General features: G+C 41.3%; 2 protein-coding genes across 12 annotated transcripts in view; one reads left to right on the top strand and one right to left on the bottom strand.

The window, feature by feature from the left end:
* Window positions 1-3,564, top strand: part of LOC105471388 (carboxypeptidase A1) — a 7,958-nt gene extending 4,394 nt beyond the window's left edge. The window contains exons 8-10 of the mRNA XM_011723853.2: window positions 496-695; window positions 1,193-1,277; window positions 3,191-3,564. Of these exons, the coding sequence (XP_011722155.2) occupies window positions 496-695; window positions 1,193-1,277; window positions 3,191-3,378 (473 nt within the window). The 3' untranslated portion in view covers window positions 3,379-3,564. The remainder of the gene's footprint in view (window positions 1-495; window positions 696-1,192; window positions 1,278-3,190) is intronic.
* A 10,790-nt stretch (window positions 3,565-14,354) lies between these two features.
* LOC105471386 (centrosomal protein 41) lies at window positions 14,355-62,835 on the bottom strand. 11 transcript variants are annotated; one of them, XM_071094505.1, is made up of 12 exons: window positions 51,800-51,903; window positions 44,594-44,657; window positions 38,793-38,899; window positions 32,885-32,932; window positions 28,021-28,082; window positions 26,948-27,017; window positions 20,373-20,517; window positions 18,443-18,594; window positions 17,671-17,738; window positions 16,190-16,304; window positions 15,523-15,738; window positions 14,355-14,570 (listed from the first exon to the last, which is right to left on the bottom strand). In XM_071094505.1, the coding sequence occupies exons 4-12, from the start codon at window positions 32,922-32,924 to the stop codon at window positions 14,422-14,424; spliced, it is 1,017 nt and encodes a 338-aa protein (XP_070950606.1). In that variant the 5' UTR covers window positions 32,925-32,932; window positions 38,793-38,899; window positions 44,594-44,657; window positions 51,800-51,903; the 3' UTR covers window positions 14,355-14,421. The 11 variants fall into 11 exon arrangements, with proteins under 11 accessions (XP_070950606.1, XP_011722143.1, XP_070950607.1 ...); XM_011723841.3 differs by lacking the exon at window positions 51,800-51,903 and adding an exon at window positions 51,692-51,716; XM_071094506.1 differs by lacking the exon at window positions 51,800-51,903 and adding an exon at window positions 46,179-46,234.
* Between the last annotated feature and the right edge of the window lie 9,254 nt (window positions 62,836-72,089).

Below are 72,089 nucleotides of genomic sequence, written 5' to 3'. Positions count from 1 at the left end.
CAAGGATGGGACGGCCTGGAATGGCTCCTCACCACTGCTCTTGCTCCCGCCTCTCTCCTGCCCCTGCAGTGAGGGGAGGTTGGGGGGTGGCAGCTCTGCCTCTGAGGGCTCTTGGGGATGGAGGCTGTGCTCTGAGAGTTGATTGTTACTTGTCTGTAAAAGGCAAGTTCCTTGCAAATGGGCAAAGGTCTGAAATCCTATCTAGGGGGCTTCTAGCTTAACCTCAAGTCCTCCCTCCTTGGCCACGTCTCTGTGAGAACCAGTCTCCACTGAGGAGCCCGTCTTCCATCCCTGGGCGTGTCCATCAGCTGTGCCCAAACCAGGCTGGGAGGGCAGCACCCCCAGGTTATAGAAGGCCTCTGGGCTTTCCTGAATCCAGGGGTTGGAGTGAGCCCCTTCGTACCCGCCTCACCCCCAACTCCATGCAAAGAACTGGATTCCAGAAGCCACAGAAACTGGAGGAGCCACACCACCATGCCCTCTGTCCCCCCACAGTGGCCGGAGCCAGCAGCAACCCCTGCTCGCAGACTTACCATGGCAAGTTTGCCAATTCCGAAGTGGAGGTCAAGTCCATCGTGGACTTTGTGAAGGACCATGGGAACATCAAGGCCTTCATCTCCATCCACAGCTACTCCCAGCTCCTCCTGTATCCCTATGGCTACAAAACAGAACCGGCCCCTGACCAGGATGAGCTGGTAGGCACTGACCTTGGCTTGGTCCCTCGTCCCCAAGGTGGCTTCGGACAGGCCTGGGCTTTCCCCAGTTAGACCTGCGTAAGGCACAGATACCTCCAGAGTGCCCGACACCTCTTCCTCCCGCAGACCCTGATGGCTTGGGAAGACCAGCAGGGTGGACTACCATTTTTTTCTGAGAAATCGAGGCACAGAGGTGACTCGATGGAGTCACTTCTGTCATGTGACAGAGCAAGGGCCAGGGCTAGACTTCGATCTTAGGCACCACATGTGGAGGTACATGTGACTGAAGGGAAGAGAAGGCCAGCTGGCCGCACTGAAGGGCCAGAGAACTGTGCTGACAGGCCCCGGGCTGAGCTTGCAGGCTAAGCAGGCTCTGTGAGAGGCCCACGTCTGCAGGGTGCTTCTCCTGGGCTCCCCTGCCAGCCCCCAGACTACCCTGGCCATGCTGTTCCAGGAGCCTGGCCATGACAGGTGGCCTTGCTTGGTGTTTTGTCCAGGATCAGCTTTCCAAGGCTGCTGTGAAAGCCCTGGCCTCTCTCTACGGAACCAGCTTCAAGTATGGCAGCATCATCAAGGCAATTTGTAAGTGGCTGTGTGGTCTCTCTTGGTGGGCCTGTGAGGAACATCTGCTGGCTCTTCCTGACCACGGGAGTATCCCTCATGGAAGGAAGTAGCCAAGGGCGCCCAGATCTGCCAACTGCTGGCGAGGGCTGTTCTGAGGGGTGGGCAGTCCTTTTCCGGACATGAACTCTGCTCCCTTTGATACTTTCAGACAAATGTGAATTCCTCTGACAGCTCTTGTCCTCTTGTGTTAGGGCCAAGTCTAGTTTTTTGATTGGATGGGGTGGAAAGTCCTGCTGGGATTTGCAGATCACCAGGAAATTCAACTTAAAAAAACACTTCTCGGGGGCAGGGCGTAGTGGCTCACGCCTGTAATCCCGCACTTTGGGAGGCCGAGGCGGGTGGATCACGAGGTCAGGAGATTGAGACCATCCTGGCTAACACGGTGAAACCCCGTCTCTATTAAAACTGCAAAAAATTAGCCAGGCATGGTGGTGGGCGCCTGTAGTCCCAGCTACTCAGGAGGCTGAGGCACAAGAATTGCTTGAACCCGGGAGGCGGAGGTTGCAGTGAGCTGAGAGTGCACCACTGCACTCCAGCCTGGGCAAGAGAGCGAGACTCCATCTCAAAACAAAACAAAACAAACCAACAACAACAATAAAAAAAACAATTCTCCTCCAGTGCCCCTCAGTTAGAGAATAGGCCTGATTTATTCCTCACTTATTTATTCATGCACTGCCCCTGAGAGGAGCATTACTGAATCAAAATGGAATTAACTCAACAAATGTTAATTGAACATCTACTATGCACCAGGCCCTGTTTCATGCACTTGGGATATAGCCATGAATGAAATAAGCAAAGATCAGGGAACTTTCTAGCGAGGGAGACTGACAACATAAATAAGTAAATGATACAGTATGGGAGGTGACAAATGCTGGGGACGAAAACTAAAACTAGACCCGGTGAGGTGAATCAGAAACACTGGGGGTGGAGGTGGAGCAAGTGGGTTGAAGGGCAGGCCTCACTGAGAGAGTGACATTTGGGCAAATATTGAAGGAAATGGGTGGAGGATGTGGCAGCCAGGAGGCTACCCAGCTAGGAAGAGCCTTCCAGGCAGAGGAACATTCTAGAGCAAAGGCTCTACAGTGTGGTCTGGCCAGGGATGTTGCTGGAGCAACAAGACTGATGTGCCTGCCTCCAAGTACCTGAAGGTCGAAGCTGGGTAGAGGGCTGACGGGGATGAGCTGCGTACACACCTCACACGCTTCCTGCTTGAGTGCCTAGGTTTTGGTGGACAAGCGGGTCACAATCTTATCCAAGGTTGACCTCACTTTTGGACTCCAGGCCTTCTTTGGAAACTGATTCAACTCTGAGTCAAGGTTTTGCTTCATTCAACCTTGTCAAGTTAAATTCTGATATGCAGCCTACTGCTCCCTCCCAGGCCAATTCAAAAGTGGCTTCATTACCTGCTGTTAATTAGTTTCCCTGGCAAAGTTTCCTCCTAAAAGAAAGACAAGTGGCTTTTGCTTTGACTCTGGCTCTTTGCACTTTCCCCCTTGCAGACCAGAGCCCCAGGGGAACAAATCCTGGTTACCCAAGCAGGGAACTCGGGTGTATTTAGGGGCTTCACTGAAGTGGTTGTTGGACAGAGGCTGTTTTCAGAGGGGCTTGTGCAATTGCAGAGACTTTCTTGCATCCCTCAGTGAATAGGGGAACCATTGCTGGTCTCCTCTTTGGACCTCTTGGCTTAGATTTTTTAGTGGGAGTTTCTTGGAAGTGAGGCTGCTTGGTCAACAGCAGACCTTAGTAGACACTGACTCCACTCAGCATTGCACAAGGCACAGAGCTTTGGACAGTGTTGGATCGTTAACCCAACCCATGTAAATGTTCCCGAAGTGATTGACCCTTTCTCTCCTGTTTTACTCCTGCCCCAGATCAAGCCAGTGGAAGCACTATTGACTGGACCTACAGCCAGGGCATCAAGTACTCCTTCACCTTTGAGCTCCGGGACACTGGGAACTACGGCTTCCTGCTGCCGGCCTCCCAGATCATCCCCACGGCCCGAGAGACGTGGCTGGCGCTTCTGACCATCATGGAGCACACCCTGAATCACCCCTACTGAGCTGACCCTTTGACACCCTCCTTGCCCTCCTCTCTGGCCCCACCCAGGCAACCAAATAAAGTTTGAGTGTACCAGGAACAGAATCCTGGGGCTTGCATGTGGAATGCATGTGGCACGTCTGCCTCTTCAAGCTGGGGCAAAAGTGATTTAGTTCCTGCAGGCCTCACTGGAAATGTGTGGGTGGTTGGACTAGATGACCCCTACATTCCCCTGCATTCCAACGTCCTGTGAAGTCGTATCCAAGTGGCGTCTGTTTTAATTAGACCACCCTGAGTTCAGCTCACCAGTGGGATGATTTGTTCATACCTTAGTAGCAAGCAGCAGCCACAGCTGCTAACCAAATGCCTGGCACCCCACAGTGGCGTGGAATTCAGCGTGTACAAAGGTCTAGCTAGCTGTGTCCGTTCATCTATAAAAGCAACAACCTGGAAGGTGAAATATAATAATCCAGGTGGCCACTGCTGTCCAAAATAGATGTTGCAGTCAAGTAAAACCGATTACTAAAGAGCAAAATATCATCTTCCATTCCTGAATCAAATTGGAAGAAAACAATTGGGTTAAATAAAATCATTAACTGAAGATAAAGAACCAATCCAAAGGCCAATGCCAAGACATTTTAAGTTTTTAAATTTTTTTGGTAGAGACGGGGTTTTGCCATGTTGCCCAGGCTGCTCTTGAACTCCTGGGCTCAAGCAATCCTACTTTGGCCTCCCAAAGTCCTGGGATTACAGGTGTGAGTCATTGCATTTGGCCAAGATATTTTATTAACTGTATAAATTAACTATATATTCTGAAGATTTTGCCTTTAGGGATAGAAGTCATCCACTTTTCATTTGCCACATCCTTCCCAGTGTCTTCCGTACGCAGTTCTGCTCTCTCATGTTTCCATCCACCCCTTCTCCATTCTTCTGTTGAGCCCACGGCTCCCAGGATTTAGCTTCCCTTCTTCAGCTTGGCGATCCTGATGCGTGTGATATTACAATTAGCAGCTAGCATGACTACATAGGATATCCCAACTTGTTTCAAAGCAAGAATCTCCCTTTTGGGCTGGCCGCAGTGGCTCACGCCTGTAATCTCAGCACTTTGGGAGGCTGAGGTGGGCAGATCACGAGGTCAGGAGTTCAAGACCAGCCTGGCCAACATGGTGAAACCCCGTCTCTACTAAAAATACAAAAAATTAGCCAGGCATGGTGGCTATATCTGTAATCCCAGCTACTCAGGAGACTGGGCAGGAGAATACCTTCAATCCAGGAGGTGGAGGTTGCAGTGAGCTGAGATCGCGCCACTGTACTGAAGCCTGGGTGACAGAGGGAGACTCCATCTCAAAAAGAAAATTTAATTATACTTAAAAACAATAAACTTGTGAAATGGAGACATGAAAGTTGTCCATCTCAAAAAAAAAAAAAAAAGTGAAAGAAAAAAAAAAGAATCTCCCTTTTGTTTCTTCCATACGGCTTCAGACGTGAATGTGGAGCAGGGGGTTCTCCCACAGACTCCCGGGAAAGTGAGTGGACTGCGGCTGGGGTGAGGACGGCAGCTTCTCCCTCTAGCTGCCAGGCCAGGTTTCAAGAAGCACCCAGCTCTGTTGACTTGAGTCTTTTCCACATAAAATGGTGGCATGAAGGTAAAAAATGCCTTTTTTACAAAAAAGGAACATGGATGGAATTTTCATCTTGGACTTTTATTTAATATTGTTTTTGCTATCAACATTCTAAAAATAAAAAGAATGAGGGCTGGGCACAGTGACTCACACCTGTAATCCCAGCATTTTGGGAGGCTGAGGCAGGGAGATTGCTTGACCCCAGGAGTTTGAGACCAGCCTGGGCAACATAGCGAAACCCCCCCCGCCATCTGTACAAAAAATAAAAAATTAGCTGGGTGTGGTGGCATGCACCTATAGTCCCAGCCACTTGGGAAGCTGAGGTGGGAAGAACCCTTGAGCCCAGAAGTTTGCAGTTGCAGTGAGCCATGATGGCACCACTGCACTCCAACCTGGACGACAAAGTGAGACCCCGTCTCTAAAAAAAAAAAAAAAAAAGAAGAATGAGGCTCTATGTATGTGTTGTTACATTTTGTATATATTTGTTACATTGTTACATTATATTGTTTACATAAATTTATAAGCATGTAAGTTTATGAGACAAGGTAAAATGGTGTTTCAGTCTTTACAGAAAGATGACCTAAAAGATTTGACAACACCGTCTTCAAGTTATCTTTTAGAAAATGCTTCCCTTCAATCTGTTTATCAAGAGATTATAACTCTCTTTTCAAAACCCATTTTAACTGCTTAGTTTGGGTGAGTAGGAAGCTGATCATCTTTTGTTTAATGAAAACTGATAAGAGAAGAAATATTAAGTTAGCATGACAATTTATCATTTTATAAAACTGGATCACTAGACTTTGATGGTAGAATTGCTTAATTTAAAATAAACTGTGCTTCCTGACAGCAGGAACCACCTTGTTTGGCATTCAACCCCCAATAGCATTAACAGTACCTGACACATAGATGCCCAATAGATACCTGTGGAGTGAATGCTGTCTACTTTTATTAGTGAATTCATAAAATGTTATGATCTGTATGTTGTAGGCTTGCTGAAAATACCCTGCGCAAGTTATTTTGAATTCCCAGAGTTGAGCAAGTAAGTCTTAAGAAAGCTGAAGTCAAGGAATGAATGTAAATTGCACAAGGGCAAGGATTGCTTTGTTTTGTTCACCATTTAACCCCCACTGCTTGGCCAAGTGCACAGCACATAGTAATAATATTGATATTAATATCAATAATAATAAATGCTTGGCCAGGTACAGTGGCTCATGCCTGTAATATCAATACTCTGGGAGGCTGAGGTGGGAGGATTGCTTGAGCTCAGGATTTCAAGACCAGCCTGGGCAACACAGTGAGACCCAGTCTCTATAAAAAAACAATTTTAGGCTGGGTGTGGTGGCTCATGCCTGTAATCCCAGCACTTTGGGAGACCGAGGTGGGTGGATCACTTGAAGTCAGAAATTTGAGATTAGCCTGGCCAATATGGCGAAACCCTGTCTCTACTAAAAATACAGAAATTAGCCGGGTGGTGGTGCATGCCTGTAATCCCAGCTGCTCGGGAGGCTGAGGCATAAGAATTGCTTGAAACCAGGAGGTGGAGGTTGCAGTGAGCCAAGATTGCTCCACTGCACTCCAGCCTGGGTGACAGAGGGAGACTCTGTCTAAATAAATAAATAAATAAACAAACTGAAATATATTAAAAAATAATAAATGCTTGTTAAATGGAGACATGAAAGTTTTTTTTTTTTTGGTACTTTCAAGTGTGGGAAGAGATTTACATTTTGTTTGTTGATACATATTTTTACAAATCTATGGGTGAAAACACTTAAAATTCCTAAGTAAAAACATAAAGCTAAAAGAATTTTGGAAAAGACTGCAACTTAAAAATGAAGGTATTGATATGAAAATGTGTTAATAACCTAAAAGACAATTTTGGAAAATACTGTAACTTAAAAATAAAAGTATTGATATGAAAATAAGTATTAATAACTTTAAGGAGTTAAAATCATAAAAGGGGTTAAAGAAAAAGACTAACATTTCAAAAGAAAAATAGGCAAAATAGGCAATTCCACTAAGAAACACAAACAAATCAATACATGTATGAAAGATACTGATCCTCTAAGTGATTTCTTGTTCGTTAAGGAGAAACGAAGATATTTTTCTCTCATCAGATTGGCAGAGAATAAAAAGACTGACGACTCCAGCGTTAACATGCAGTGCTGGTGGCGCGGACATTGGCACCACCTTCCCGGAGGGCAAATTTGGCAATATAAATCAAAGTTGTAAGTGTATTGTGTCTTTGACCCAGAAAACCCACATGGAAGAATTTACTTTACAAAAATATTTGGATGGGTTCAAAAATATGTATGTACAAGATTGGAAAAGTAAAAAATAAAATGAACCTAGATAATGACCAGTCTTGATGCTGATCTGACACATCCACACACTAGAACAACATGAAATCATTAAGGGGCGTGTTGACATGGAAAAATGTTCACAACATACTAAGTGATAGAAACTGGCTATAAGATGGAAACATAATAAAATGATTGTGGTGATGGTTGCACAATTCTGTAAACTTACTCAACATCATTGAATTGTACACTTAAAATGGGTGAATTTAATGGTATGTGACTTATACAATACGGTTGTTTTAAAAAAGAAGCTGGATACAAAATATTGAGTCCAGATCCCATTTTGTTTAAAAGACAAACACACACACACACTCACACACGCGCTTTCTCTCCCCCTCTCTCTCTTCCTGGAAGGAGATACCCCCAATAATAATGATGACTAACCTGGGTAGTGGTGGTGGTAGTTTTCCTTTTTATGCTTCTCAGCATTTCTCGCAATGAGCTTTTATGATCAGCTTTTATAATGGGCAGGGAGCGAAGGGAGCTATTTCAAACACGGTAGATAACCTGTGTGTAAAGTTACCTAACATCGGTTTATTATCAACATCAAACAGCTAACTGGCCATCTTAGTTTTTGCTCAGATTCTTTTACTTTGTGTAAACTCATTTTTTTCTGCTCTGGTATCATATTTCATCATCTTGCCCAGAACGCTGCTGTTTGTCTTATCTTGAGAAAAATGTACACTCCAAGGTACAGCTGGAAGCAGTAGTGTTTCTACCAGGGGAAGAGATTCCTCAGCTCATGCAGTTGGGGGCCATTCCCCATCCTACACCTTATTGTAGCTTGATGAAAATTCCCAAGGCCGGGCGCGGTGGCTCAAGCCTGTAATCCCAGCACTTTGGGAGGCCGAGGCGGGCGGATCACAAGGTCAGGAGATCGAGACCACAGTGAAACCCCGTCTCTACTAAAAAATACAAAAAATTAGCCGGGCGCGGTGGCGGGCGCCTGTAGTCCCAGCTACTCAGGAGGCTGAGCCAGGAGAATGGTGTAAACCCAGGAGGCGGAGCTTGCAGTGAGCCGAGATCGCGCCACTGCACTCCAGCCTGGGCAACAGCGTGAGACTCCATTCAAAAAAAAAAAAAAAAAAAAGAAAATTCCCAAAAGCCCTTCCTGCTCACATTCAGTTCTTGTAGCAGTCTTGGGAATTGATTATGCTAATGCCTATTCACCAGGGCCTTTGAAAGTCTATTATTTTCAAATGAACTCATTTTACTTTTTACTTAGACCATTACATATTGTTCTCTAATGGCCTGTGGGCCCAATATTGATGGTCCATGAGAATCCTTAGGGTAGTCTCTTGAATTAACACTCAGATATGCATGGCTAGCTTTCTGTCTTCGGCCTAAAGTTAAAATGGGAATGTCATTGAATACAATCCAGATATGACCTCACTGGTCCTTCATCCAGTGCAGGGTTATTCATCATTCTGGCAATTGTTTTGCAGGGGCGAGTGGGTCGAGGTGGATCTGAAGATGCACAGGGACCCTTGCTTTAGGAACTACAGCAACATCATTCTGTGAACACACTGAGACCCAGTTGCTACTCAGATGAAGCTGATATGACCAACTGTAACATCCAAATTGGCCAAATCAAGGAGAAGCCCTCAGAAAAGCACAGAGCATCATCAAATCTAAAGAACTGTCAAAGGGTAATGAATTCTTCCCCAAAGCTTTCAGGATCTGCATTAATTTGGCAACTTTAACACTGAGCATCATCCAACAACCTCAGAGACTGGGATTGCCAAATGTTTATTGCCAAACTAAAAGGAGAAAATTGAAAGTCTTCTGCTTAACCACAGTAGTGGTATCAGCTACATTTTTAGAAGACTGCAGTAGAATAAGGGCTCTGCTGACAAGGACTGGAGCAAGGAGGTTTGCCTCTGATTTCCCCGGGAACTTAAGCCTATGGCCATCCCCAATTAATGCAACTTATGTTTCAGTGGAAATCAGAAACATCACCACAAAGGAAAGAAAAGGTCAGGCACAAATCATATCAATATGGTTTATTGAATGAATGGCTCGGCCTATCAGGAAAACAGCCTACTTTTTTTCTCCTACAATATAATTAGAAGTTTGTAATTCTCATTCCTTAAGTGGTACTTCGCAAGGTGTCCATTAACAGACAAAATAAACCTCGGAAACCCTGGAGCACCTGTCTTCAAGACAGGACACCAGACACAGACGGTGGAAATGTGGAAATACACACTCCCCGGAGCAGATATTTCAGTTCCTGAATTTCCATCGCCTTTTGTGCAGGCAAGCGGAGGAAAGTTTTCCAAAGAATCTCGGGTGACTAGGAGGGAAGGGAAGCCAATAGCCAAGGGAAAGGTACATTTTCACGGTAAATTAGAGGCATCACCAAGGGAGAACACGGCTGTGCCCACCCAGAGTGAGAAGCACAGAGCGGAGTGGCTGAAAGAACATCCTCTGGAATCACAGTTCTCAGGCTGGCTCCTGGCTTTTCAACCTCCTAGCTCAGAGACTGAAGGCAAACCTGAATCACTTAATTTCTACCCGAACCTCAGTCTCCTCATCTGAAAATGGGGGTGCCTGACTCATCAGACTGTTGTGGAAATTAAATGAGTCAAAACATATAATGAAGAATCTAGGAGCAAAGTAAGCTCTCCACAAACATTGGCTAGTATTATTATTTTCTGGAAATCTTCAAGATTTGAAACAAAAGAGAAAAATAACCCACTCTTGGATGGGGGCGGTGTGTGACCTGTGAGTGCTGAATTCTGGAGGATACTTTAAGCCTGGCAGAGACAGGGTAATAACACCCCCAACAGCTCTCTAGGTACTTCCTGTAGAGGGAGATCTAAAAACCTCAGGGTTTTGAATGCCTCGCCTACAAAGGCAGGATACACCAGGGGGACAGAAGATAACGAGCTTTCTGGGTCTGCAGAATGACAGACTAGCACTGAGTGGCCACCACAGTGGGCATCACATCCAGAATTCAATCTTGACAGGTTCAATTCATTTATTCATGAACACTTATTAAGGGCCACTGTCACAGGGTTGGTGATTTTCACCCTCTGGGAGCTTACAGTCAAAATAATTGCAACAGGAAGACATATTGATGTCCTTTAAAAGATGCAGCCCTCCGTCCACAGCATTTGAGAAGTGGCCTTTCTTCACCTCACATTTTACCAGGTGCCTCAGGACGTTACGCAGGTGAGAATTTGCTTCTGCACAGAACAAAGAGGATCAGCAACAGAGAGGGGGGCCATCAGGGGATCACAATGTGACAGATACAGTTTTGAAAACACATAAAATCATGCACTGAATCCTGTTCTGCCTGAATTCAAGACTGACAAATTTCCACCATTACATTTTGTATGTTGTAACTGACCTGTGTATCCATTTTAAGATGTCGTAAGAATACTTTCATTATTGTAAGTCTAGGAAAGTATTACTACCCAAATGTATTCTGAACATTTTGGAAGCACAATGTTATTTATTGCTTTTGCATGAAAAAATATTTGTTAGTGAAAACTTAATGGACCTGCATGTAAGTACTCAACATGCTCACATAATTAAACTGGTGAATTATAATTATACATGTTTCTGGTGTTTCCTGGGGCGGGGGGAGGAAGTATCATGGGAGTTAAATCTTTGAAAGAATTGGGAAGAAAATAAACACACATTAAAGACACTGAGAACGTTTTGGAACTGGGGAAAGAAAGGTTCTTAATGATTATCTTCAGAGTAGAGCAAGAAGGTGGTCATGGATTTAAATCTAGGTGGACAGAAACTAATTATTCGCTCTAAAAAAGTCAGATAACATAAAAGAATCTATAGCCAATAAACAACATGACAGAAACCAAAACCAACACAAGAAAAATTACCTATGTATTTCTTCCTAGCCTAGGACTCTGATTTCACTTACATTCCACAAGGGAATTAGAGAAAACACGGTCTTTGTTTTGTTCTGTTTTCTTGGTCGAGTAGCCTAAAGTCTTAAGAATTTTTGTATAATTTAAATAGCACCACAGGAAAAATCCCCGAGCAACTAATGAATGTTATTTGTGCTCTTTTCATTCGGATTTATACCAAGCCCAGTATGATTGTGCTGGTCCTGGCTAACCACTAAAGGTTTAAAAAAAAAAAAAAAAAGATAAAATGAATGCAGGCCATTTAAATCATTCTACATTTTTCGAGAGATTGAGCCTGACATTATTAGAGCCCAGGGTGTTCCTTTTGTTTTCAAATAAGTAATGTAGCTTTCTCTTTTCTCCCTCACTTTCTGCCTCTCTTTTTCTCTGTGCCCTCCCTTCTTCCTATTTCCTTGCTTCTTTCCTTCTTTTCTCCCTTCCTTAAATACAAACCCCTTTAAAGCATTTAAGGTATTATTTAAACTTTGGCAATCACTGTTGTTCAGGTGGCGCTGTAGCTGTACACGGATGAAGCACCTTCCGTCTCAGGGTTCATAAGCCCCAGACAAGGGCAGCTAGTCAACCCCTGAGACGCTGGCAGGAAGCCATGATCTAGTTGTTGAAGGTGGCTTCAATCCCAGCCTGAGCAGGAAAAGAAATCCAGGCTTTCTGACTGGAGAGCTGAGGCCCCCTGCCCTAATTGGACTGATTTCCTGATTCATTTATTTAAAAAAAAAAAAAAAATGCTTTTCTAGGAGATGCAGCAAAAATCACACCAGTCTCCTGTGGCTCCCCAAATCATCTCGACAGAAAAGAAGAGAGAAGTTGGCAGTTTTCAGCGTATTCATAGCAAACGACAAATTAGTAACTATGTACTTTAATCTTCAACATTCATAATTGCACAAAGCATCACTGGTCATTTAAATAATACATGTCAATTAATCTAATGAAGAAACTGGTAAAGCAATGTAAAAAGCAATACCTCGAGCACATAAAGAATGTTTGATATGAACATTTAACATGCAAAGTGCAGAATTAGAACAGCTCTTTTCAGCATGGTTATTTAAAATCCTTACCAACAGGGCAAAGCAAGCACTATGGAGAAATACACACAAATATATTCAACCCGCCAGATCTCTCAGGTGAGTGCACACCAGTTCTAATAGGTCTGGCTGACCTGGCTTTCCACATATATACAGTGGTTTCCAACACTCCAAAGTTGACGATGGGAATGCAGAATCGGAACAAGGAGGGAGACCATTTACTTTCAAAACAGAATGCGGCAGGGAAGTCTCAACTCCTGACAAGTCACCTTTAAAACGGCATAACCAGAACTTTGTTACAGAGAAAAATATTTTTTCCTTAAAATGTATATGTGGCAAAAATGGCTGAAAATCTTGTCCATGCTAGGGGAAAGTTGAATGTGGAAAAATGTGCATTTTTCTATCTACGCTGTAAAGAAAATACAAAGCCAGAGCATTTTGGCATTAGCAAAGCCTGAACTAAGTTCTCAGGCAATAAATTTATGGGGAAACATGACAGACTCCTCATTAAAGCTATGTGTACGTTGGCTGAATTTTATACAAGATTCTTGAATCTTGTGGAAAATTGGGCACGGCTTGACATCTGAACAATGTTCCTGGTTTGTTTGATTTCTAAAGCATCGGAAAATGTTGCACTTTGGAAATCAAGTAGAGAAGAATAAACACTCTCTAAAACAGAACTGGGTTGAATCTGAAAGTTATTTTTCCATATGTCTTTATGAGATATTTATTACGTTTATTTCTCATACAAACACAGCCCCCATGCTGGAAATACTGTGGTGCATTTCTTTTTTTTTTTTTGTGGCGAGAAAATAGTACTGTTAAGGCAAATCTTACCCTGTAGCAGTTACCAGCAGGACAGGCAATTTTCAGCTGGCTTTTCAGAAGCTGGTTGCCATGACAAAGAGCACAATTTATTCCTCAGTCCCTTATCACAGCTACGATCACAGACCATAAAAATTAACACGGCCCTTTTCCATCTGATTTCAGAGTTTCTCATCCTTACCTGAGGCCTTTTGTTCCCCCAATTAAATGGAATGAATGTCAGTCATTTAGCAATTCAATTAATGCTGATTCAAAATTCCGGCCAAAACCTGAATCTATAATCACAACTTCCTAATCACAGTTCAGTCATGAGAATGAAAAGTAAGCAGGAAATTGCACTAATTACTCAATTAGACTAATACTGTATTTCTAAGCAAGGGCTTACGAGGCTGTCAGCCCTGAGAAAGGACTTCGGAGTTCTCTTCACCTTGTGTGTCCACAGTTGTCCAACCAAAGCTGGTATTTTCAAGTGGCCATAATTTCTATCCATCTAACATGGATGGACTGAAGCTGGGCAATGGGCATTAAAACTGATATACTGACCACAAGTGAGGGCCGCTTTGGTGGGCTTCAAGGGTGTGGTGGCCAGGGCTTTCCCATGAGAGGCCCTCCTCCCCGGTGTGAAGACGCCCACATGCACACCTTTCTGGCTCCAGGAAAGTATCTAATAAGGGGGAGCATTCAGTGAGTGTACAGCTACTCTCCTCATCTTCAATTTGAGCGATGCACACAGGCACTGGCTTCCATACTCAAAATAGGGCCTGCAGTATGCTGGGCAGAGAGCTCCTTGCCGAGTGAGTCCGCTGGGGTGGGGCCTGCAGGCGGCTGGAACCTAAGGCTCATCTGCACCCCTGGAAACAGCTTCTCACATCAAGACTGCAAAGAGAAGCCTTCATGAAGTCAAGAACAGTGAACGAAAAGGTGGTCAGGAGGGGCACACGGGCGGATGTGACTGAAGTATTTACAAAACAATGAAGAGATACCCAACAAGCTGAACCTTATTTAAAAAAAAAAAACAAAAAACAAAAAACTAAAAACTTAGATCCTTTTTTCCTATACAGTTTCACAAGACTTAAATATGCTGTAAACAACAGGGAGGACACTAGAGCCTGTCACGCCTCTGGTTTTTGTGGTCACCTGTCAAAATTCTTCCCGAGGTGGCCTCCCGAGGGGAGAGGAACTGGAGATAGGGAGAGGGAAGAGGGCCTATCCCATACGTATGTCATGGTCTTTTCCTCTGCAGAAGTTTCTGGAAATGACCCAACTTGGGAAATGCTCAGGGGTTCCGAAAAGAGGAAAAACATTTATTTGCCTAAGTTTTTACTTAGGCAGAGACAAAGTCTTTACTTCCAGGGTTTGCCTTGCAGGTGGCCACTGCTGAGGGAGCGGGGGTTTGAATGGCTGGCAGGGCCCCCGCCAGGCAGATTCTGAGTGCTTCGGGCACCAGGCACCTTGGAGTCTCTTCCAGAGGAGTTAGCTTGGTTCAGTCGGCCTGAAGGGAGCAAGAAAGAAGGAAGATAGCTGCAAGAATGATTCCAGGGACAATCTGCCAAGTACAGTTTTAAGCTAATGAAGTCATGTGCAGTACCTACTTTAGGCCAATGATGACCTACTCCTCATCCTTGAGATCAGCCTGAAGGTGGCGAGGGGGACAGAAATGAAGGGAAACACAGATAGGTTTTTTTCCCTTCCTCTCCATCATCCCCAACAAACCTAGTCTGTCCTCCACTACTTCCTTCGTAGAGAGGATGCAGTTGAGGAGCGATTAGGGGAAAGAAAAGAGAATGCAGTATGGTGAAACTAAGGTAGGAAGACAAACCACGGAGGCTCTCAGAGTGGAGAAGCAAACGCAGCAGAAGGAATCAAAAACTTTCCAAGAAAGAATCTGAATGTCTGATGTTTAACTCCTCAGTTTTGCCTGAGATATACTTTTTGATGAAGTCTCTACATTTTTGCCTGGGCGCGGTGGCTCATGCCTGTAATCCTAGCACTTTGGAAGGCTGAGGCAGGTGGATGACTTGTGGCCAGAAGTTCGAGACCAGCCTGGCCAACATGGTGAAACCCTGTCTCTACTAAAAATACAAAAGAAAATTACCCTGGCATGGTGGCAGGCACGTGTAATCCCACCTACTCAGGAGGCTGAGGTGGGAGAATCGCTTGAACCAGTGAGACGGAGGTTGCAGCACTCCAGCCTGGGTGACAGAGCAAGACTCTGTCTCAAAAAAAAAAAAAAAAAAAGTCTCTACGTTTTGATGAAGTCTCTCTTCAATGCATAATTCTTGCCACTATCTGGGGTCACCTCCACTGCCTCCCCTCCCCAGCACCTGTAACACACCTCCCTAGTATTTTAAGAATCTAAATATAAGAGATGAAGGTTTTCATATGATGAGGTGATATTCAAGGCTGCAAACCAAATATTGTCTTTAAAGGTCAAAAGATCTTACTAGGATGATCTGCAGGCCCTTGCTCCTCTTCCAGATAATATTCTATCTTTTTTAAGTCTTCTGGGGTAAATCTCCATTTGTTCTCAGCTGGTAGGGGTGGCACTTTGGGGCTGGATCGTTTCCGGGCAGAACCAGGAGGAAGGGCCTGCTGGCAAGACGCTGGCAGGGAACCAGTAATCAGTCCTTCCGGGAATTTCTGAGCTAAGACTTTTAGACCTAGGTTTGGAAAAGCATCAGAAAAAGCTGCATTAATATGGCAAGGCCAAGCCAAAACCTGGAAAGAAGCCTGCATGTCTTCTAATCTCTGGTCATCAAGTTGAGGCCAACACAAGGACATGAAATTTTTCTTAACTATTTCATCATTAAGCAAATTATACCAGAAAATATTTGTTGTTACATGGGATTCTGAGAATTCCACAAGAAATCCTTTTGCTCAAGTCTTCCGCATTAGGGCTTTCTGACAGAGCCCTGAAGCAACATCAGGAATTAAAAACATGTGCTGATGAAGCTAAGGGAAGTTTCACATAACTCCTGACTCCTTTCAGCCAGCATGGCTTTTTCTCTTTCCAGAACACTGAATTCTGAGCACCAAGAGAGAAAAGGGGATGCAGGTAGGACTGAAGGATGATTGGCCTTTGAAGTCCCAAGCAGAGTATCACTTGCTCACCTCCGGAAAGCATGAAGAGGTTTTCAAATCCACGCTCGCACATGGTGGTGGCCGCCTGACTGGCCAGCCTTTCATCGTCGTCATACAGAATGATGATCTTGCCATGGGCATTTTTCTAAGAGTCAGATGAGTTAAGGTTCCAAGGCACTGGGTTGATGTCCCAAGACTACGAGAAACCTCCAAGGAATAAAAGGTCAGTCCACCTGTCTGAGTTCCTGGGAACGATGGACAAGCCCATTCTTACCATCACACCAGCAGGGACTGGATGGTTTCCTGTCATGGAAACCACACAAACTGGTATTCGTTTTTTCTGCAAACTGATGTTACCATGGTCTAAGAGACAGTACTAGTTACGGACTCTACATCCTTTAGCTCTCTTATCCTTACGACCCTGGAAGGTAAATATTGCAATCCCCATTTTACAGATGAATAAATAGAACAACTTCTATGCCTAATGTGTCCACCGAAGCCTATTTATGATAGTAAAAATGTGGGAGCCATCTAAAAAGTCCAAAATCAAGGAATAGTTTAGTAAATCATAGTAAATCTGAAGATATTACACAGCATCAAAAATGTGGTTTACAGAAGGCTTGCATCAGCATGGGGAAATACGTCAGAATATGAACTGAAAAAAAGCAGGATACTAAATTACATATACAGTAAGGTTTCAACTTCGTTAAAAAAAAAAACAAACACGCAAAAGACAGTCTGGAACAAAATATACTAATAGTGTAACAGGAGCCACTGCTCAACTGTGTGATTATAAGAGATTTCAATTTTCCTTTTAATAAGTTTTGGTATTTAAATTATTTTTGGCCGGGCATGGTGGCTCACGCCTATAATCCCAGCACTTTGGGAGGCCAAGGCAGGTGGATCACGAGGTCAGGAGATCGAGACCATCCTGGCTAACATGGTGAAACCCTGTCTCTACTAAAAATACAAAAAAAAAAAACTAGCCAGGCATGGTGGTGGGTGGCTGTAGTCCCAGCTACTCAGGAGGCTGAGGCAGGAGAATGGCGTGAACACGGGAGGCAGAGCTTGCAGTGAGCCGAGAGCGTGCCACTGCACTCCAGCCTGGGTGACAAAGTGAGACTCCGTCTCAAAAAAAAAAAATTTTTTTCTGCTTGTATAATTTTTATGAATGAAAAAATTAAAATTTTAAAAGAAAAAATTAAAATAGAAAAAAACCCTAAGTTCTGCTATGTAAAGTTTTCTGGGAGGAAAAACCTCTCTTAGGACCAACTCTCAATGGATCCTAACTCTTAACCTAGTGTTTTTTGGCCCAGGGCAAGACAGTTTGAAAGCCTCCGCCTCAAGAGTCAGGATTCTCGGCAATAGCTAGGAATCCAAATTCTAAAATATGCTCAGCCGAATAACATCAAAGGTCCTTCACAGCATTCTTACCAGGAGCGTGGTGCACGGTAACTTTGATTCTTATAATCCTCATACCACCCAATTCCTTAAAATGCAACAAAGGATACATATTCAAGAATATCATTTGAATAAGGGTTCATTGTTCTAGACAGAGTTGCAATTGGGTAACTGTAAGCTGCAAAGAGAAGAAAAAGTTTAGGAAGTCTGTTGTTCTCTTAATACAACTTGGCCTCAATTCCCAGCTGGTTTAAAATCTAAGAGTTAAATACATCTTCAAAATTCATAAGCTGCTGGGCACGGTAGTGCACACCTGTAATCCCAGCACTTTGGGAGGCCAAGGTGGGTGGACCGCCTGAGTCCAGGAGTTTGAGGCCAGCCCGGGCAACATGGTGAGGCCTCATCTCTATAAAAAATACAAAAACAGCCGGATGTTGTGGCATATGCCCGCAGTCCCAGGTACTCGAGAGGCTGAGGCAGGAGGATCACTTGAGCCCAGGAAGGCAAGGCTGCAGTGAGCCATGATCGCACCACTGCACTGCAGTCTTGGCCACACAGCAAGGTATTGACCAAAAAAAAAAAAAAAAAAAAAAAAAAAATCAACGAGCCATAAACCTAAACACTTCTGTGAAAGCAAAGAAAGAGGGCACTATGAACAAAGTATGAAGCTTCATTTCCCTCCTTCTGACCGCCACCTGTGAAAATCAGCAGCCTCTCAGAGTATTTTATGGTGGAGCCAATCCTGTAGGATTCCATAATGGATCCAGCTAACGTACGGTTTGCTTAACTGTCTACCATGAGCTGTGGTTCCAGCCTGCCTAGACTCAAGAGCAGGCTCTCTGTTCTCGAGAGTGAAGCACTTTAAAGCCCTCTCTCTCTTACCTCCAACGATGTGGCACTGCTGGTAAGAATCTCTGTCACGCACATCTAGCAGCAGGAAGGGGCAGTCAGGATAAGGTTTGTCTTTGGTATTGGGCTCTGCTTTCTTCACTGGCCCTTTGTCTAGATCCAGTTCCCCAACACCACTGATGACACTGCAAGTGAAAAAGTAGGTCAGCAGAAACTAGTCAGAGGTTGGTGGCTTAAAGGTCAAACATATTTCTTCAGAATAGTGAGATGAGTGCTCAATCTCTTTTCAAAGGGCGCTTCAAAGGGAAAGGAACATGGACGTGGTGTCTCAGTTCTGCCTCTGAATGCAGGATCCTGTGGACTTCCTCTTCTACTACACTGGACCCCACACAGGACACCCACATGTCCACACTCACCTTCAGACAATGCGTGTCAGTGCATTACATGGCTGAGGGGTCAGGGACTGAAGGGTGCATGCTGCCTCTAGCCACAAGGGCAGCATCAGAGGGAGAAAGAAGGGAGCAGTGAATCCAGTGGGGTGAAAGAGGAAAGAATATGGTTGGTAGGACAGGAAAAAGGAAAGGCATTTCTTTCTAGGTATATTATAAGTAATTAAAGTAACAATAATGCTTTATACATTTCATATACGTAGTCAGTGACCTATCTGCTATGGTATTGAGTCTTAATACTTCCATAGCTCTCTGTACTTACTTCAGTTTTGTAGGTTACAACATTGAGGTTGACGAGGCTTTAGATTTGGTGGCATTCATAGAATGAGACAGAGGAAGAGCTGGGATTAAAATGAGGAAGCTAACCACTACCACTAACAGTTCTGAGTCTACGGTCAATCAATCACCAAAACTGGTCACCGTCTGAATATTATAGGGAAAATGTGGTAAAAACATGAATCAAAGGAATAAGACGACTAAGTGTTATGAACAAAATGGGAAGCAGTGAAATATCCTTACTGGAATAAGAAGATGGTTACTTTCTTAGGAAATATCAAGACACATATGCTAAATCACAGCTTAGTATGTACCTTAGCTCCCTTCCCATAACAGCAAATCAAATTCTGCATTTAAATCCAGTAAACACTATAACTCTGTGCTATATAGTGCATATTTTGTTGAACCAAAGGAGAAGAACATCTGTTTGATAAGAAACTGCATCCTCAGTGGAAGTCCGTTGGCCTCTCTCTTCTTGAATGCAATTTTAGAGTCCTTTTGCAAAAGTTAACTATAATAATATGAAGCTAAAAGAATAATAATAATGGTGAAATGATGATAGCAATTCTTTCTCTGGTAGAACTAATTTCTCTAGAACTATTTTATCAGTCAAAGGGATGGATATCTGCTGAAAATCAGTACTGTCTTATAATCAACAGTTAATATTAGTGAGAAAGTACTACACGGACTAAAGTCCATGTAATCCATGGAATAAGGAGGCCCATGCCTTAGAAGAAGGAGCAGAAGAATAAAATAAAAAGAAGGAACAGCCACGTTCAGCTTTAGAATCAGCACCAAGTACTGCTTTTTCCTTTGCACCTACTCAGTATCAGAGCACTACGTGTGGCACTGTCACTTCCGGACCGGGTATTATAAGCTGCAGCAGTCGGAAAAGGGGGAAAATCATACTCTCTGAATCAAGAGATAGTATTTGGAAAGTAATTCCTCATAACAAACTTACATGCAGGAGGGAGAAGAATGGAACTGAGAAATGAAAATTAAACTCTCCTATTAATATATTCTCCATTAACTCAGTAAGAATGCAGTGAAAAAGATTCAGGAGGTGGCATTTACACAAAGAGAAAGTAGAAGGCTGGGATTAAAATGTGAGACTTTACTCCTGCCAATTCTGTTTCTAAGGCAAGAAAAAAACCCCAAAAAAACACAGATCCCTGAAATTGGCCTCTAGGTTGATATAAAGGCAAAACACAGTGAAAATATGAATCAGCTTCGAGTACCTCTGAAGGGTTGAGCGGCTGGAGTCCCCTGCTCCTGCGTTGTTTATGAGCTGCTCAGGGCTCGGCGACTGCTCACCTGGATTTCCTTTCCCGTTAGTCCTGGCAGTGGTTTCAGCATCAGGGTCTGAAGCTGCAGAATCATTGTCTAATATTTACGAATGAAGTAATAATTAGATTGAGCCTCAGGATTTGTGTTTACTTATTAGACAGTTCCAAAGACATGAAGTCAAGAAAAGGAAATCTTATCATCATTATTACATTGCTGTGGAAGTGCTAATGTACAAGTTCCCAAAGTGTGGTGGACCCCAGATATCCCCAAGGCCCTTCCAGGGATCTGCAAAGTAAAAGCTATTTTCATAAGATGTTACTTGTCTTTTTTACTGTGTTTATATTTGCACTGATGGTACAAAAGAAATGGTGGATAAAGCTGCCAGCACCTTAGTAAAAATCGGGGCTGTGGCACCAAACTTTATTAGCAATCATTGTATTATTCACCATCACGCATGCATTCACAGTAAATAAATATGGCAGTCACACTAAAAGACAGTCCCTGTTAAAGCAGTAACAGTTACTATTCTTATTAAATCTCACCTTGAAGTACATGTTTTTTTAATGTTCTGTGTGATGAAGTGAGGAGTCCACATACAATTAAGTTTGCTACATACCAAATTACCAGGGTTATCTCAAGGAAAAGTATTAGTGTGATTGCTGAGTTGCAGGCTGAACCAGTAACTTTTGCTATGCATACCATTTCTGCTTGCAAGATAAACTGACAGAAAAACTATGGTTAGTTAGACTTGTGTATTTGGCAGACATTTTCTCAGAAGTGAACTAAATAAGCCTGTTATTTCAAGGAACACTACTGATGGCATTGTTGCCAATGATTGTATTTTGAACAAAACTCGAAGTTTTAGAAACTGCGTTTGCCATCAGGAACTGAAGTATGGGGAGCTGCTTCCCCATGCTTACAGACCTTTTTGGTAAGATGATCGTGAGAATAATATATGTGATTTTTTTGACAGTTGTATAATAAAATGTATTAACCTTTGGGAAGATCTTTGTAACTCGGTGAACCAATATTTTCTTTTCTTTTTTTTTTTTTTTTTGAGACGGAGTCTTGCTCTGTCACCCAGGCTGGAGTGCAGTGGCCGGATCTCAGCTCACTGCAAGCTCCGCCTCCCGGGTTTACGCCATTCTCCTGCCTCAGCCTCCCGAGTAGCTGGGACTACAGGCGCCCGCTACCTCGCCCGGCTATTTTTTTGTATTTTTTAGTAGAGACGGGGTTTCACCGTGTTAGCCGGGATCGTCTCTCGATCTCCTGACCTCGTGATCCGCCCGTCTCGGCCTCCCAAAGTGCTGGGATTACAGGCTTGAGCCACCGCGCCCGGCCTGAACCAATATTTTCTAAATGGCCAATACATGATGTTATACAATCATGCACAGGTAAAAGATTCAAGATATAAGACAATTACACTGAAAGTGCCTGATTTTAATCTAACAGTATGAAAGATTCATTGATATGATTTCAGATTCTACCTTACAGCTAATCCTTAAGAAACTAGCAGTTGTCAAGTTTTATCTGAAAGGGCTATTAAAATACTTCTCCCTTTTCCACCTACAGGTTTGTGTGAGCTGAATTTTCCTCACACACTTTAACCCAAACAGCATATCACAACAGACACCGCAGAAGCAAAGAGGAAAATCCGCGATCCTTTCATTAAACCAGACACTAAAGAGATTTACAAAATACATAAAATAATGATGTTCTCAGTAAAATTTTGTTTTGGAAATAATGCTATTTTTCATAAAAACATGTTATTTATGTTTGTAATGGGTTTAGTATTGTTATTTTTAAGTGAAATAATAAATAAATACTGTTTCAGTTCCCAGTTTAAATTTTTAATACAATAAATATTAATAGACATAAAGCACATAAGCCAAAGCTCTTTGGGATCTTCAATAATTTTTAACAGAGTGGAGGAAGAGAACAAAATGTTTGAGAATTTGCTGTTCTAACCAATACAATAAGATTAAAAAATAATAATAATAACAGGCCAGGCGTGGTGGCTCATGCCTATAATCCCAGCACTTTGGGAGGCTGAGGAGGGTGGATCACTTGAGGTCAGGAGTTTGAGACCAGCCTGGCCAACATGGCGAAACCCTGTCTCTATTGAAAATACAAAAATTAGCTAGGTATGGTGGCAGGCACTGTAATCCCAGCTACTCAGGAGGCTGAGGCAGGAGAATCACTTGAACCTGGGAGGCGGAGGTTGCATTGAGCTGAGATCGTGCCACTGCACTGCAGCCTGGGCAACAGAGCAGGACTCTGTCTCAAAAAAATAAATAAATAAAAATAAAAACAAGTCTAATTATTAAAGAGGATATTAATTTTGCATATGATATGATAATATACCTAGAAATTTTAAGAGAATAATACGACAATAAGTGCAATAAATATGTGGTTAGATAAAAGAAATGCTAAAATATTTGTCCTATACACCAATTAAAAAATGACAGGAAAAAAAATCTGATATACAGTAACAACTGCAGCTATCAAACGTACTCTCCAAGAAATGAACCTAAACCAAATGTAAATAACCTATAAAAATGTATAAATCCTTTATAGGACTTATAAAAACGTTACTTAGAGGCCTTAAAGAAGACCTCAATGAAGAGAGTGACACACTCTGCATGTTCCTGATCGGGCAACTAAAACTAAAACATGAGTCCCTCCCAAAGTTAACTTTTGGCCTTAATACTAATCCCAAAGGGATTTTTTTAAAACTGAAAAGGATTTAAAAAATAAGAAGAGCAAATACACACACACACACACACACACACTCAGATCCTTTTTTCCTATTCAGTTTCACAAGACTGAATATATATTCTGGAAGCAATATATACCCATGGGTTTTTGATGTGTTGGTTTTTCATATATATGAGGAAATAGGAAAATATATGTAGATACATACATAATTAGGGGCGATTTGGAGACCTGCCTTATCAAATAGTAACATATGTTAAAAAGGTAAATGATCAAAATAGTACAGCACTGCAACCATAACAATGGAATATAATAGAGAACATGGAAAAGAATATAAACAAAAAGTCAATACATCCATATCATAAATCAGTGGGTAAAGGTAGAACTACTGAGTATATGGTGCTGGGAATATTTCTCAACTATCTGGAAAAATCTAATTCAAATAATCACCTTGTGTCATATATCAAAATACATACCAGATGGTTTAAATGCAAACAAACAAGCCAATAGAAGAAAATGTAGGTAAATAATTTACTAACATTGAATTTTATGAGTCTAAAGCAATGAAAGAAAACAACAGTATGGGCTAATAGATTTGATCATGTAAAAATGCAACCTCATATATATCAAAAACCAACACGAAGAAAATTAAAAGGTGAATAACAAATTAGGAGAAAGATCTGTAACACACATAAATTAAGAAGGTTAATATACTTAATTTATAGATTTAAAAAATTAACTAGCTCTGTAATATAAGGTGAAAAGAGTAAAAATGCAATAAGATCATGTGCACGAGGCAAAAATGCAAACAAGGTTAAATTGTTAACATGGAAAGGAAGTCTTTTCCCCACTGAAGACATGCGGGCCCCCTGCCTCCTTCCCCAAGGGACGTATCAGTGTGCTAAACACTTTCACGTATTTATGTCTCATTCCAGAAATAAAACATTTACATGTGCTTGCATATATTTTACTTCTTCCCCAGGAGAATTCTATTCATATGATTTTATACTTTGGGTTTTTGTTTTATTGTTGTTTTATTTTTACTTAATATAGCCTGGAAATTGTTCCAACTAATCAAGATTTTTTCCTCATGCATTGTCAAGTTAGTATTGTTCTCCACTGTATAAAGATATCATAATTATTCAGAACTCTCACAAATCCGTAAGAAAAAGATGAACATCCTATTAGAAAGAAAGGAAAAAGAGCGTATAAACTCCTTAAAAGAAGAAATATGTATTTATGACCAGTAAACACACACACAGAGCATAATCTTACTATCAAAGAAATAAAAATCTATTAGATACTATTTTTCATCTATTAAACTGGAGAATATTTACAGAAATGCTAATTATTTAGCTTTGGCTAGGATGAGGAAAAACAGGTCTTCTCATTCACTCCTGGTGAGAATGCAAACAGGTAGAACCATGCTGGAGAGAATGCGGCAGTCAGCACTGGGTGTCTAAAATGGTTCCACCCTTTGACCCTCTGCAGCAATTTATCCTCAGGAAATAATCAGAATCATACAAACATTTACATATATACATTGTAGCATTATTTTATAAAGGTGAAAAATCAGAAAAAACTATAATGCCCAACAAGAGCATAATTAAATTATGGTATATCCAAAGGACAGACATTAGATGACAACACAATCTTTATAGTCATGCTTCTGAAGCCTATTTAGCGACAAGGGAAAGTATGAATGAAAAAGGGATAACTGAAAACAGCACAATACAAAATTATACAAAGAATATAGATTTAATTGGGATGAGGGGTTAGAGAGGGGGAAAGCGGACCAAAACATACAGAGTGATTATTAGTTATTTAATTTGCTTCTTTATATACTTTTTACGGCTTCCTAACTTACTAGAAACACACTTTTAAGTTAGGAAAAAGCGATAAACATTATAAAAGGAGTTTTTTTTGTTTTTAATCCCTTCAAAGATAGCCAGTATGTATACAGATACAATCTGTTCCCCAGGCACTCCTGAGTGAGTTATTATCTGTGTAGAGCACTAGAAAAACACTAATATTACTCACACATTATGGTGTCCTACTTTACAAGAGCCTACTTTGCTGCGCAAATTTATCTCAGAAGAGAAAATTGCATGTGCCCATATGTTCGGGTGCTGCAATCTCAACAATGAATTGAAGGACCAAATCTAGGTGCTTATATAACCCAGTTAAAATTGGGAGTACTTGTATGAGGAGACTCAATTATCTCTGTTACAAAGAGCTCTTATTTCTCTGCTTTGTGAGAGGCATCTGTCAAAGATAAATTCCTGTCGTTTTCAGATTCTCTTTATCCTTCCTAACAAAAACCAGCCCGGGGAAATGACAGTTGAGTTGCACAAACCCAGTGTTCAGACTTCCTGAGAAACTTGTCTTGAAATCAGAAGTCAAATTCCTGACCTACATCAACCTTAACAAAACACATTCCTCTTCAATAAACAGCCACACGCTGATTGCTGGGTACTTCAGGATAAAATAAAGACCTTAACTCTGTGGATTCTTTTCATGAGAGTACAACTAGGAGGTTTTATTTTCAACTTGGTATTTAAGAAAGGAGATCGGGAGCCTACCTGTCTTTCTAGCCTTACCTCCTACCCAGTGCCTACTAGTCCCTTAGACCACAGCCAGATTGGATGACTCAATTCCCCAAACATGCCTGGTGTGCTGTCCTCTCCATGCCTTTCGCAGGCTGCTCCTCAGCCTGCAACAGCCTCATCTTTAACTTGTACCTGTTGAGATTCTACCCCACTTCAAGGTCCAGTTCCAGTGCCTTGAGGAAGCCTACCTCGGTCTTCTTCCTTTTTTTTTTTTTTTTTTTTTTGAGACGGAGTCTCGCTCTGTCGCCCAGGCTGGAGTGCAGTGGTATAGTCCTCAGCTCACTGCAACCTCCGCCTCCTGGGTTCAAGTGATTCTCCTGCCTCAGCCTCCTGAGTAGACCTGGTGATCTTCCCCGCTTGGCCTCCCAAAGTGCTGGGATTATGGGCATGAGGCACTGGGCGTGAGGCACCGTGCCTGGCTGCCTACCTCAGTCTTCTAACTAGAAGTGTCTTTCCTTCCTTGGAACTCTCCCACAACATCCTGCATCTTTCCTAAAAGCACTTTTCAGTCCCTTAAGGGTACAATGAAGGCAGCAAGAAGACACTGGATGCTACTGCAGACACTTAGATTTGTAACCCAGGTCCCTTCCTTACTAGCTGTATCACTTTGAGGAGGCAGCTTAACCTCTGCAGCTTGGGCCTCTCATCGGTCATGTGTACCTTCCTTCCAGAGTTTTTAAGAAGACTAAGTAAGAAAATTCATGTGAATTCACCTTGCAATATACAGCCAACAAACGATGGTTTCCTTCCATTCCTCCATTTAAAAATTCTTCCACCTTAGTAATTCTGTGGTACTGTTAGCATTCAGCCCACCTAACACATACACATGTGTGCATGTGCACACATGTGACTGTCAATTTCATGTCAGCAGAGCTGTGCTTTGTTCATCTCTGTAGTCTCATAGCACTTAATGTGTGGGTACACAGAATGCTAAAAATATTCATTGAAAAAAGTAATTAGTATTTTAAACACATCTAAAACATTTAAAACTGTAAGTGTTAGAGCCAGAAAACCAGATGGCTTTTTAAAATAAGAATGAACAACTAAAGTATCAGGTAGCATTTCCCTGAGAGTAACAATCTAATTACAAATAGACACATCAAAGTCCCAGTCCCTGGGAAAAGACAGCAAATGTGTACAGGGTGAGTGTTTCAGTCAAATGGTCAGCCTGTTATTTTCCCCACACCCTCAATTCTCATTACCTTCCAGCCTTTGAATCTCCTCAGCTGTCACTTCCAGTGTTTGATCAGAGAGGGAAGCAACTTGGATGATCTGATAGAAAAAAGAATGAAATGTGTGGATGTTTGTTTGTTTTTAAACAGAGGCAATTTTGTCTTTTACAAAAGACGAGGAAACAACAAACATCAAAGATCTCTCGTTTGAAGAAGCTGTCAGTGTCCTCAACTGAAGACTGAATCTCAGGCCTCCTTCCTTTTGTGTTGGTAATACACTGCAGATGATCATTTCAGAAGAAAAGCACATTTAGAACACTACATAAACTTAGAATGCTAAGAGGACAGTTTAGGACAAGAAACATGAAGAAGAGTTTAAAACCACATCTGTATATATCGTGATCCAAGCATTACACATTATTTCTTGAAAATGCAATACTGCCCTAGCATAACATAGAATGGGATCAGCAATTCTCCACACAATGAAGAAGTAAATGTAAATGTAATAACAGATACACTGATTACAGTGTCTTATACTTCTATACAGTATTCAGTTTTAAAGCACTTTTCACAACTTAGCTCACAAGACCCAAGATTCAACTTGAGCGATGCCGGTGGGACTTGTGCTTGGGAGCTGGAGAGACGCCTTCTCCAAAATTTTCAAATAAAAGAAGAAAGTGACTTGCCCAAAATAACAAAACAGCTTTGGTAGGATGATTTGGAAAAGATCAGTCCAAGAAAAGGAGAAATCACTTGGTTTCCAGAGAAAAATGCTGAAACAATCCAGGATCCAGAATTGTAGATTCTAACTATGAAGTTAAATGTATAAGGAAAAAAACCCCTAAACCACAAGTTTAATGAATTAAAAGTAGGGCAAACATTTACTTTACAGAATTCTTATCAAAGAAGAGAGAAAAATTTCTCACCATCCTCATGTGAACACACATACCACATACCAATTAATTTTCCCATAGCTGAACGACATACAAAGAATCAGAAGAAACTCCTCGGCAAAGATTCCCTAGAGTTGAATTTAGAAACACTCACATAAAGTGACACGAATTAGACAGTCTTTACTCCAGTGGGAAGATCATGAAACTTACCAGCTGGGCAAAAGTTGTAACTTTTAGTCTCTTGAAAAGCTCATCTTTTTTGTATCTATAATCTGAAAAATATGGTAAGACAAATATTTATTTAGATTTATTTTGCTTTTTTAGAGCTATTCTTTCTAGCTGTCAAGTTACGTGGTCTTTCAAGTTATTTATATGCTTTTAAATCTATTATCTCATTTGAGCCTCATGATATCCTCAAAATTAGGTGTGGCAGGTAGTAGTATCATCTGTTTAATTTGTTTCCCTTTGCTTTGTCATTAGGAAGCTTGAAGTTTAATTTACAAACTACCTTTGGTCTAGTGACTACCCCTTGCCTTTATTTTATTAGTCTACCATTTCCCTTTAACTAAGTTGTCTCCACTTTGACTACATTGTACTCCGTGCACTTTTGTAAGCCACCTCAAATCCTTTTCAGAGCAAAGCAGGGAAGAAATGTCTGTGTTTTACAAATGAGGACAGAGACTCAGAGAAGCTGAACAGCTGGTAAGACGTTCATGCCCCACTATTGTGACTCCAGCTTAAAAAGAGAGCAAAAATATTCCTGCCATTACACACTATGCTGGAGCCACAGGACGACATTTCTACGTGTGTGCTTGGCTGGACACACAGCTGTGATTGGTTCTGATCATCTCTCAGCTTCTCTCCAACTTCAATTTGATAAAAATTAACCTATTCAGTTTCTCAAGATGAAAAAGTTCTGCAGTTCTGTTGTACAACAGTGTGAAAATACTTAATGCTACTGACCTGTACACTTAAAAACCACTATGATGTTAGGTGTTCTGTGTTTTTGTTTTTGTGGTTTACCACCATTTTATTTTATGTTATTTTATGTTATGTTATGTTATGTTATTTATTTATTTATTATTTCTCTGTCGCCCAGGTTGGAGTGCAGTGCCGTGATCTCGGCTCACTGCAACCTCTGCCTCTCAGGTTCAAGGAATTCTCCTGCCTCAGCCTCCTGAGTAGCTGGGATTACAGGCGCCCGCCACCATGCCTGGCTAATTTTTGTATTTTTAGTAGAGATGGGGTTTCACCGTGTTGGTCAGGCTGGTTCTGAACTCCTGGCCTCAAGTGATCCACCCACCTCAACCACCCAAAGTGCTGGGATTATAGGCATGAACCACAGCACCCGGCCCCACCATTTAAAAAGATAAAATAAAATAAAACCAACTTAGGCCAAGTTTGGTGACTCACGCCTGTAATCCCAACAATTTGGAAGGCTGAGGTGGGCGGATCACTTGAGTTCAGCAGTTTGAGACCAGCCTGGCCAACATGGCAAAACCCCATCGCTACCAATAATACAAAAATTAGTTGGGTGTGGTGGCGCACACCTGTAATCTCAGCTACTTCGGAGGCTGAGGCATGAGAATCAATTGAACCTGGGAGGTGGAGATTGCAGTGAGCCAAGATTGCACTACCGAATTCCAGCCTGGGCGAGAGTGAAACTGTGTCTCAAAAACAAACAACAAACAAACAAAAAAACAACTTAAAACATCAACATTTATTCAGTGCTGTCTTTACAGTTCTGAGCTGTAACTCAAATATAGGTACTTCCGTACTTGTGTTAATAATTCTTCCCGTCACATTAAACAATTGTTAAAAACGAAGCCAGTCGCACTTTATCTGTTATCTGTTCCATAGATGTGTGTTAAAGGCTAGCGTCCTTAAACTGTTTTGAAGATGATAGTCAAATTCTGAATGGTTTTCAGTGTTGAACTCTGCCCACCCTTATCCTTTCCTCCTCACCTAGGTTTTTATATTGGTACCCGTGACTCCTTAAATGCTGCTTCATTATTTCAGAATTATTCAAGGTTAGCTGGTTAATTGCTATGACCTTCACAGCATAAATGTCTCATAAACCAAGACTCCTAGCAACAAAGGAAAGGATTAAAGGTATTTAAGATTATTTACCTGGTGTAACTAATCACTTCCATGAATTTTCCAAAAACCAGCACAGACCAGGTGGTGACTTTGGAGGATAATGTAATCTTGGTTTACCAAGCACCTTAAGACTCAGAGTCAGGAAATGATACTACTTTAAAAACTAGCCTTCTGTAAACATATCAAGGCTTTTTTAAAATAGGGAACTAAACTTCTCTGTTCTAAAATGTCTTAAAGAGAGTAATTTGGCTAATAACAGACCATTACTTCTAGAAAATGCTTAGAGATGTTGCTTCTGGATACAACAAAGTAGCAAACCTATAGGCAGTGGAACTTCTAAAACCTGCCGGGATGCAGACCCATATAGGCCGAGCTGAGGCTTTACAAAGTACAACCGAATAACTACAGTGTTCCTTTTGATTGCCACCAACTTGCCCACCATAAGTCATTTATGCAAATCAAAACAACAGTAAATCAGCAAATGGAAACAGCTAACAGCTTTCAAGTAGTTTTCACTGTGACATTTATCCACTGATATTCTTCTGGTATGGTTACATGGTTTAAAATGCTTCTAAGCATAAAATGTATACTTTGAAATCCCCATTAACTAAACAGAGATTAATTTAAACAAACAAACAAACAAACAAAAGACTGCTTTATTCTAAAGATTGGCATTTCTACTGTCTTCTGCACAAGCACTAGAAGCCCCCTAAATATTTGAACCTGAACTCTACGTACCTGGTTCTGGTTTAGAAGGACAGCCGTCAGTAGGACTTTCTGACATGATTACTCAGAGATAAAAGATCAAACTAGATGTTTTACAGTAAGTTTAAATTTTTATAAAAAGGATGATTGGGAAGGCTCTGTCAGTCTGTCCTTGCAAGAGCGAACAGAGCTTTAAGAATGGAGCTTCTGCTGTGTGTCTTCTCCCAAACTCTGTGTTGAAGACAATCCTTGTTTCAGATACGTTATCAAGGTTTTCTTCTCCAGTAAGTCTAGGTTCTAAGTCTGTCTCTCTCGAGTTACTGGAAGGACAGAGACCTGACTATCTAGGATGTTTCACACTGGGTCCAACTAGTGTCATCTAACCACCAGAAACCAAGAATGGGCTTTGTAAATTGTCAATAGACATAGACTGTCTATTTTCCCCAGGTAGAGTTGAAAGCATATTCAGATTACAAAGGATTTCTGCATTTTCAGGGTTCTGTTGAAATGTGTTATTAGCAAAGGGAAGTTGGGCTCACAGTGGAAGACAAATCAAAGGAAGTAACAGAACAAGGTTTGTGGTTTCACAGAAAGAAATGGCATCTAAGGTAATCTGAGTAAAGTGATGGGTCTAGGGTATCATGAAACAAGGGAATATTCTCCTCCCTTTCAACCCCAAAGAATACTTACAACAGAAAATGGGGAAAGAGAAGGAAATATCTTCCAAAATGTAGATGCCAAACCAGAATCTAAAGCAATTCTGTCAGGGAATCAGCACAAAGTGTGTGAAATGGGGTAACAGGAATCTCCTGCTCTACTAAAAGGAAGCCTTCCACTCCTACGGAGGGAAAGTGAAGTGAGCATTTTCAAGGCTGTTTTCCAAAGGTATTTCTTCTGGGAGATCACCTCCACGCAAGGTTTAGATATTAAAAGAAACCACATTGTACTTTGAGGAAATGTTTTAAGTGAGGTTCTGGCAACCTGGGCGGAATGGGACATTTTTATGGGACAAATTTCTAGTGAGGACATGTGAACTCACACTCAGCTGCAAATGGATGAGAGGTGACAGAGACGACAAACCCCAAAAGAAGCAGGACAGCTGGATTCTGCCTGCCTTGGATAAGTTAAGGATGGCAACAATGAAGTATAGGTGAGTAAATGCGATCTTTCTTCAGAGTTTAAAAGTATATATTTTATATAAATATTTAAAATACATATACTTATGTAATATAAAATGTTTAGGAAGAAAAGAGAAGGATACTGTGGCATTACATATTTTTAAGAAGTCTATAGCATGAGCCCTTATAGCTGAACATGGCAAATGAAAACACAGCATAAAGCGGCTCCTGAGTCCACATCTATTGGTTGGGGTTTCCCAATATTACAGCACTTCAAATGGAACTTTGATTTCAAATAAAAAGGTCTGCTGTGTAACAAAAGAAAATGTTCTGATGTATTCTCGATGTGCAATTTTCTCTTCCAAGAAAATGTACATTACCAGAGCCAAGTCCTGAACTATGATCAATCAGAGTACCTCTTTACCACCATTAACTACTCCCCTAGCACTGGGTTCTCGTATTCAAGATACGAGCAAATCCATCTTAGAAAATAGATGTTTCTACTTCTTCCTTAATTCTGGCCTTGAAGTGTACACTTTACATCAGTTTTGGATGCAGATTGAAAAATTATGATTTTGCGCAAGGGCAATGCACTCAATGACTGGTAACATATCTTTGCAGACTAGCTTTTTAAAAGGACGTAGATGAAATATGATTTTTAATTAAAAGAAAACAGACTGCAATGAATTGATAATACATAACACTAAGTTCTCATGTCCCTGTCTTCCATGAATACTCTCATTTATGCACACAAGAATGTTCTGAAGGAAGATATTATTACCCCTATCTCAAATAGAGACAAAATAAGACAGAAAAGATGAAATATCTTGAAGAAGGGCATGAAGATTGCAGTACAATGACACTAGAAGCTTAACCAGAGCTCATTCCACTAGATCTGACTCCACAGGCCAACACCAATGTCTCCTATGGGATAGAAGTAGGGCAGAATTTAGGCCTACAAGCCACAATCTGAGGAGCAGCCCAGTACAGCACCCAGGATCTCCCACAGCCCTTGAGGCACCTGCTAGGCTTATCAGATCATCCATAGCTCTCTGTGCCTGTCAGCTGTAGAACACAATTGTTAGTTAAGAACCAACTTATAGAACAACTGTAGACTTCCATTTTCCCAAACCATCAAGAGTGTTACTTACTTTTCTTAATCTCTTCGAGCTTCTCAGTATATTTAGTCATACTGTTACCTAAAAAGAAAATAAGGGTTTTAGATATACTTTAAATGGAAGCAAATGAGCACCACTGTGGAAACAGAATGGAGGAAAAGTATCCCCTAAGCTTTCCTGTCCTGTTCTTAGGGATTCTGGACAGCAGCATACAGACCACACACAGTAAAATCTTTTGGATAATACAGCATTATTAAAAGTTGCAGAGCCGAGCGAAATGTTTTGGTAGAATGTGTTTAAGCTGGGATGCATACCCCCAAAACATTGAAAAGATCCAGGAGATACAGATGATCATTGTCTATCAATTTGTTTTTGAAGTCTAGGCTTTTCTCCTCCTTTTATCTCCCCTGCCCCCGCTGATGATCTTTTTGTGGGGAAGATATATAGAAGAGGAGCAAAAAGGAGGCAGTGTTCTTTGAATGTCTAAAATGTGCCTTTGTGGTTACCCAAGCAACCCTCTCCTCTCGGCTTTGTCTTCACAGTTTCCTTCTCTTTCCTGAACTTGCTCTTCTACTATTCATGCTCACGTTGCAGTCTGAACTAGACTACACAGTCTACACACTAGTATTCACCATAGATTTAATGTGCTGAGAAACAACAGCAGATTCTCGCCACTGCAGACAGCCCCCAGCCCTCATGTTTTACAGTATGTTTCTACAATACTAGGTACTGGCCAAGGTGGTTTGGAGGTTTTCAGACTTAAAAAACTCAGCCAGGAACCTTCTGGTTTCCAACTAAATTCTAGCTGTCACGCCAGGGGCTATTATTTTTTACTGGGTGTGCTTCGATTTGATTCAATTCAACGCAGCAAGCTCTTTCTGGTATGGCAAAAGGAAAACATTCAAAATAATTTCTCATTTCTAAAACTGCGCTCCTAGCTTTTTAAGCCTGGAGAGGATCTAGTCAGATGCAGCCCCAGTATCAGATAAAAGAAATGCTTTCAATTAATAGTAGCGTGAACTGACATTTTCAAGGACTATTCTGAACTTTTCTTCACATTCGGGTGAGAGGTAGAAAAAGAAAATCCTTGCTCTGAAACCCAAAATACATTTTCAAAAAAACAACTTATTTCATTGGCTATTATTAAATCTTTACCATGAATTCACCATGGAATAAAAATCCACCATTGTTTTCTTTTTTCTTTTTCTTTTTTTTTGGTCTTAAGACACACACTCTCTGTATCCAGGACCAAAAAGGAGGATTCAGAGTAGGCCTGGACCTGGAAGTTCCAAGAGAAATGAAGGCAGTCAGGGCTGCTAGGAAGGCCTAAGCCTTCTCAAGAGAAACACTGAATACCTCTCAGAAGAGGCCCAAATCACCAAGATTAGAACCAAATACAGTCTTTTCTAGGTTCTTCAGACGGCAAATGACCTGAGATGTGACCAGATCTTCCGAGCAGAAGCCACGATTTCTTCCTGGACACACACATCTCTCCTGCCCACTGCAACTCTGAACTCAGGCGTGGACTTGCCTGGTCAATACAATGGGGAAGAAGACGGCAAATCAATATCCTGTTCAGCTTCCCAAGTCTCGTTCTTAAAATATTTTACCCAGTAGCTTTAGGTTATATGTCCCTGAGTCACCCACAGTTGCGTGTCATTGACGTGGCAGGTAGTTTCTTTCGGCTAGGGAAGCTTTAGGCAATCTAGTCAGAAAATGAGGGACAAAAAGGATCACCTGATTTGTCTGATGTCACGGCAAGTTAGTAACTAAGCCAGGATTCGCATTTCCAACTTCCTGAAAAACATGTCTTTTCTTGTCGTGTTGTAAAAAAACACAATTAATCAAGAGGTAAATTTGTAGGAAATGCTACTTCCTTAATAGTGAGAGGTGGGGATCATCTTGTGTTGTAAATTCCCTGAGGAATGGAAAACACTAGTAGCCAACCTTATTTATCCAGTCTTTATTATTGAAACACTGCATTTCCAAACCACAACCTTATTTATCCAGTCTTTATTATTGAAACACTGCATCTCCAAACCACGACCTTATTTATCCAGTCTTTATTATTGAAACACTGCATCTCCAAACCACGACCTTATTTATCCAGTCTTTATTATTGAAACACTGCATCTCCAAACCACGACCTTATTTATCCAGTCTTTATTATTGAAACACTGCATCTCCAAACCACGACCTTATTTATCCAGTCTTTATTATTGAAACACTGCATCTCCAAACCACGACCTTATTTATCCAGTCTTTATTATTGAAACACTGCATCTCCAAACCACGACCTTATTTATCCAGTCTTTATTATTGAAACACTGCATTTCCAACCACGACCTTATTTATCCAGTCTTTATTATTGAAACACTGCATTTCCAAACCACGACCTTATTTATCCAGTCTTTATTTTGAAACACTGCATTTCCAAACCACGACCTTATTTATCCAGTCTTTATTATTGAAACACTGCATCTCCAAACCACGACCTTATTTATCCAGTCTTTATTATTGAAACACTGCATTTCCAAACCACGACCTTATTTATCCAGTCTTTATTATTGAAACACTGCATTTCCAAACCACGACCTTATTTATCCAGTCTTTATTTTGAAACACTGCATTTCCAAACCACGACCTTATTTATCCAGTCTTTATTATTGAAATACTGCATTTCCAAACCACGACCTTATTTATCCAGTCTTTATTATTGAAACACTGCATTTCCAAACCACAGTGGTTTCTACTAACAAAGTGTCTACACTTCATTTCTCCATTAATTACAAACATTTCAGGGTAATTACACTTAACACTTTATCTTGTATCAGCTGACCCTCACCACAATGCAGGGAGGTAGGCCATCACGCCCACTATTTGTTTTCTCCCTAAAGGAGAAGGCTGAGAAACAAACGTTTTTTGCAGAATTATACAAATACTTGGTGAAATTCAGAACAAATCTGAGAGGACTACTGACGAGTTCTTTTCACTACAGACATTCATTCTATCCAAGAATGGGGAAAAAAGGAGAATGGAGGATTTCTTCCTTGTTTTAATTGGACAAATGAGATAGCAGGATGGCTGACATAAAAATACCCCTAAAAATGGTTTGAGAAATTATGAAAAGTAGCATTTTTATCCCACTTTGTAAACTGCTTATATCTTAACTACGTAGCCTATCTTACTGTATCTAATTGCATCTGAAAATAGTTTCTGACTACCTTTTAAAAAGATTGGAAATGAATCCATTTCATAATTCACTTATTTATAAACATGGCTTTGTTTCATACAAAAGGAGCCTAAAAGACTATCCAAGAACCAATTTTTTTTTAAATTGAAATTACACATTACTGCCAGATACATTTTCCCAGATAAGACTTTTTGATCAAACAGAAAAAAAAAAGTCAGTGGCTCCCCATTGCATCCTAACTAAAGCTGAAACTCCTTGCTCTAGCACTGGGCACCAACTCACTACTTCTTAATGTTGCCTTAATTACTTAACTTGACAAACTCCTGGTCTTCCATTCTCTAACGTATCACCTTGCCACATACTCATAGCCCACCCAGCAGGAATTGACCTTTCCCTCCTCTGAGCTTCTACAGCACTCGGCCTACAACCCACAAGGCATTTATCACTGTATTGTCTCACCTACCTTACTAGACAGAAAGCCAAAGACTATTTATGGGCACGTACACACACACACACACAACATGCATGCATGCACAATCTTTATCCCTTCCATTGTCTAGCATAGGAGACACTCAAAAATATTTGCTGAATGATGGTCAGGTGCACTGGCTCATGCCTGTAATCCCAGCATGTTTGGAGGCTGAGGAGGCAGGATTGCTTGAGCCCAGGAGTTCCAGACCAGCCTGGGCAATATAGTGAGACCTTGTCTCTACAAAACACACACACACACAAATTAGCCAGGCATGGTGGCGCATCCCTGTAGTCCCAGCTACTTGAGAGGTTGAGGTAGGAGTGTCACCTGAGCCCAGGAAGGGGAGGTTGCAGTGAGCAAGAATGTACCACTGCACTACGGTGTGGGTGACAGAGTGAGACTCTATCTCAAAAAAAAAAAAAAAAAAAATGGCCAGGCGTGGTAGCTCACATCTGTAATTCCAGCACTTTGGGAGGCTGAGGTGGAAGGATTGCTCGAGGCCAGGAGTTCAAGACCACCCTGGCCAACACAGTGAGAGCCCAACTGTATAAAAAATAAAGAAATAAATAGGCTGGGCGTGGTGGCTCACGCCTGTAATCCCAGCACTTTGGGAGGCCAAGGCGGGAGGATCACGAGGTCAGGAGTTCGAGACCAGTCTGACCAATATTAAATAGTAAATTTATATTTACAAATTACTAATTTATAAATAATAAATTAAATAGTAAAACCCCATCTCTACTAAAAAATATAAAAATTAGCCAGGCATGGTAGTCCGCACCTGTAGTCCCAGGTACTCAGGAGGCTGAGGCAGGAGAATCGCTTGAACCCGGAAGGCAGAGGTTGCAGTGAACCGAGATCCTGCCACTGCACTCTAGCTTGGGCAACAGAGTGAGACTTCGTCTCAATAAATAAATAAATAAATAAAAAGGAAAAAGATACATTTGCTGAATGAAATGAACGAAATATACTATGGAGATCTACTATCTGAAAAATCCTTATAATGAGTTCTTTTATAATGCAAATACTTCCCAATTTGGTCTGAGTTTCTGTACACCTGATTTTCTTTAAACTATGTACAACTTGACTTATACACAGCATATGTTATGTGCTACATATATGACTCAATATTGCTTCACGATTTAAGCAACCTAGAAATGTATAAGGTAGAATTTAGCTTCTACTTTGTTTACTTACAACTAAAGTTCTGATAAAAGATATATAACAAAACTTTACAATTAGACTCAAGAGGAAGAAATAACCCAACTATATCAATAGTGCTATGCAAAGACAGAGTACAACTGATTAAATGAATGAGTCATTCATTAGATTTTTTCCATTGTTTTCCCATAATTTAATAACATTATTTATACAGAGCCACTAAGAAAAGCAAGTGATTTTGTGCAGCAGTAATCTAAAGTAGATGAGATTTATAAGGCACGAACTCAGTTGCTAAGAGACAACTCCATGGCTTTATTTTTCTTCAATATTTCCCTCCTCTATGGAGAAGTTCTCTTGGCTCGGAAGAGCAGAAAGCATGAAAAGAGGCACAGTGGTCCTTTGTTAACCTCAATAAGTGATATGTGTGTATAGTGCTTTCTGGTTTATAAAAGCCTTTCACATACATTTCTTCCTTTGACGGAAGGAACAGAATTAAACAACAAATAAAAATGAAGAGTACCTAGTCTATAATGAGTTTGATGCTTACAATCAAGGCTATTAGCAAATATTCAGGAAAAGTAGAGCCTAAAGAAGAAAAGAGGGAATGAATAGTTTGTCTAGAGATAATAAAAGGAAGGTGAATTTTTAAAAAGACAAAAATAAGGCTAGAAAAGACTGAGTGGAGAAAGCCTACAGAATTTCAGAAAGCTAAAGAAATTGGAAATGAGATTGAATATAGATAGAAATGAGAGGACAATGCAGCCAATGAAAGACTGTGGGGACTAATAAAAGGAGAGCCCTGTGGTTTGGAAAGTGTCCCTTAATCAGCCTGCAGTGCTGCAAAACAGTAACCCAGAGAGGGTGCTTGAGAATATACAAGAACCCTGCGGTGGTGACTGAACAAAACGCAGCCAGGGATTTCATCAGAAGCATAATCCATTCATGGCACAGTCTGGCAGTGCTGGGGAGCTGGTAAGACACACACAGGCACCTATGGAACAAAAGAAATATTTGAAGTTCAAAATAATTCTGAGATTTCTAGCCATGGCCGCACATCAGTGTTTGAGTTCATATGAGAAGCAGAGCCAGAGGTATAAAAACAAAAAAATAATCTTTACCCAGGAGGAAGATAGCAGTCTTTGAAGAACTCAGTAGAAGGTGATTTGGGTGAAGGCAGGAGATATCACGAAATTCTTGATTTCTTGTGATTACTCTGAATTGCTTGCTGTTTGGTAAGAAAAGATGAAAGACCCATCTATTTAGCCTAAAAATGAGAAATGCTCACTCACTGCTGTGCCTATTTTCAATGCTCTGACTGCAGAGCTTAAAAACATACTACAGGTAGAAACTCCGTACTCTTAACTTGGGCTATAAGGTCCCTTTTCTGTTTTCTTAACTCTTTATCCTTTTCACCTCATGACACACATACAATGATACAATGTGGATACAATGCTGGGTTTGGGTTGATCCAGGCCCTGTTGGCTACCCAAAGGGCTGTAGGGATCTGTGTCTTGGCACGTAACGCATAGGCTGCTGCACACCAGGTAGAAAACTTTTTCTGAATACACAGGGAGGTAAGTCACAAAAACGCACAGAAATATAAGCATTAAAATAAAAATCTCTCCCCTAAATTGACTTTAGAATAATTTCTAAATTTGAAACAAAAAAAAAATTGAACACTAGAATAAGATTTCTCTCCCACACTGACTTTAAAATACTGTGAGTTTTAAGCAATGAAACATACTTTGGCCCTTCCAAAAGCTTTACAAGACTAGTTTGGGAGACTTCTGCTTCCAGAAAGATGGGGTAGATGTACTTAGCTACTCCTCCAGCTAAGAAAAAGAAAACCCTTGACAACCCACAGAATGGGAGAAAATATTTGCAAATCATATTACTGACAAGACTCTAGTATCCAGAATATATAAAACAACTCTGTTTTACTTTTATTTTTTGGAGACGGAGTCTTGCTCTGTCACCCAGGCTGGAGTGCAGTGGCGCAATCTTGGCTCACTGCAACCTCTGTCTCCTGGGTTCAAGCAATTCTTCTGCCTCAGCTTCCCGAGGAGCTGGGACTACAGGTGCACGCTGCCACGCCTGGCTAATGTTTTTGTATTTTAGTAGAGACGGGGTTTCATCATGTTGCCCAGACTAGTCTTGAATTCCTGAGCTAAGGCAATCCACCTGCCTTGGCCTCCCAAAGTGCTGGGATTACAGGTGTGAGCCACTGCGCCTGGCCAAAAGAACTCTTCTAACTCAACAAATAAGAAGAAAAATAACCCAACGTAAATATGGACAAATGATTTGAATAGACATTTCTCCATAGGAGATACACAAATGCCAAAAAGGACATAAAAAGGTGCTCAAACATTGGTCATTAGGAACATGCAAATCAAAGCCGTAATAATATACCATTTCATGCCCACAAAGATGGTAATCAAAACGATGAACAATAACAAGCATTGGTGATGATGTGGAGAAAATAGAGCCCTCCTACATTGCTGCTGGGAATGTGAAGTGGTGTGGCTGCTGTGGAAAACAGTTTGGCATTTCCTCAAAAAATTAGACACACAGTTACCATATGAAAAGCAATTCAAGTCCTAGGTATATGCCCAAGAGAATTAAAAACACATGTTCACACAAAAATTTGTACACTGATGTTCTTAGCAGCACTATGTCCAGTAAGTGTAAACAACTCAAATGTCCATCAACTGATGAGTGGGTAAACAAAATGTGGAATAGCTATACAACAGAAGATTATTTGATAATAAAAAGGAGTAAAGAACTGACACATGCTACAACATAGATGAATCTTGAAAACATTTCACTAAGTGAAAGAAGCCAGACATAAAAGGCTACATCCCGTACGACTGCATCTACATGAAATGTTCAGAATAGCCAAATCCATAGATACAGAAAGCAGATTAGTGGTTACTCAACATAGTAAATATGTCAATTCTCCCTATGTTGATAAACAGGCTTAATGCAACTCCTATCAAAATCACAGCATTTAAAAAGTAAATGTAAATACGATTATTCTAAAATTTATATGGAAAGGCAGGGGGATTAAAATAGCTAAAATAACTGTATAAAGAAAAAGAAAGGCTGGGCACTGTAGAACATGCCTGTAATTTCAGCACTTTGGGAGGCCGAGGCGGCTGAATCACTTGAGGTCAGGCATTCATGACCAGCCTGGCCAATATGGTAGAACCTCATCTCTACCAAAAAATACAAAAATATGAACCGGGCATGGTGGCGCCCGCCTGTGGTCCCAGCTGCTTGGGAGGCTGAGGTGGGAGAATTGCTTGAGCCCGGGAAGTAGTGGTTACAGTGGGCCGAGATCACACCACTGCACTCCAGCCTGGGCTACAGAGTAAGACTCTGTCTCAAAAAAAAAAAGAGAAAGTGGGCATAGTCAGTCTAACCAATTTTAACTATCCAATTTACTATACAGCTATAGTAATCAATACTATGGTATTGGCAGAAGGCAGACACATGCATCATGGGATCAGAATAGATAACCCAGGAATAGACCCACATAAATATGCCCAACTGATTTTTGACAAAGGTGAACACGAAATTAAATGGAGAAAAGGTAACCTTTTTAACAAATGGCACCAGACCAACTGAATATCCATAAGCAAAATCTTAGTCTTGATGTGAGTTACATCTCTTATATAAAAATTACCTCAAAGTTTATCATGAACTTAAACATAAAACTTTTAGAAAAAAAACATGATAGAAAAAAAAAATCATTGGGATCAAGGCCAGGCAAAGACTTTTTAGACTAGACAACAAAATCATGATCCATAAAAGGAAAAGCTGATAAAATGGACCTCATCAAAATTAAAAACTTTTGTTCTTCCAAAGACCGTGTTAGGAGGATGAAAAGATAAGTTATGAACTAGGAAAAAATATTTGCAAACCACATATCTGACAAAGGACTAGTAGCTAGAATGTATAAGGAGCTCTCAAAATGCAACAATAAAAAAGCAAACAAACTAATTAGAACATAGGCAAAAGATATGAACAGGTATTTCACCAAAGAAGGTATACAGAAATCAAATAAGCACATGAAAAGATGTTCACCATTACCACAGGGAAATGCAAATTAAAACTGCAATGGGCTGGGCGCGGTGGCTCACGCCTGTAATCCCAGCCAAGGTGGGTGGATCACTTGAGGCAGGAGTTTGAGACAAGCCTGGCCAACGTGACGAAACCCTATCTCTACTAAAAATACAAAAACTAGCCAGGCATGGTGGTGAGCACCTGTAATTCCAGCTACTTGAAAGGCTAAGGCAGGAGAATTGCTTGAACCCGGGAGGCAGAGGTTGCAGTGAGCCAAGATCATGCCACTGCACTCCAGCCTGGGTAACGGGGTAAGATTCTGTCTCAAAAAACAAAACAAAACAAAACTGCAATGATATATGCCACCACACAGCTATCAGAATGGCCAAAATAAAAGCTGGTGACAACACCAAATGCTGACAAGGATGTGGAGAAAATGAATCATTCATCCATTGCTGGTGGGAATGTAAAATGGTACGGTCACTTTAAAAAACAGCTTGGCATTTTCTTAAAAAACTACATGGGCAAGTACATTCTGACCAGCAATTATACTCCTGAGCACTTAACCCAGAGAAATGAAGATTTAGGTTCAAACAAAACTATGTGCATGAGTGTTTATAGCACTTTTACTTTAATAACCAAAAAGTGCAAACAACCCCGATGTCCTTCAACAAGTGAACGGTTAATTAAACTTGGTACATTCATATCATGGAATACCAGCCATTAATAAAATGGAACAAATCACTGATACGTGCAACAACCTGGATGAATATCCAGAAAATTATGCTAAGTGAAAAAGCCAATCCAAAAGGTTGCATACTGTATGATTCCATTTATACAGCATTTGTGAAATGACAAAATTACAGCAGTGTAGAACAGACTGGTGATTGCAGGGGCTAAGAAAGGGGTGGGAGTAGAAAGTGGATGTGGCTATAAAAGGGCAACATAAGGAATCCGTGTGGTGATGGAAATGTTCTGTATCTTGACTATATGTATCAAATGTCAATATCACAGTTGTGATAGTGTATTATAGTTTTGCAAAATGTTACCTCTATGGGAAACTGGCTAAAGTACACATGGAATCTTTCTGCATTATTGTCTACAAAATATATATGCATCTATAATTATGTTGAAATTAAAAGTTTAACAAAAAAGCCAGTTTAAAAATCTCAGGATATAAAAGGACATATGTATTTAATATATATTATAAAAAGCAGATATACTTTTATCTCAATATCAAAAAAATGAAATTAATCTTAGGCACCATTATTGAGTCAAATTCTGGTTATGAATTGAGAAATTAAAGAGGAAGAAGGGAGCTGTCCTTCACAAATCCCAGTTTAATTTCCAGGAGACAAAAAAAAAAAAAAAACTATGAAGGCATAGACAAATCTATATATCTGAAATAAATCTCAGCTCTTAAAGTTTTAATTATAAGAAAGCATACAGATTCCAAAAGAAATTCCTTCCTTTATAGTAGTCTGTAAAATAATATTTAGACTCCTCAGAAAAAATACAGCATTTTAAATCTAGGTGCTTACCTCACAGAATCACTTACTTCAGAAGGATGGATCACAGTTGCAATTAGGGGTTAGATGGGTAGAGATGAAAGAGTTGAGGGTTTTTGTGGCAGAAGAAACAAGGCTTGGGGGAAATACAGGAACAGTACGGCCTAAGAAACAGTACACCAGACTTGGCACCAGATCTCCAATATTGACTTCCTCATCCTGTATATAATCCTAGTTCTATCTCCTTTATTGAACTCCGAATAAATCACAAAATCCCCGTGCCACAATTTCCTCCTCTTCTAAGACAGAGATAATATTTTCACCTGCCCATCAAACAGGATATTTGCAAGGATAAATATCTGTACGGCATGGAAATGTCTGAATGAAGGGTACCAAGAAATAGCATCTGCAAATGAGGTGAATTTAAAACACTGAATTTAAGTCTATTTTATATGAAGAAACCAATGATTTTTTGAAGGAGACTGGAGAAAGAGAAACAAAATAAACAAAATGATTTAAACCAAGTCAGCATCGTCATTTACTTTTCTCAATTATCTTGAGGTTGCTGGTGGAAAATTCGGTATTGCTAAAGGCATACAGTACCCCAATCCACTAGCGAAACCATTTTAATCACGTGAATTTTCCACAGCAGGCTTTAAAAGGTTGAAAAAAACAAAAACAAACAAGCAAAACCCCACAAGACAGAAAATCCATTAGGGTCTGTGCAGCAGTCTATCACAACACTGAAAAATGGGAACAGCGTGGAAATAAGCAGTTCATTTTACCTTCACTGCAGCATTAATTAAATTCTGACTGGTATTTCGGTTACTCATTCAAGTCTGTCTGCCTCCACTTGGATCTAAACTCTTTAACTAAAAAAAAAAAACACAATTCATACTCATCTTTACATCTCTCATGGTCCATAACTTGGCATATGGTCAGCACTTTGCAAACACTGCATTGAACAAATATGCATGTGTCTAATCTATTACTGCCAGTTTAAAGGAATATACTTAAGGTATTCCAAAATAGAGGCTGACCTCCTGATATTTATTTAGCTAAAGCCCTGAAACTTATTGAACAATGGTTTTGATTTCTAGAATTTCATTTTCTCAGTTTACAATATTTCTTATGTGGTAAGGAATAATAAGCTAAATTATGTAAATATAAATTTTTACTGATACTCTGAAAAACATCTTTCAAGGATAAATCCTGAGCCCAGAAAGACATCAGGCAAAATAGTTAGAAACTTTTAGCTGTGATTTATACCAGATATGTAGGGTTGCTTTCTGTCAATAATTAGCTATTGGATTTTTTTAAATTCTAATTTTCTAATCTTTACTCACCAGTGTCCAGTCTTGATTTGACATGCTGGTATCTTGGGTTCTGTGGTATCCTTTTCATCAGATACTAAAAAACAAGGAAATTCACAATTAATTGGGTTAATGTAAGGATAAGGGTGGTAAAGTCAGGAGTCAGATACTCAAAAAATGGAAAAAAAAAAAAAGGTAAAATTTCTTAGAAATTAAAGATGGGGCCAGGCATGGTGGCTCACACCTGTAATCCTAGGACTTTGGGAGGCCAAGGTCGGCGGGTCACCTAAGGTCAGGAGTTTGAGGTCAGCCTGGCCAACACGGTGAAACCTCATCTCTACTAAAAACACAAAAATTAGCCAGGCATGGTGACGGGCGCCTGTAGTTCCAGCTACTCTGGAGGCTGAGGCAGGAGAATCACTTGAACCCGGAAGGCAGAGGCTCCAGTGAGGTAAGATTATGCTGCTGCACTCCAGCCTGGGTGACAGAGCCAGACTCCAACTCAAAAAAAAAAAAAAAAAAAAAAAGATGGAATGAGCTCCAGAGGTCCAATTGTCTTTTCAACATAGGATTTTTTTCGACAGCATTTCCATAGCTGAATATATTTATCTTGTTTCTGTCAGAAAACTTCCATATTTCGTCAAACTCATCTCAGAGCACTACATGATAAAAAAAAAAAAAAAAAAAGCTCCTAAAAAATTATTTCTTGGCCGGGCGCCGTGGCTCACGCGTGTAATCCCAACACTTTGGGAGGCTGAGGCGGGTGGATCACGAGGTCAGGAGATTGAGACCATTCTGGCCAACATGGTGAAACCCTATCTTTACTAAAAATACAAAAATTAGCCGGGTGTGGTGATGCGCACCTATAGTCTCAGCTACTTGGGAGGCTGAGGCAGAAGAATCACTTGAACCCGGGAGGCAGAGGTTGCGGTGAGCTGAGGTCGCGCCACTGCACTCTAGCCTCGGTGACAGAGTGAGGCTCTGTCTCAAAAAAATAAAAAATCATATTTCTTACATTGAGCCCAAATCAGTCTTTCTAATTTTCGTTCAGTCCACTGCTGCAACCCACTGTAAGTCATCTGCCTCTGTCTCAAGAAATCTGTTAAGATGACCAAAGGCAGTCGTCCTGACCCTGTTTCATTTCACGTTCTTTATGATGGTTTCTAGGCCATTTCCTCTGGACACCCCTGAGATTTTTCCATCTCTCCCCTGCAGGGATCCAGCCCTAAGCACAGTGCTCCAGATGTGGGCAGGCCAGGCCCCAGGTGGGCAGGCTCCCGCTGCTCCCAAGTCTGTAGCTCCAGGGATGTCGACCATGGCATCTGCTCTCATGGCAGCTGAGGCTCACCTGGGGCTCAGTGCAAGTGTAGGTTCAGCAAAAATGCATATGTCATGTCAGGTCTCCTTTGTGCTGCTCTCTGGTAGTTAACTCTTTGAATCCAAGCATAAGACATTAACCCACATTAAATTACAGTGGCGACTGTGAAAGCCATTAAGTGAGGAGAAGCTAATGAATAAAGGTATCATGAAATAGCGCTTTCTTGCTCAGGCCTTTTTCTGGCCTGCAGGTATGAAAGTCCTTTCCTCAATAACAGGTAGCTGTGGAATATGAAATTACCGCAGTGCCTTTTCGGCTTTATCTTCTGCCACCCTTCCTCATGTTCCCATGTTGAAGTTGCCGGGAATGTCTCCTTAATGCAGCACACTCATTCAGGTTGCCAGTCTCTGCAGATGTCTGCCTAGAATGCCTTTCCTTCACTACTCCTTGGGCAAAATGTATTTCCTCTGTAAAGCTATCCAGTACAGAACTAGGCACTTTCTTCTCCCTGGCTCCCAGAATACTCACAGCCCGCTCCATTGCTTAAACCTCAATCTTCTTCCCTAGTCTAGGATTTCCCTGAAGGCAGGGGCAATGACTTACTCATATTTGCATTTGCTTAGGACCTAGTGCATGGTAAGTACATTTATTGATATTCGGTGAATAAGTGAATACCGAAAATGAAGATTGTACTACAGCAACTATCTGGTTCCTTAGATGAGAAAATCGGACTTACAAAAACTGCATCCTTTGCCTTTGAAAACAGTTAACCATGGCATACTCTGTCAGGAGGATTGCAAAATAAACATTTACCTATAAAATAATGGTTCAAATGACCCACAAAGCATACAAACAATATGGGATACTTTAGTGTCTTACAAAATATCTGTTGGCCAGAGTTTTAGATTTCAGGACCAGGGGGAATTTTTTAAAACTAAGGCACCTACAGTTATCACCTTTTAATATTGCCAAGGACATAAAAAAACAAAACCAAAGCAAAAGCCTCACAACATCTGCTATTTTAACATCTAAAAGGTAAGGGGGAAAAAAAAAAAAGCCCAGCGTGAAAGGGTCAGTCCTTCAGTGTCATTAAAAACCATTCATGACATTGTGATTTTCACTTCGCCCCAGGCAAGTCACAGCTTTATCATCAACTCTTAGCGTCTGTCCTCAGATTGTGTTTGGAACCATTGAGCTATTTTATCCTTAGAAAAAGGTTGGAAAGCTTGTTTCTCCACATGATCAGTAACTTGTCTATATGAGAAAGTAATTTGTCTATATGAGAAAATAACACCAATTTCAATTTCTTCCCTAGAGGAAGACAGAGCAGATTCTTGAGCAAAAGATGGAAAACATCCAAAGACTGAAAAGTGGGAATTCAGTACAAATTCCCCAGAGACAGACAATATCATGGCAAAATGAAACAAACAAAGAAAAAAAACAGGGAAAGTATGTGTCTGGTAAATTGAGTCAAGTAATGCTAATACTAGATTGCAGTTATCTTAGGCTAAGGGATTTTTTCCTGCACTCTGTTTTTTTTTTTTTTTTAATCATTTCTATACTCTATTTCCTGTTTTTACTTTTGTTTTGTTTTTCCCATTAGTTTCCTAGCAAAGCTTCTTTTAAAAATTCCAGGCTAGTCTCTGCTGAACCAAGGGGATTTGTCCATACCTAAGCCAAAATAGCTAAGAAGTGAGGGTGTCTCTGGGGACCAGGTGTGGTGGCAGCAGAATGATGAGGGGAGAGAGTGTGGACAGCTGCAGTGGCTGAGCCCTTCCCGCCCCCGGTTTTCCCTTACATAGACTAATGAGAAATCCATATGCTGCAGGAGAAAAAATGTAGTTTCTTTTCTGTGTTCCCACTGCAGTCCAATTTCTTGTTCCTGTCTTTCTAGTACCAACCGCAATGTAAAACTATTTGTGCTCCACTGCAAGCCGAGCACCATAGATTTTTATGGGATGGACATACTTTTTTTTATTTAAAATTCTTGCTTTGTGGGGTGACTGCTTCTTGACCTACTGACCAACTGGCTTTCTTTCAATTACATAAACAGGATGGAATGGTGGAAAGTGAAGAAGCTGAAAAAAGAAGCTGTTTTCAAGGAAGACTGTTCATTGAACAAAGACTTATTGAGACCAACCATTCATTCAGTGGACATCTACTGAGTGCCTACTAGGGGCAAGCTTCTGTGCTGAGGACAGAGAGGCGAAAAACAGTCTTTGCCATCCAGCTTTCACTGACTGCTGGGAAGACAGACAAGGGGATAAACAGACGTGAGGCTGCATGAGGAACAAGGAAAGGGAAGGAGGGGGTGTGACAAAAGCACATCAGATTGGCATCTGATCCAGGTTAAAAGAGTCAAGAACTGTTTCTTGAAGGGTCACTTCTGAGCTGAATTCTGAGGGTTAAGGAGGTTAGTCAAGCTAAAGGAGTAGTGGATGGGAGCTACGGGGTTTCTGGCGAGGGAAAAGCATGGCGAAGGAGTGGAGTCTCAGGGGAGTACCAACAGTTTTCAGCAATCTAACAGTAACTGGCCTGCCTGGAGCATAGTGGGAAAAATGGGGACAAAGGACGCTGGAAAGGCAGCAGGGGCAGATCACAAAAAGCCTCGCATACATGTTTTAAAAAGCTTGGGTTTCATCCTATAGATCAGTGGATCTCGAACAGGTACCATTTTGCTCCTTGTACCCCCAGAAACATCTGTCAATGTCTACAGGCATTTTTGGTTGTCCCAACTGGGTGGTAGGAGGTGTTACTGGCATCTTAGTGGGTAGAGGCCAGGGGTGCTGCTAAATACCCTACAATTACAGACAGCCCCACCACAAAGAATGAGCCCAAACGCCAATAGTGCCCAGGGTGGTGAAGATGATGAGGGGGTCACTGGAGAAGTTTGAAGGAGGAGTGACAAGATTATATTTCTGTTTTAGAAAGGTGACCCTGGGAGCAATATGGAGAATATGAGTCAAGAAAAGGAGGCATGAAAATCAGTTGAAAGGCTGTTGTGCTAACAGGATCTGTAGTCCTAAGGAAGTGGCAATCAAGATGAAGAGGAAAAGACCATTTCAAGAAATCTTTAAAATGTTAAATCAATATAATTTAAAATTGACTCATGTAGTAACAGGACAGTGATACCATTCTCCAAAAAAGGGAGTTAAGGAGGAAGCACATATTAAAAACATAATATGGTCAGTTGGAGCATGCTGAGTATGAGATATCTGTGGCTTGTCCAAAATGGAACTATTGGCCGGGCACAGTGGCTCACACCTGTAACCCCATTAATTTGGGAGGCCGAGGTGGGAGGATCACTTGAGCCCAGGAGTTCAAGACCAGCCTGGGCAACACAGGAAGACTTTGCTTCCACAAAAAAATAAAAATAAAAAAAAATAATTAGCTGGGCATGGTGGCACGTGACTGTGGTCCCAGCTGCTCGGCAGGCTGGGGTAGTAAGATCCCTTGAGCCCAGGTCAAGGCTGCAGTGAGCTATGTTCCTGCCACTGCAATCCAGCCTGTGTGACAGAGCGACATTCTCACTAAAAAAACCCCCAAAAAACAAAATGGAAGTATCTAGTTGTCTATTTGGGTCTAGAAATCAGGAGAGATACCTGGGCCAGAAAAAAACAAGATTTGGTAGTTGTCAGCATACAGGCAGCAGAGGAAGCCGTGGAAATGGACAGAATCACCCTGGGGAGAGGGCAGACTGAAAAACCCCAACATTTAAGGTCAGGTGGAGGAAAGGCACCTTGGATGAAACTCAGAAGAGGCCATACAAAAATGGGTCATGAAAATTAAATCAGGAAGAAGGGAGTGGCCAACAGTGAACAATGCTGTCAAGTCAGAGAACAAGAGGTCAAGTATGAACAAGTGAACAAGAATGCTGTTCAGGTAAGAGACCAAGAGAAAAGTGAATCTGAATGTAGCACACCAGGACACTGTTGACGGCCCTGGTGGAAGCAGCTATGGGAAACTGATGGGGCAGATGCAAAAAACAGCAGGTCAAGCATATGAGAGGCGAAGGAGGAAAGAGGACAGTAGCTGGATGATCTTTTCTTTTTCCCTTAAGATTTTCCCTTAAGAGAGTTGCTAAGGAATAATCTCTGTTGTTGTTATTTTGTTTTGGAAAAAAAAAAAAGGAGAGATTTGAGGATGTATACAGGCTAATGGGCAAGATAAGAGAGTTTGAAAATAGTATGGAGAGAGTGAGAGAGGATGAGGTCCAAAGCCCAGACAGCAGCGTCAACTTTGGATCTATTTAAGATAAAGATATAAGATAGGTAGGTGGTCAGAATGAAGTTCATCTGGAAGAGGCAGGAAGCTGAGAAAGTTCATGTTTGTGGTATCATTACAGGGCTCTTTGAAAACAACCAAAAATGTCAAAGACTGTTTCAGGGTTTACATAAAAGAAAATGTCCTCCCTGTCTAACCACCAGACCCCAGCTATTTCACTTCTACATGACTTTCAAGACCCAGGGCAAACTTATCTTCTGGGAAGATTCCTCTGAAGGCCTCAGTGAAATGGAAATCTCTTCCTTGACTGAATATTCCCAGTTCTTTGTACCATTCACACTTCTTACTTCCTGCACTTGGGACAGGGGCTCTATCTTGTAGAACTCTGTACCTACTACAAGACCCTCTGCTAATGAAACAGCAGTAAGTACCTGCCAAATGAGGACCTGAGCAACATATGTAGTGTGCATGCTGGTGCCACGTGGGCAGCACGGACATCAAGGGCTCTAGGGAGGAATGTCAAAGGAGATTGCTCATCCACTGGGGGTGATAAGAAAGACTTCATGGAAGAATGGACACTGGAGCTATGTTTTAAGGGTTGACCTTCTGTGGATAAAAAAGATGGGAAGGAGGAATGGCAAAAGTATTCCAAGTGGAGCAATTTTTAATAGCAAAGCCACTTTAAAAACAAGTTTAAAGAACAACAAATTGTTCTATTTGCTGGAGATGATTTAACAACAAGAAGAAACATGGTAATGCTGCTAACATTTATTGAGCACTCACTACGTCATCAGGCACTAAGCATTTTACCTACATTATCTCATTCCCCACAACCACTGTACATCTTCACTCCAGCAAGGGTTCTTAATATGGGGTCCACTGATGGGATTTAGGAAGTCCATGAGTCTCATGATACTATGCAAACTATTGTGTATGTGCATTTTTCTGGGGAAAGGGTCTTTGGTTTCAACCAAATTTTCAGAGGGATATGTAGCCCCAAAAGAGTTAAGAATAATTGGTATATGGAACCCTGTGATATAAGACTGGACAGGGACAGGTAGGCTGCACGTGGAGAAGCCTGAATGTAGGCTGAGTGGTCTGGACTAGGTCCTGAAGGCAATGGAAAGTGCCAAAAATACCGAGCTGTGAGCTACACAATCTCATCAGTATTTTGGAAGATTATTAACATATGCAAAGACTGGGCTTTGCGAATACATGGATGTTGGAGAAGAAGCGGTAAGAATGAGAAGTCAAAGACGGGATTTTTCTGAAGGAAAATATCGAAAAATGAATGAGCTTTTCAAGACTTCCCATCTCTCTCAAATGGGACTCACAAAGTTGTTTGTATTTCAACTGCAACATATGTAATAATATTTACACTTAAAAGATTTTTTAAAATACCATTATACATTTTGTTCAGACTGTCTACTTATTTTCTATGGAGAGAAAGTCCATAAAATGAAGAGAGTGGGTACCAGTTTTACTACAGCCACATGGAAGGAAATCTCACATTTAAAATAGGCCTTTTAGAGAACTTTTTTAAATGGGATGTTTAACCTGGTCTAATTACCCTGATCTCAAACACCAACCTTGACCCATGTCTCCATGTGCAGCAGCCCCTACTTTCTCAGCAGCTACCACCTGTAGCAGATTGTATTTTTCAAGATAGCCACAAAAAAATGTCCCATCCCACTTACACTGTGACGTTACACCCCTCCCACTGAGGGAAGGGCTTCTGCTTCCTCTCCTGAATCTGGAGGGGCCTGGGACTATGAAGGAAGCAGTGTCAGATGACTTTTGAGGCTACATCATAAAAGGCAGTACAGCTTCCATCCACCTGGTTCTCTTGGGACACGTGGGGCCACACAGTCTGTGGTATTTTGTTATGGCAGCCCATAGAACTCAGCAGCTATGCTGTGAGGAAGGCCAAGCCACATAAAAAAGGCTATTCGTAGGTGATATGGCCAACAGCCCCAGCTCAGGTCACAGAAAACAGATAGCATCAGTGGCCTAATATGTAAATGAAGCCTTCAAGATAACGCTAGCCCTAGCTCCTGTCTGTCTGCAAAGCCACATGAGAAATCCCAGTCTAGCAGAGCCAAGTCAACTTTCAGAATCACAAAAGCTAATAATAAATGACTATTATTGTTTTAAGCCACTAAACATGGGGTGATTCATTATAAACCAATATGTAATTGGAACATGACCCACCCTTATTCCCTTCTAGCCAAGCTCCTTGAAAGAAAGAAATCTACACTGGGTATTTTGTACCTTACTCTTCCATCCATTGCAACATGGCTGCTGTGCCCACATTCTACTGAGGTTCCTATGGCACTAACCAACATCAGCGATCCCCTAGCTGCTGAATATAATGGACATTTAACAGTCCTTAACTTACTTTACCTTTCTATGCCATATAACACTGTTATAGATCCTCATCTTCTTCAGTTTCCATTCCCTTGGTTTCAGTGACATCTTTCTCCCCTGATTCTCCATTAACAAATGGATCATTCCTCTGTCAGCCATTTAATTATTGTGTTCTCAGGATTCCAACTTCTCAATCTGTAAGTTCCCTGTGGACTAACACTTAGGCTTAATTCCATGTATATGTTTCTGATTTCCAAATACTGAACCTTAGCCTTGACTTCTCTTCTGCAGTTCAGACGTGTATTCATTTACTCGTTCAGTAAGTATTTATGAAGCAACTATTGTATGCCAGCCAATGGAACAATGCAGACAAGGTCTCTATTTTATGGTCTTGTAAGTATGCCCAAAAAAGTAAATAAAATACAGATTATGATCTATGGGGTGGAGGCAGCCGAATGAATTAATGCATCTAATGTCACTCCTTGAAGCTTCAATAAAACCTCATTAAAAAGATATTATTTTGAGGACATAAAGCCCCAAAAATAGAGTGGGAGAAGTGACAGCGATAGAGCACTAGAATTCTGAAATCTACAAAGTCAATCAACAAGTGAAAATGCCTTGATGGACTCAAGGTAGCTGAAGACTATGTATGGGGCAACAGGGAAGGCAAAGAACAAATTCTTAAAAGGCTGAGGAATTGACAGCCTCAGGCAGCTCCAGAAGTGGGGAGTAGGAGGAGTGGCTGAAACAAACGCTGGTTAAAGGCCTAAGAGTCTTTGAGAAGCAGCTGGATCTCCAAATCCCTCTCCTCTCTGTGCCACTCACTGGATGATTGCCTCTGCCCAGTCCTGGCAGATATCTATAGATTTATTCCCTGGAAAAGGTTTCTTGAGGAGGAGGTCTGCACACAGGGAAAGCCAGAGATATCATTACTGAAAATAGGGTTAATAGGTGAATAACGAATACCAATGTTGAGACTTAGTCTCCAGCTCTAATGCCTCCAGGAATTCAACTAGGCTTTTATCCTCAGGAGACTGGAGAGGTTCTCTGGGGAAAATGGCCAGCCTGAGAGGAAGGTACAGATTTGGGAGGAGAGTACCCCCAAATCATGGCCTAGCAAGATCATTCAATAATAAATCTTACCATCAGCAAGTGTCTCTCAAATGTACAGAGATCTCAATCTTCTTTTAAAATCTCCTACTTGATTGAAGCTTGTAATGTGGTCTTTGTAATAAATAAATAATAAAGTCTCCTACTCGAAAACATAAATTTACAACTGAGGAATAAAATAAGTCTGAGAACACTGCTATATTCTGAATTGTGTCCCTTCAAAATTTGTATGTTGAAGCCCAATGTGACTATTTGGAGATAGGGCCTTTGGAAGGCAACTAAAACAAAGTGAGCTCACACCCTTATCCAATAGGATTAACGTCCTTATAAAAGGAGACTCTAGAGGACTCCTTCTCTCCTCCTGCCACTGTGAAGACACAGTAAGAAGGTAGCCATCTGGGTATGAACTCGGGAGGCGGAGCTTGCAGTGAGCCGAGATTGCGCCACTGCACTCCAGCCTGGGCGACAGAGCGAGACTCCGTCTCAAAAAAAAAGAAGGTAGCCATCTGCAAGCCAGGAAGAGTCCTCACCAGAAACTAAATCAGCTGGCACCCTGATCTTGGACTTCCAGCCTCCAGAACCATGAGAAATAAATTTCTGTTGTTGAAGCCACCCAGTCTGCGGTATTTTGTTATGGCAGCCTAAGTTGAGTAATACAACATCTCCAACAAAACAAAAATAGCAAGTTGGAAGAAACAGAGACCATGTAGGGGAAAAGAACATTTAAGAAAACTATCATTAAAGAAATGAAAATACATGTCCATACTGCTCTAAAATTGATTGCAGTGGCCTCACGCGGTGGCTCACATCTGTAATCCCAGCACTTTGGGAGGCTAAGACAGGTGGAACACTTGCGGCCAGGAGTTCAAGACCAGCCTGGCAAACATAGCAAAACCCCGTTTCTACTAAAAATACAAAAAAATTAGCCAGGCGTGGTGGTGTGCACCTGTGATTCCAGCTACTCTGGAGGGTAAGGTACGAGAATCATTTGAACCTGGGAGGCAAAGGTTGCAGTGAGCCAAGATTGCACTACTGCCCTCCAGCCTGGGCAACAGAGCAAGACTCTGTCTCAAAATAAAAAAAAAAAATTGATTGCAGTGATGATTGCACAACTCTGTGAATACAGTAAAGCCACTGAACTACACCCTTGAAATGGGTGAGTTTATGCTATGTGAATTATATCTCAAAAAAGCTGTTACAGAAAAAAATGTAAAAAGTAAATACATTTTTAAAAAATTGTTTTTTGCTCTACAAAAGACCCTGTTACGAACATGAAAAAATAAGCTACAGACTGGGAGGAAATATTTGCAAAGCACATATCCAATAAAGGACTACTATCTCAAATTATAAACAGCTTTCAAAACTCAACAGTAAAACTATTCACTGTAACAGTGTTTGTAACTGCAAATAGTCAAAAACAACTTAAATGACCACCATGGGGAAACTGATAGATAAAATGTGGTCTAGTCACATGCTAGATTACTATACAATAGTTAAAGTAATAAACTGGACATATTTATCAACATAGATGGATCTGAAGCATAATTTGCATGATAAAAGCAAATTGTATACAAATAGCATAACACTATTTTTGTAAAATTTTTAAGCTCACAAAATAATGTCTGTTTTATAAGAAAAATATGGCTGCTGAATTAGAAAGCTATACATTAAATATATGGGAGCAGATGTCTATAGTCCAAGGAGAAGAGTGGGAATAAAAGCAGTAAGAACCAAAATTGGCTATAACTGAAGTATACAGATAATCAAATCATATCAGTCCATTTGTACAACTGAGGTCTTACAGAACTAGCAAAACAAAAACACAAATAAACAAACAAAACTGTGATACAATCACACCAAATACTTAGGTAAGAGTTAAAAGGAAATCATTACATTGAGGTATATTTTTCTGACATGGAAAGATCTCCAGGATATACTGTTAAGTGAAAAAAAATCAAGTCAAAGAACTATATATAAAAATGTTATAACATTTATGTAAAACAAAACTACAAAATAAAACTCTTATATTTCTCTTCTTCCCCCAATCACCCACACGTTCAAATGTATAGAGACGGTTTTGGAAAAGATAACTATGAAAACATAATAAGTAGTGATATTAAGAAAATGCCCTGAATTATTCATTAAAAGTATAGAATTAAAAATAAAGGCAAACAGAAACTCCAGGAAAAAACAAAAAGCAGTAAGAAAGGAAATATAATCCTACATTTCCTTGTTTTGCAATAATATTTACAGTCATCACCAACACAAAAGGAAACAAAAACTCAACAGTTAAGAAAAATAGGCCAGGCGCGGTGGCTCACGCCTGTAATCCCAGCACTTTGGGAGGCCGAGGCAGGCGGATCACAAGGTCAGGAGATCGAGACCACGGTGAAACCCCGTCTCTACTAAAAATACAAAAAATTAGCCGGGCGCGGTGACGGGCGCCTGTAGTCCCAGCTACTCAGGAGGCTGAGGCAGGAGAATGGCGTAAACCCAGGAGGCGGAGCTTGCAGTGAGCCGAGATCGCGCCACTGCACTCCAGCCTGGGCGACAGAGCGAGACTCCGTCTCAAAAAAAAAAAAAAAAAAAAAGAAAAATAGAAAATAGGCAAACGATACAAAGAGATATTTTACTGAAGAGGATATATGGATGACAGATAAGCACATGAAAATATGTGCTTCGTATCCATTAGGGAAATGCAACTTAAAACCACAATCAGATGGCACTACACATCTATTATAACCATTAAAATAAAAAATATTGACAGTATTGAATGTTGCCCAGAGTATACAAAAACTGAATCTCTCATACACCGTTGGCAGAAATGTAAAATGGTACAGCCTCTCTAGAAAAGTCTGGCAGTATCTAAACTAAGTATATGTTCACCATACAACCCAGCAATTGTACTCCTGGGCATTTATCCCAGATAAATGAAAATTAACATCCACACAAAGAGTTATACCCAAATGTTATCTTTATTTGTAACAGCCCAAAACTGATAACAACCAAAATGTCCTATACTAGTTGAATGGTTAAAAAAACTGCTGTACAGGCCAGGCATGGTAGCTCACGCCTGTACTCCCAGTACTTTGGGAGGCCAAGGCTGGTGGATCATGAGGTCAGGAGTTCAAGACTATCCTGGCCAAGATGGTGAAATGCTACCTTTACTAAAAATACAAAAAATTGGCCAGGCGCAGTGGCAGGCACCTGTAATCCCAGCTACTTGGGAGGCTGAGTCAGGAGAACTGCTTGAACCCAGGCGGCAGAGGTTGCAGTGAGCCAAGATGGCACCACTGCACTCCAGCCTAGGTGATAAGAGTGAGACTCCTTCTCAAAAAACAAAACAAAACAAAACAAAAAAACTGCTGTACGTTCATACCACAGAATACCGATCAGGAATCAGAAAGAATGAACTACTGGTACATGCAACAACTTGTATGCGACTCAAGGACATTATCTTGAGTGAAAAAAATAAAAAAAAAGCCAATCTCAAAAGGTCACATTCCATTATGTATGATTCCATTTATGTAACATTGTCAAAATGATAAAATTATGGAGATGGTTACCCAGGGTTAGGATGATGACAGGGAAGAAAGTAGGTGTGACTAGAATAGCTTGGAGATTATTTCTAGTAATACAATAGTCCTTTATCTTGATTGCAAATCTACATATGTGCAAATCTTGATTAAATCTACACAAGTGATAAAATGGCCTAGAACTATACACACATTGTACAAATTTCAATTTTCTAGTTTGATATTGTACTGTACTCAAGTAAAATATAATCATCAGGGAAAAACGAGTGGAGGATACATAGGACCTCTTTGTACTATTTTTTTTTTTTTTGCAACTTTCTGTGAATCTATATTTGTTTAGAAATAAAATGTGTTTTAAACGTACAACAGAGCAAAAAACAGAGCTCTTAAAAATTAGTAACATGGGCCGGGCATGATGGCTCACACCTGTAATCTCATCACTTTGGAAGGCCGAGGCAGGTGGATGGCTTGAGGTCAGGAGTTCAAGACCAGCCTGACCAACGTGGTAAAACCCCATCTCTACTAAAAATACAAAAAAAAATTAGCTGGGCATGGTGGCGGGTGCCTGTGATCCCAGCTACTTGGGAAGCTGAGGCAGGAGAATCGCTTGAACCTGGGAGGCGGAGGTTGTAGTAAGCCGAAATTGTGCCACTGCACTCCAGCCTGAACAACAGAGTGAGACTTTGTCTCAAAAAAAAAAAAAAAAAAAAAAAAAAAATTAAAAACATGACAGCAGAAATTAAAAACTAAAAAGGATTGGAAGATAAGAGTTAAATCTCCCAAAGGGAGCAGAAAGACAAAGATGAGGGAAACAGGAGATGAAAGTTAGGAAAATCAGAGAACCAGTCATATAGGTTATCTATATGAATAGAGAACATCAGAATAATGAATTCAATAAAAAGAGGATGGAGAAAATAGGAGAAAGTTAAGAAAATTTTACAGACTAAAAAGACATAAATTTCTGGTGCCTATCAGAAAAATAGAAATATCTTTGTAAAGTCACACTGGGGACAAAAAAAAGGTTCCACAAGCTTCCTGAGAGGAATTAAGTCATGAAGCAACAGAAAGGCTTTGGACTTCACAACAACACAAGGCACTAGACCACTAAGCAATGTTTCCAAGATGCTGATGGCGGCCAGTTGTGGTGGCTCACACCTGTAATCCTAGCACTTTGGGAGCCCAAGGCAGGACTGCTTGAGCCCAGGAGTTCAAGACCCTCTTGGGCAACACAGGGAGACCCCATCTCTACAAAAAATATAAAAAAATTAGCTGGGCACGATGACGCACACCTGTGGTCCCAGCTACTCAGGAAGTGGGAGGATTATTTGAGATTTGAGCCCAGGAGGTCAAGGATATAGTGAGCCATGTTTGCACCACTGTACTCCAGCCTGGGTGACAGAGCAAGACTCTGTCTCAAAAAAAAAAAAAAAAAAAGTTGATTTTCAACCAATAATTCTATACTCAGCCAAACTCACTGGCAAATAAATGTTAAGGTAGAATAAGAACATTTTTAGACATGCCTAACATTTTAGACATAAATTTTAAAAACTATTTCTTGCGAATTCTTTCTTAAGAAACTACTGGAAGTTGTGCTCTATTCAAACAAGAGAGGTAGCTGGGCATCTTTGTCTTGGACACAAACAGAACCACACACAAAATCTCTGCTCCTCTTTCCCCACACTCCTAAAACTATTCCTCCTTTTCTTCCTCCCATATTGTTGCTCTCATTCATGGTGCCAGCACCAATGAGTAGTCTAAGCTGAGACTTAAGTCACCCATCACACATCTCTCAAAGCTAATCAGGAAGTATTGATGATTTTGCCCCCTAAATATTTATCCTCGATTCCATCCCTAGTTCAATGGCCTTAGTTTAGATCTCTATCAAAATAGTAGCGGTGGCTCATGCCTGTAATCCCAGCACTTTGGGAGGCCAAGGCAGGTGGGTGGTTTTGAGCTCAAAAGTTCAAGACCAGCCTGGGCAACATGGTAAAACCCTGTCTTTACAAAATACACAAAAATAAGCCGGGCTTTGGTGGTGTGTGCCACAGTCTCAGCTACTCGGGAAGCTGAGGCTGGATAATTGCTTGAGCCCGGGAGGTGGAGGTTGCAGTGAGTTGAGATCCACTCCACTCCAGCCTGGGTGACAGAGTGAGACTCTGTCTCAAAAAGAAAAAAAAGTAACCACTTAACCAGTCTCATCTCCAGTCCTGGAGCTTCCTCAAACCCATCTTCCACAATGTAGCTACAGCCATCTGCCTAAAACGCAAATCTGACCATGTCACTCCCTTAATAACTCAAAAAACTTCTCAAATTCTGACCAGCAAACAAGATAAACATGTGGCAAACTGGCATTCTCCTCACCTATCTCTCCTACCCCCATGAAAGACAATATTAACATTTTTTATTAATATTTTGATGGACAAATCATAACTGTATACATTTATGGGGTACAATTTGACGTTTTGGTATACACACACACACACGATGTGGAATGATTAAATCAGACTAATTAACATATCCATCAACCCACTTATCATTTTTTTGTGGTGAGATATTTGAAATTTACTTTCAATAAAATACACAATTTACTCTATTTTGAAATCTACAATATAGCTGAACTTTGGACAACATGGGCTTGAACTGTGCAGGTCTACTGATACCCAGATTTTCTTCTGCCTCTGTCACCCCTAAGGCAGCAAGACCAACCCCTCCTTTTCCTTGCTCCTTAGCACGAAGACAATTAGGATGAAGATGTTTATGATGATACACTGCCACTTGATGAATAGTAAATATATTTTCTCTTCCTTATGATTTTCTTAATAATAATCTTTCCTCTACCTTACTTTAAGAATTCAGTATATAATACATACAACATACAAACTATGTCAATCAACTGTTTCTGTTATCAGTAAGCCTTCCAGTCAACAGTAGGCTCTCAGTAGTTAAGTTTTTTTTGCAGTGGGGAGGGGAGTAAAAAGTTATACATGGATTTTCTACTGGGAGTGTTGAGTCTGCTGTTACTATTATTAACTATAGTCACCATGCTATTCCAGAGATCTCAAAAACTATTCCTCCTATTTAACTGTAACTTTATGCCCTTGGATCAACATCTTCCCATTTCTGCCTCCTTCCCCCAACCCTCCAGGCTCTGGTAACCACCATTCTACTCTCTAATTCTATGAGCTGGACTTTTGAAGATGCCACATATAAGCGAGATCATGCAGCATTCAGACATTACTAATTGACCATGGCTCTCTTGCAGAGCTTAGACTCAGCCTTACAACTTTCTCAACATAGTACCAGGCAGTCACCAAGAGATGAAACAGTTACAACTCCTATTTGAGATAAAGGTTAAGAACCTCAGCAAGACAGAGAAAGCTACAGGGGCCTGTTAGGAGTTCACACTCCTTACCTTCACTTGCGCTGTTCTACCTGGGATGCTGCTTCACCTGGCTAATGAAGGCCTTGCCACCCCTTTCATCTCCACAATCCTTCTCTCACTCTCTCAGTTGAGTCCTACCTATTTTCTTGTAACATCTTGCTCCTCGACCACACTGTACTCAAATTCTGTTCATAGTCTCCTTCACTAGATGCAATTTATTTATTGTTTATTTTTTTGAGACAGAGTCTTGCTCTTATCGCCCAGACTGGAGTGCAATGGCACGATCTCGGCTCACTGGAACCTCCACTTCCTGGGTTCAAGCGATTCTCCTGCCTCAGCCCCCCGAGTAGCTGGGATTACAGGCGCCCCACCACCAAGCCCGGCTAATTTTTGTATTTTTAGTAGAGACAGGGTTTCGCGATGTTGGCCAGGCTGGTCTCGAACTTCTGACTTCGTGATCCGCCCACCTCGGCCTCCCAAAATGCTGTGATCCCAAAGGCTGAGCCACCGCGCCCGGCCCATTAAAAGGCAGAGGCCTTGTCTTCTTTGTATATCTAGCACCTACTGCACGGTAGAAGGCCAATAACGTTTGTTCGAACTGCCACAAATGCAGCAGGGGACTAGGGGTGAAACTGACGAAGAAACTGAAGGGTCCTATGGAGAGACGGGTAAGCCTAATGTCCTATTTTGCCCGTTTTCCAAATGTTTGGTCAGCTTACTCCTCCTCTTCCTGTATCCCCACAATCAGAGATGCTGGCTGGCTTTCATCACGTGCCATTAGTGTGCAGAGGTTCCTTTTTCTTTTCTGTTTGTAACTGTCACTCCGAGACTGTAAGCCATTTGAGGGCAAGGGCCGTGTCTTTGCGTACTTCGCTCCTCGCAGCCACAAACACTGGCGTGCGTTCGCGGGGAGAGATCGCTCCTCACCACGGGGTCCTGAACACGGCCCCGCGGCCCCCAGTCCCTCCCCGTTCCGCCCCTGCACTCCGACCCCTCCTCACGCCGGCCCCTTCCCGCCTTCCGGGCGGCGGAAGTCGCTGGCTGCTCTTCCCTGCCCACATGGAGTCTTTTCCGGTGTGCCCGCCCCCTCCGGCTCTCCGGCCGGGACCTGGCCCTCACCTCAGGGTTCCCAATGTGCCTCCGGAGGGACATATTTGCTCCAACCGACCACGTTCGGGGTTCTAGCCTCACGGGCTGCCTCTAACCCTAGCTTCCTACCCCCACAACCTCGTTCAGCCGCCTCCCTATACCCCCTTCTCCGATTGGCCCGTCTTCCCCGGCCAGCCAATGGGAGCCCCGTTTACTCTCTCATCTTAGGGTCGCAGGAGGGCAAGACTCCGCTCAGTGGTTGCCAAGGGCAACGCGGGACGCCGGCTAGTGAGGCCTTTTGTGCTCTGGGCCCGGGCTCGCCGGCTCCAGCCTTAGGGCGGGAAGAGGGACGTGGGGGGAGGGGAAGGCTGGCGCCTGCGCAAAGCCGGGGGCGGGGACAGGGGCTCGAGAAAGGGGACAAAATGCGAGTTTTAGCTGATGTGGAACCATAAATACGACACAAGACTCCCCATCCCCCACCTCCGTTTTATGGCCTTTTCAACCAAACATCTGGGCTACTGATTCCACAATAGGGAATATGATATGGGCCAGGGTTGTTCAGCAGAAATGGGAGAGTATGGTTTATTATTTTCTGGTTAGGTTAATATGCAAATTATGCAAAATACGTGTGTAAATACAATAATTATCGGTGCTTTAAAAGCTTTTAGGCTAGCTAAAGAGTGACATCCTTAATTGCAAAGCACACGCGCCATTCTGTGGTTCATCGTTCATTTAACAAATACTTAATAAGCACCTTATGAGAAAAGCTGCAGTAGGTTTTGTGGAGGATGGGAGGATGACTAGGACCCAATCCCGTCGTCATGGAAACCATTGTGACTCCTGCCACCAGCCACCACCTGTTCCCATTCCGGATCTGAAAATGAAGTCCTAGCACCTTTACAAAACAATTACACACACAGTTTGACTTGGCTTCTAAATGTCCCACCAAATCCATTAAAATTATTATTTCCTTTTACATGGAAGGAACAACACAGTAACCCTTTGTCCTTTGCTCTAACTTGTTTTTCCAGGAATGGAGAAAGGTTACTCTGAGCAGTTCATACTCACCAGTTCTCTGTTAGTGAATAATAGCACACTTCTGAGCTACTTCAGGGTCTGTGAGATGTCCCATTCAGCAGCATGGCCTCACATGCCCTTGTCCTCTTAGGCACTTCAGCAACCCAACCTTAGGGCTACACCTTGGATCATGTTGCCACTCAGTGTTGCTTGACCAGAATCTTGAATTCTGGCCACAGCTGCTTCTTGTACTTGAGTCACTCTTTCATGTTTACTAAGTTTTGTCTTAATTTCCATAGTGTTTGCCAGTTCTTTAACCCCTCTAAAATTCTCAGTCTCACTCCTCTACTAAGGAAGGGTTTGAAGGCTGCAAAAAACTTGGAAGGAGGCAGAGGGAAGTATGTTAATCTAGAAGCTTTTGCATAGCAAGCAGAAACTTCTAGATTCATTACTATTTAGAATGTATGCTTACCTGGTGCACCTTGTGGGTAACCATGGAGATTATGGGTAGAATAACAGGGGAAAGGAGAGAGGGAGATGATGAGGGACTACACTCAGAGGTGGTGAGAAAGAGAGAAAAGGAGAGATTTAAAGACATTTGTAGGTAAAATCAATAGCATACACGAAAAGAGATAAGGGGTATGAGAAATAGATATTCATCAAAGATGGCTATAGTTTCTCTAACTTGAGGAACTGAGTAGATAGGCGATAATGCATTAATCAAGTTAAAGAACAACAGTCAAAAAGCCCAAACAGCAGAAAGTACAAGAAGGTCCACCAGTCCATTCAACTTCCATTCTTCAGTGTTTTGGCTCACTTCTTTGTATGGTTGTCTCTCTTTTGTTCCAGAGGGTATGGGAACATCTGGTTTACTTGCCTCACTAGTCATTGTGGTTGTCACATTTGGACTGCACAGGAAGCATTATACAGAGATTACAGAATCCAGCTGGTTCTTGAATCCAACTGACAGTGTGTCTGGGTGGGGTAATTTAAATACATGTTCCCTCCCCAACCCCTCAATTCTGATTCTGGTTTTGTAGGGGGGAGGTCCAAGGAGACTCTGCTTTAAAAGAGTCACCCCTTTCCTTCACATTTGGCTTCAATGGAATCCTTGGAAAGCTTAAAGCTATAAACCAAAAGATTTTTAATATCATGAATTTCTCTTTAGGATTCCTTTTGGATCCTGCTACGCCAAAACTGGATCAAAATGAACGCCAAGTGCTTACTTTGAAAAAATAGGCAAATGGTGGTTGCAGTGGCTCATGCCTGCAATCCCAGCACTTTGAGACACCAAGGCGGGAGGATTACTTGAGCCCAGAAATTCAAGACCAGCCTGGGCAACACAGTGAGACCCTGTCTCTATTTGTAAAAAATAGGCAAATGGTACAAAATGATAATTGATAAAAGAAAAACATCCAATAAACATATAAAAACATAGAGCAAAATAGCTAGACCCCATTTTTCAACTATCAAATGTACAAATTTTTTTTTCTTATTTTTTATTTAGTGATAATGCTTAGTGCTGGCTAATGATTCATGAAACAACATGATCACATATTGTTAGTGTGAATATAAAGGAGCATGACAATTTTGGAGAATAATTTGAGAGTAGGTATTGAGAAGTCCTCAAATCTTAATATGCTAAGAATTCCTCCTAAGGAAATAATTGGACGAATGTACAGACATTACATCCATAGATGTTTACTGGAAGTATATTTAAAATGATAAAAATTGAAACAATCTAATTGATCATCAAAATTTAAAAATGATTAAAATAAATGCTGACATATCTATAAAAAGTAATCTTATGGAATCATTTAAAAGTATGTTTCAAGGCATACTTAAGGCAGTGGAGAACTGTTCCTGATACAGTAAATGAAAAGAGCAAGAAACAACTTTTTATTTAATATAATCCTGATTTGCATGGAGAAAAATACAGGTATCTGCAGAGAAAAATTGAAAAAAAATTAAAAATATAAACCATCTTTGGATTATGGAATGCAGATATTTGTTTTATTCTTTATACTTTTGTGTGTTTCACAAATTTTCTTCATTGACTGTGAATTAATTTTATAATTTAAAAATTACATTCTCACTCTAAGAAACAAAAAACTTTAGCCTGCGAACTGTCTATGGCTTTTGTGTGGGCTGATTTAGACTGAAGCTGAGTTCTGAGTAATTCCTCTATCTGAAGTGCTGCAGTCCTTGGCAGTAAAAGACTCTCCAGGCACTTTAGTAAGAGTCTTGCAATCAAAGTCGTGATTGCTAAGAGGTTCAAGCTTTGTCTGTAAGAGAAGAAATTCTGATTCTTTTCTTTAAAAGTTCCTACTTCCACTGATTAATCTTATTTTTCTCAAAGTTAGAAGTGCTCTTGCGAACTTCCATTTGTTTGATGTCTTCTTTTTAACCCTCTATGTGTTCCAAAAAGCTTTTATTCTCTGCAGAGCTGGTGGAAGCTCTAGATAGCTAAGTGAGGTTGGTTTAGGGCTATTTTGTGTTTTAGGTGATCATTTCCCTTCCCCTGGAACTAAATGGGCATTTTGGTGTCCAGCAGGCTGGCCCTCTCCTGAACTTAAAGCTCTCTGGACCTTCTCCCATCCTGAATCCCTCTCCTCCAACCTCACAGCCCCCAAAGAACTCTCCTCTCCCACCCTCGGCTCTCAAGCCTGATTTCCTAACTGCAGCCAAGCAGCCTCCCCTCAGACCTGTCTCATGATGTTACTTCTCTGATGTGGGCCTTGGCTACTTCCCTTGGCTTCATTTACCCTCATTCCCTAAATGACGTGCACTTCCAGATGCTTCTGGAACAATTCTCCCTAATCCAGTCCAGGCCCGGGGTCCTTCCCCTGGTCTCCAGAAATGGAACTACACCTGAGGCAGTGAACCCACAGATCTGCAGGTCCTACTCTGCAATGAAGTCCCTGCAATTGTGGTAGCAATTTAATTTCATTCCACCTAGTAGCAGAATGTGTCCAAGAGAGGGACATACCAGCCTTTGAGTGGAGGCCTGGCCCTTGCCTGCCTCCAGCTTAGGCTAGAGTTGAAGTACTTGGCCTGAGCCCAAAGGGCTCAACCATTCCTATGGCCCCTTGCAGAGGAATAATACCTACTTCCCAGAATTTCTTTGGGACGATCACAGGCTATGTTACTTTCTGATGAAATGAGGAAATTGGCATTCTGGTTGCTTACCTGATGGGGCTGGCATTCTCGTCTATGCAGTTCTGGAGCCACCTCTGTGGGCCACATGGAACTCCTAGCTGTGGCAGAAGAGATGCATGATGGCCCTTCCAGAGAGATCTAAGACCTCCTTTGCCATCTGTGAGCAAACCCAGCGCATTTGGTCGTCACATGCCACGATTTGGTTTCTGGCACGGGATCTGCATAGAACAATGCTCTGCCACAGACTTACTTCCAAGGGGGCTCTTGAGCTGACCTAGGTCTCAGAACGGTCTGTCCCAAGGGGATGAAGGAGGAGTCAGTGTTGAGAGGTACCCGTCTCGCTCTGGCACAATGCACAACTGGCGAGCCTGTGCCCTATGAAAAGGCCAGTAAATGTGGATTAACTGTGTCAGATATTCACATTTCTCAAAATAATCTAGAAACCTAGGTTTTCATGTGAAACCTATGGGCCATTAACTTGTAATCCCTATGCTAGATGCTGCAAATGTAATTCCTGTCCTTCCTGGTTCTTAAAGAATCCACATCATAGCCATAGTAAAAACAAAACGAAAACCACATTAATGGAGTTCTGCTTTGATTTAGGATGTAAACAGTTGCAAGGGAACATCTCTCCCATCCTAAAATAAGAAAAATGAATAGCCTACAAAATCATAAGTTTCCTTTTTTTTTTTGAAACAGAGTCTCGCTCTGTCACCCAGGCTGGAGAGTGCAGTGGCGTGATCTTGGCTTACTGCAATCTCTGCCTCCCAGGTTCAAGTGATTCTTCTGCCTCAGTCTCTCCAGTAGCTGGGATTATAGGTGCCCACCGCCATGCCTGGCTAATTTTTGTATTTTTAGTAGAGATTGGGTTTTGCCAAGTTGGCCAGGCCGGTCTCAAACTCCTGACCTGAGGTGAGCCACCCGTCTCGACCTCCCAAAGTGCTGAGATTAGAGGCCTGAGCCACTGCACCCAGCCAAAATCATAAGTTATCTTGTATTCTTCAGAGAGTTGAGGTCACAAAGCAACCACATAACCTAATTCCAAAAGTAACAAGCCCCACTGAGAATAGAAGAGATACGCAAACAGTTTCACATTTGGCAGAGCACTAGGGGAAAAGGTAACCATCATAGAAGTGGGAAAGAAGAAATCAGCTCAAATTTTCACTAATCCTAAAGGCTGAGTTTGGGGTAGCAGACCAGTTTAGAATAACTGGGAGCCTGTGACAGCTAATTTTATGTGTCAGCTTGACTAGGCTGTGGTACCCATGTATCTGATCAAACACTATTCTAGATATTTCTGTGAAGGTATTTTAAAAGACGAGATAACATTTACCTCAGTTGATTCTGAGCAGATTACCCTCTATCTGTGGGTGAGCCTTATGAAATCAGTAGAAGGCCTCAGGAGAAAAGAGACTGATCTCCTCCAAGGAAGAAGGAATTCTGCCAGCAGACCGCCTTTGAACCCTTCCCTGGGTCTCCAGCCTGCCAGGCTACCTACCCTGCAGATTTTGGACTTGTCAGCCTCCGTAATTGTGTGAGCCAATGAACCAGTTCTTTGAAATAAATTTTCCTCTCTCTGCATACACATACACACTCACACACATACACACACGCATGCATGCACTTACCCTATTGTTTCTGTTCCTCTGGAGAACCCTAATACAGAGCCCCAGACACAAGGGGAACGTATGTTTACTTGTTGCAATGTCTACTCCAACAGTATCCACTGAGTGCTCAAAAGAAAGATGGGGGCAAGATAGGAGACCAGAGAGAGTCCCCCTTGGTGGTGTACATTTGCAGGACATGACTTGCTGCTGCTTCTGAAGACAGTCACAAACCACCACCCATATTCTATGACCCTTCTCCTATTAAAGGGCTTTAGGGGAGGGGCAGCAGACTACCAGGATGACCAGGGGAGGGGTAGAAGATAAACATGTGTACATCTGGGAAAGGAAAAGAATTCATCCTTTGTGCTCTCATGATATCAGTAAATATCTAATGCTTCAGTGGGAGGGCAGAAGTAAAAGCTATTTGCTTCTAGGGTGGGGTTGGGAGGGTCACAAAAACCTCTTGGGTCCAAGAACCTGAACCAATATAAAGTAGAGATAGACTACCCATAGGAGAGATACAGGTAAAAGTCTTCTGCCCAAGCCCACCGAAGATACACGGCAGAGTTTGGCTACCGTGGGGCAGGTGAGGGGAGGAGGACAGGAATTTGAGGAGGTCCCATCCCCCAAGCCCAGGTGCATAGGCCTTGCCTAAGACTAAGACTGGACTAGGAGAATCAAGAATCACCACCTGGCTGAGCAACAACCCTAGTAACAAATAGCAAGCAACAACAGTCTATTGCTGAAGGGGAGGCAATACTATGGAGAGAAATCCCTGCTCAACAGTACAGGTATGCAGGTACTGCTGAAAGCTGATGACAGAACAGGAATACTGAGAGAAACCCTCCATTCACCACACTAAGCACAAGACAGTGGCACTTTCTGGTGCACTGAGGTTAGTGATAGCAAAAACATAACTCAAACCAGCTCAACTGCTAACTAGATTAACTCAACCCTCTACAATACTAACTTAACAAAAGAAAGAGCATGGCCATTTCCAGGTATAAATATTTACCTCATCTCTCACGGCTTGTATACATGATGTCCAGCATTCAATAACAAATTATAGTACAAAAAAAGAAAATAAAAACAAGACACACACACACACACAGAGAGAGAGAGAGAGAGAGAGAGAGAGAGAGAGAAAGCTTATTGTCAAGAGATAAAACAATCAATAGGACCAGGCTCAACAGAACCAGGTTCAGCAATAAGGATACATAAGACAGGGATTTAAAAATAACTATCACTAATATATTAAAAGATCTAGCAGAATAGAAGATACATAGGAACATATAGGTAATTTGGAGAATAGATAGAAACTATAAAAAAAGAAAATGTGAGAAATAAAAAAACACAACATCAAAAATGAAGAATCCTTGTAATAGGATCATCAGCAGGCTGGACATAGCTGATGAAGAAATCAATGAACTTGAAGATAGTATGATAGAAATGATCACAAAGGAAACTCAAAGAGGAAAAAGTTGAGAAGGAAGGTACAGAACTCATCATTTAAAAACTGGAGAGCAATATGAAGGAGAGGATAGAGAGACAATAGGGAAGAGGAAATATTTAAAGATGTAATGGCCAAGAATTTTCTAAAATTGATGAATGATAAAGAACTACAGATCCAAGAAACTCAACAGCATAAATACAATTGAACTGAACAAAATCAAAATAAAATTTATCTATATACTCATTATAGTCACAATGACAAAAACCCAAGATACAGAAAAAATCTCAATGGCAGCCAGAGGAAAAAAGTATATACAGAAGAACAAAGATAAAATTACAGCGAACTTCTTGACCATAGTTGTACAAAACAGAAAACAATGGAGGGACATGTTTAAGTGCAGAAAGAAGAAAAAGAGTCAACCTTTAATTCGATACCCAAGGCAAATGTCTTTTAAAAATGAGGATGAAATAAATTTTTAAAATAAAAATTAGAGAATTCATTGCCAATAGACTTGTATTACACAAAATGTTAAAGGAAGTTCTTAGACTGGGCAACATGGTGAAACCCTATCTCTACAAAAAAATTACAAAAATTAATAAGGTGGGGTGGCATGCACCTGTAGTCTCAGCTACTTGGGAGGCTGAGAGGTGGGAGGATTGCTTGAGCCCCAGAGGTGTATGTTGCAGTGAGCCGAGATCGAGCCACTGCACTCCAGCCTCAGCAGCAGAATGAGACCCTGTCTCAAAAACAAAACAAAACAAAAACAAAGGAAGTTCTTTGGCGGAAAGAGTATGATACTAGTGGAAATTTTGGTATACGTGAAGAAATGGCTTGGGCACAGTGGCTCATGCCTGTAATTCCAGCAATCTGCAAGGCCAAGGCAGGCAGATCGCCTGAGGTCAGGAGTTCAAGACCAGCCTGGCCAACATGGTGAAAGCCCATCTCTACTAAAAATAAAAAAATTAGCCAGGTGTGGTGCTGCATGCCTGTAATCTCAGCTACTCTGGAGACTGAGACAGGAGAATTGCTTGAATCTGGGGGGTGGAGGTTGCAGTGAGCTGAGATTGCGCTACTGCACTCCAGCCTGGGTGACCAAGCAAGACTCCGTCTCAAAAAACAAAACAAAACAAAAAACAAAGAAATGAAGAGTAATGAAAATAATAAAAAGTAGTATAAATTTAAAAGACAATTAAGTTTTTATTCTCTTTAAAAGAAAATTTACTAAGTAGAATAGTACTTAGTAAATGTATTATGGGATTTATAGCACATAGAATTAAAATACATGACTACAATAACACAAAGGTTGGGAGAGGAATTGGCAGTGTACTGTTGGGACATTCTTCGGCTATACATGAAGTAGTATTTATTTCAAGGTAGACTCTAATAAGTTCAGTATACATATTATAAACCCTAGAGCAACCAGTTCTTTAAAAAGAGGCATACTTTGGCCGGGCAGGGTGGCTTATGCCTGTAATCCCTGCACTTTGGGAGGCAGAGGTGGGTAGATCACTTGAGGTCAGGAGCTCAAGACCAGCCTGGCCAACATGGTAAAACCCCGTCTCTACTAAAAATATAAAAAATTAGCCAGATGTGGTGGTGGGCCCCTATAGTCCCAGCTACTCAGGAGGCTGAGGCAGGAGAATCACTTGAACCCAGGAGGTGGAGGTTGCAGTAAGCTGAGGTCACGCCACTGAACTCCAGCCTGAGCAACAGAGCAAGACTCTGTCTTAAAAAAAAAAGGCATAATGAATAAGCCAATAGTGGATTAAAAAGATTAATTAAAAAATACTGTTATTCTAAAGAAGGCAGAGCCAAAATAAAAAAGAGTTTAAATGGGACAAATAGAAAATGAATAGCAAGATCCAACCATATCACTAATTAAAATAAATATAAATGGTCTAAACCAGGGGTAGATACAGTATGGCCCTCAGCTAAAATCTAGCCTGCTACCTGTTTGTAGAAGAAAAATTTTATTGGCCAGCTGTGGTTGTGCCTGTAATCCCAGCATCTTGGGAGTTCAAGGCAGCCCAGAAGTTCGAGATCCTCCTGAGCAACATAGGGAGACCTTGTCTTTACAGAAAAAAATTTTAAATTAAGCAAGTGTGGTGGCGTATACTTGTAGCGCCAACTACTTGGGAGGCTGAGGTGGGAGTATCTGCTTGAGCCCAGAAGGTCAAGGCTGCAGTGAGCCGAGATCATATCGCTGTGCTCCAGCCTGGGTGACAGACTAAAACTGCATCTCAAAAAAAAGAAGAGAGAGAGAGACAGAGACAGAGAGAGAGAGAGAGAGAGAGAGAGAGAGAGAGAGAGAGAGAGAAAGAAAGAAAGAAAGAAAGAAAGAAAGAAAGAAAGAAAGAAAGAAAGAAAGAAAGAAAGAAGGAAAGAAAGAAAGAAAGAGAAAGAAAAAGAAAACCAGGGTTGGTTAGAATGTGGAGAAGTTGGAAGCCTTGTGCATTGCTGGTGGGAATATAAAATGGTGGGCTGCTATGGAAAACAGTTTGGTGGTTCCTCAGAAACTTAAATATAGAATTACTAGCTGACCCAGCAATTTCACTTCTCGATGGTATATACTCAAAATAATTGAAAACAGACTCAAACAGAAACTTGTGTACCAATGTTCATAGCAGCATTATTCACAATAGTTAAAGGTAGAACCAACCCAAGTGTCTATCAACTGATGAATGGATAAGCAAAATATAGTATATATGTATAATGAATATTATTCAGACATAAAAAGGAATGAAGCTCTGAAACATGCTATAACATGCATGAACCTTAAAAACATGCTACATGACGTAAGCCAAACAGAAAAGGGAAAATGTGTGATTTTACTTATGCGAGGTATCTAGAATAGGCAAAGTCATTCAAAGATAGAAAGTAGAGTAGAAGTTACCAGAGGGGAGAGTGGGCAGTTATTGCTTTAAAGTTACAGAGTTTCAGTCAGGTGGGGTGGTTCATGTCTGTAATCCCAGCACTTTGGGAGGCTGAGGCGGGTGAATCACCTGAGGTCAGGAGTTTGAGACCAGCCTGGCAACACGCTGAAACGCTGTCTCTACTGAAAATACAAAAATTAGCCAGGCGAGGTGGTGGGTGCCTGTAATCCCAGCTACTTGGGAGGCTGAGGCGAGAAAATCGCTTGAACCTGGGAGGCAGAGGTTGCAGTGAGCCGAGATCGTGCTACTGCACTCCAGCCTGGGCGACAGAGCAAGGCTCCCTCTCAAAAAACAAAAACTTAGAAACAACAACAACAACAACAAAGACAAAAAA

This window comes from Macaca nemestrina, chromosome 4 (assembly GCF_043159975.1).
Source record: "Macaca nemestrina isolate mMacNem1 chromosome 4, mMacNem.hap1, whole genome shotgun sequence".
Taxonomy (NCBI): Eukaryota; Metazoa; Chordata; class Mammalia; order Primates; family Cercopithecidae; genus Macaca; species Macaca nemestrina.
The sequence above is the reverse complement of the archived record's forward strand: the minus strand, read 5'-3'. Positions and strand labels throughout refer to the sequence as shown.

What these genes read in the sequence shown, in the direction of transcription:
- LOC105471386 (XM_011723840.3), bottom strand. Translation starts at nt 45,639, where the DNA reads ATGACTTACAGTGGGTTGCAGCAGTGGACTGAACGAAAATTAGAAAGA. An exon ending in GCTCGAAGAGATTAAGAAAA is followed by an intron (nt 28,083 to 32,884) that starts GTAAGTAACACT and finishes CATATTTTTCAG; the next exon opens with ATTATAGATACAAAAAAGAT. An exon ending in GGAGATTCAAAGGCTGGAAG is followed by an intron (nt 20,518 to 26,947) that starts GTAATGAGAATT and finishes CGTAAATATTAG; the next exon opens with ACAATGATTCTGCAGCTTCA.